Source organism: Caloenas nicobarica, chromosome 9, assembly GCF_036013445.1.
Source record: "Caloenas nicobarica isolate bCalNic1 chromosome 9, bCalNic1.hap1, whole genome shotgun sequence".
NCBI classification, from domain to species: domain Eukaryota; kingdom Metazoa; phylum Chordata; class Aves; order Columbiformes; family Columbidae; genus Caloenas; species Caloenas nicobarica.
Genome location: NC_088253.1, coordinates 9,993,772 through 10,065,860, shown reverse-complemented (window position 1 = coordinate 10,065,860; position 72,089 = coordinate 9,993,772).

Here is a 72,089-nt window from a genome sequence, read left to right as displayed (position 1 = left end):
CAAAGCTTGTTACTTAATATATTACAATACCCAATAAATGAGAATTTAATATTGAACTACAGTGTAAAGGCTCTAGAGTTCCACAGATGAGACAGATCGTATTAGGAATATCACCATTCTAAGGTACTAGCTACTTACTAATTGCATTTAAATATGCTAAAAGGATGTATGTATTACATAGGGGATCAAAATCAGCTGACTTCAATCGCTAGATGTACAGAATCTTGGTTAACTATTTTTCATTTTTATATGAGTCTCCATCTATAAAGCCAACAGGCTGCTTAGAATCTCCCCATATAAATCTACACCTGCCACATCACTGAGTCCCCTAGAGAGTCTATCAGGAGCCAATCCTAACCACTTGGATATTTTGAAAGAGTAGCTTGAAAAAAGAAACTATGACCAAAGAAAAAGAAAAAAAGCAATCAGAACCCTGAAAACATACGAGTATATCATAGACAAAATGATGGAAGAAACAACCAGAACGTGTAAAAACCCTGTAAAATCTCTTAAGTGAACAAACCTATTAACTTGACTTTATACTCAATAAAAGAAGATAGACCAAATAAAACATTTTCACATGTATTATTAGTAATATTAGCAGAGCTTTATCGTCATTTTGGTTGATTTCCCCGAGTTCCTGCAGGAAACAGAGTAATCAGTATGGTTGCTTTCTCTCTTGTTACCTTAACAGTACATTAATCCTCCTAAATAAGTTACTTCTGTAAAAACCAAAAAGCGACAAAAATCCTTTAGCAACTGAAAATACCGTGTGTTTTCAAGTGAGGCTCTTGTCCATTTTTAAAGGTTGAGAGGCCAACAGATGATGTAAACGCTGGGGTATTCTCTGGGTGCACGCACATTTCAGAGTCTGCAAAGCTGCAGGAGGAATGATCAGGTGCAGAACTGCCCAGTATCTCTTGAGCTCATCCAGCCCTAATCATTTGGAGGCTAAACGGAAATATTACCTATGCACTGGAACTTGACTGTGAAACAATAACTTGGCCTACAGCCAAAAATAGGTACTTTAAAAAAAAAAATCTAGCTCTTACGGGTTAAAACTCTTCTACAAACTCGCAGCGACAGCATGCAGCCTGGAGAGCTTTCAGAATGTTTGCATTCAAAGAACAGTTACTGCCAAGAAGCACCTTGCAGGTCAGAAAGACAAAGTAGGGGAAATAACAAAGTGCACTGATAGCAAATTGCCTCAATATGCAGTGAAAATGGAGCATGTAGTCAAAAATCGGTGCTAACCTGTCACATGTATCTGACAAGGGAGGAAAAAAACAAAACACCACAAAGCAACTATTATCTACAGAGAAGCTTCTAAAGAATGTCTGGATTTACTGTAAAAATGACAATGATGTGCCCCATACCGGAGTCCCCGAGCGACTATGATTAGGAAAACTGGAACAACAAGTACAAATGAAGCTGTGAGCCTGCTAAATTGCTTTGATGCCTGGGCTTGGGTTCAATTCTCATCATCATACTGATAAAACAGATCTGTCATTATAAGTGCCTTAATTTTACTGTGAATTATCAGACATTTCTGGCATTTAAATGACATACACATTTTAAGCTATATTGCCTATGTCATCTAAAAACAATGCCATTTTTAGCTAGGGTAAGCCTGAGAGTTTTTATTCACTGCCATTCCAAGTATATTCAGATGACTTGGAGGTACGGCATCGCAGTTGTATTTCAATTTTTGACCTTAATTGATTCATCAAGTTCATAACTATTCTTCTCATCTGAAACTTCTTCTTAGTATTTCAATCTCTGCCTTATAGCTTAAACTTTAAAGCCAAAACGAGAATCTCAGCTCCCTTTCCTCTTTCATTGAGATGATTTAGATTATCTGGAATTTTTCCCACTCCCACAAATAGCTAGCTTTCTTTCACTTCTTTGTAATACACACGACTTGAGAAAAAGCCAGTCTCCACCAGTAACTAAACTGGAAGAAGGCTAACGTTGAACAAATTAACAGCACACACTTTGTCTTGAACTGAATTAATAACAGTACTAGCAAAGTAACAGCCAGGGGACTAGTGTTTCTCGGTGCAAAAGTGCATTTTGAGTATTTAAAAGCAAGTAAAGTGCAGCACTAACACTTCACTTGACAATATCCAAAAGAGAGCAGCTGAAACCAGTTTAACAAAGGTCGGACATGGCAGAAAAGCCCTCCAGGTCAGAGAGTTTCAGTTAAACTGAGTGGATGATATGACGCTTCTCCCCTACATCTTGTAATTGTGCAGGCCTCTACAGCATAACAAACAAACAAACAGATTGAGGAAGCAGCGCTCTCTCTTTTCATGCTAGTGCTAGAACGCAGTCACATTTCTTTTGCACAGTACTCTCCTGGTCCTGTGTTTGTATTGCCATTGCAGATTCGCAGCAAGTGGGTCAGAGAGCACACAGAGAATCCACTGGATTGCTGACATGAGGCAAATAATCCTCTACTCACCAAGGGCCGAACTACTGGTGCAGAAGACAATTAAACACTGGCTATTGCTTTTTTCTCAATGCACTGGGAAAGGAGATTAAGAGAACAAGGCTTGGAACTAAATCCAAGGCTGCATTATTGCCTTGATTTAAGGTATAAATGGACAGAAGGGAATTTGAGTACCAGTGTTAACAGGGATTTTGCATGTTTTTGGAGCAAGAAGAATGTTTAGATTTGTATCAAAAATACTTATCTGAAATTAACTGCGCAGGTAATGACAAAAGCAGTTTGAAATGCTAGATCAGTATTGCCTGGTTTGTGTTCTACCGTCAGCAAGATTTTTTTAAATTAAATATCTCCCAGAAGAGTATTTTCTTTGTGAGGCAAATATTTCACAAGATCTCTCATTTAGACACTTCGATTTTGACGGTATACCACAGATCAGAAAAACATTCAACTTTATGTTACAAACTTCACACTAGTAACTGTCCATTTCTTATCAGGCTCAGAAAAATCTAATTTTAAAATTTCAACAGGTCACCTGTCTCTGTTTCACTTTTACATAGTACGCAAAAACTTGACGGTATTTCTGCCATATAGTTAATATTAGATAATCTTATTCCAAGTATGCCAAATAGATTATAAAATAGTTACATATATGAGTAGTGAATGATTAGCTAGGGAAAGAATAGTTTAATAACTGCATATAACATGTCTACAATACCTAAGCAGAGTAGGTTTGTCCCATATTTGCAGGTTTGGGGGTTTTTGTGTGTCTTTGCTTTGAAAGTTAGATCAAGAAGGAAGAAAGAGAAGAAATGTAACATCTAGTATTTTAAAATCCTACACCATTTTCTTGGGAGTATGGATGAGTAAATAAGGACAGGAAGGCTTAAATCAAGACTGCTGAAAGCTAAAAAAATCCTCATCAGCTACAAATCACTGGGAGTTATTTAGGTAAAACAATTTCTAAAGTTCTGTACAAAATAATAGGTTGTTCTGCTGGTAACAAGTGTGACTAGGTTTAAAGCCCCCATCACGGAGGCACCCCAAATATAAGTTTAGGTGGACTAGCACTCCGATAACATAAGATACAGGTTTGGATATTAGATTAGGAGATTATTTGGGGTGCAGCAAAATAAGAATGATGAGGATCTGCAGCACGCATACACGCACTCACAAGGAAACAAACCAGAGCCCTCTGCCCCATAAGAGAGAAACACTCACTTATTGCGGCCAGGACTTTACGCTCGCCTGTCCCAGACGAGGAATTTACACTTACCTACCAGGCGAGGACTTATTAAAGCATATGTTCAGTAATTTCTCACTCACCCACACGCGGAGGTGAGGCGCTCCCCATCCCGGGAGGTTGCCTTAGAGGCTTCTCCATCTGAGGGGAGGGACTCCGGCAGCACACCAGACCCGCAGCTCCGAGGAGACCACACAAAGGGGGTCTCCGGTGGGAACCCCATTTATAGTCTGATCAGATCTGGCTGTGGCCATTTCGGAAGCTTCTCGGCTTCTCTGGGCTGCGGGCGCTCTGGGCCCCTCCTCTGCTGACGACCCTGCCCGCCGACCCTGGGTCTCACAAGGAGCCGTTAACTGCCCGTTGCAGGCCCCAGTTCCGGGAGGGGATGGGCAGCTACCAGTGCAACTGCCGCACCAGTTCTCAGGGCGTGGGGGGGAAAGTGCAACTGCCACAGCCCACAAGAAAGACTACAAAGAATCCCACCAAAAAGGTGAAGGTGGACCTTCTGTGAGAACCAGAGCTGGCTGGTTAACATATTTAAGCGTGCTTGCCCATTTCAGCTTCTAATTCTTAAAGCACAGAAGGTATCTGCCTTGTCTTGTAAGGTACATCACCCTAAGAGTATCTTCTTATTTAATTCTGATTATAAAACCAATGTCAAACGGAAGGCAGAGTGACAGAACTAAAGCCCCAGGATAATTTATGTGAGTGAAGAATAAATCAGAGGAATTCTGATGTCATCAGTGTCTCATTTCCAATTACAAAATTGCAAAACATGAAAACCACCTTCCTCTGTATTAGGTCAAACCTCTACCATTCTGAAAAGAAACCTTAATATAGTTAACGCTCATTATGGATAACTTTTCCTCAACATATTGTGCATCTCTGCTCTGACAATGTCAAATAAGCACAGAGACTTTCTGGCTTTCGGATAGAGCTACTGTGAAAGCCAGTGAAGAAAATGATTTTGCTACATTGTCCCAGCAATGACCTCCATCCTGACTGAGGAGCTAACTCAATTCCAAGGGCTCTCACTATCAGACGCTGTCAATTTGCCTCGCCACCCCCGCCTTCCTGTTTTTTATAGTAATATCTAATATGGAACACAGTTACTAGGAAGTGAGCTGAGACCAGCAAAATTCACTTCAATTAGGGTATAAGATGGCATGAAGTTTCTCTCCTGGAGGAAAAGAGACCACAGCTTTTCATAAACATACCTGTAAAGGTTGTCAGTAACTACAGTACTATCATATAACGTAGATTTCTGCTTGCAGCTAGGTGAAAAATATTTTACGTACATCTACTTCTTATGCTGGTGAAGGAATCTAAACAAAACAAAAATCATGAATTTTGAATTCATGTATTAGGAAGTCAACCTCCCTTCCAATTTTTGATTTCTTCTTGTAACGTCAGTTCAAAATTTAAGCTTTTATTAGAAATTTATTGGAAGAAAGGAAAAACAGTTTGGGAATTTACATTATTTCCATGTGAAAGAAGTTAAAAGAAACACCACGTGCGCTTACGGGAAGCTGCTTTAAACAGCAAATAATCCATTGCTTTCTGAGTTGTAATGATTCCGTATGCACAGGCATTCACAATTTCACTTTGCAAGTAAGTCTCAGACCAAAAATCAGAACCTCTACGAAGTTCATCAATAGTTTTATCTCAGTAATTTCACTAGGAATTTCAGGTCTGTTACCATCTGTTACAGTCTGTACTGTCAACACCATCTCCATTCAGGGAAGTATCCCACTCATGTAGGGAGTTTCATCTATAATGCAGTTTGATACCTTCACGTTGCATCATGCCCTCTGTTTCAGAAATCACCAGAAGCACCGTAAGTCATACACAGCCTCACTGAACTCGGGTGGGTAGGAGGCATCCCTGCATTCAAAGCTGGTGAGTAGATGCATACACTTCAAAATAGTCCTATTATCTAATTTCCACTATCACACAAATTGTTCTGAGAGTTAACTCAAATTAAACACATCCAGACTGAGCCAAATTAAATTGTATGTTTGGAAAAGCAAGATAAATGAAAGACACTTTGTAAAATCAGAGACTGCGATGCAAAGGGACTGAACGACTTCCTAAACTGGGAGAGAGGCTCATAATAAAAGCACCAAAATAAATACTCATTGGCCAACTGTGGGAAAACTTCCATCCTTTGGGAGGCATCATTTATCTGAAAAGCACAATATATAACAGAAAAAAAAAGTGAACTTCGGCAAGCATAATAGCATGAAGCCCTTATACTGGAGTCTTGTTTCCAATCCTCGATATATTTTGAACTCGCCTGATGCTGCCAGATTTGGTTTTGCCTCAAATTTGAAATGTGAGATAGAAACTCCTGTCAGCCTCTCCTTTATGCCCTTTTCCTTCTTTCTTCTTCTTCCAGTCTAGCTTGGTTTTCATTCAACTTAGTAATGTTAGCTTAGATGCAATCTTGCTTAGCTTTTACTGCAGACCAGGGACTAACAAAGTGCCACCAATATTAACGCCAATGGCAATACAAGTTTGCTTCATCCTAGAGTATGAGCTGAGCCTGTGTTTTTTCTGCTAGTGCCAGAGACAGAAATAGTAGCTTTTGCCTGAATCATTTATCTTTGTTTATCATTTGTCTTTAAGTCGGTAGCACCAAATTTACATGCCAAAATCTCAACACTGTTATTCTCTGTCTTTTTCCAAAAGAATAGTTACAGCTTCTGAAAGATTGTTAAGTAGGATATTCCCTTATAAAAGCATACTTCTGTTAAAAGAAATAGTAAAGATGGCAAAAATAATTTTAAAAGTCTTTTCAGGACTTTATAAAGATTTTTTTGCTGGCATGTCAGTGAGCCGAACTCTATTAAAAGACCTGAGAGGTGCAAGGCCTTCAGCGATGAAATAAGAATGTGAATTCCTCTGGCCACCTGTACTTATCCCATCCCCACTAAACACAAAAGAATCTCTGATACTGCAGAAATATCTTGGCATAAATTATATTATTCCAAGACATGAGAGGAAATATTGAAAACCTTGTCTTACTCTTTGCCAGAGATTTCTTCAAAATGGATAGGAGAAGATGAAGATATTTACTGTGTATTTTGTATCAATATTCCATGCTAAAGAGACAGTCCATTTTACTATTATGAGACAGGAGTCTTTTGGCTCCCTGTGTATTACGGTAAAGAGCCATATTAGTGCAGCATGCTGGAGACTGAAGGCTCCCACTCCTCAAGCAGAAGGTTTATAAACCCTGTGCCAAGACTGAGGCTTCCAGACAAATAAGATCTGTCTCTGTACATGTGAAACAGTGAGGGACAGACTTCAAAAAGTTTCCGGCAGCACAAATAAAGATCAGATGAGTATTCACATTTTGCACTACATAAGTTGAAATACCTACTCTCCTTCTACTGTCTCTTTATATCCAGACAGAGCAATGGGCAAGTTGTAATGAAGTAAATGTTGTTCCTTTGATTTTATTTTTTCCCCCAATATTTAAGTATTTAGAAACCTAAAAAGAAAAACGTAGTTAAAGCTTCACACTTTACATACTGATCCTGTCAGAATTCATCTCTTTAGGTCTTCTGGACTCCACTGATGGATCACACTAAATCAAGAGCACCAGTCTGGTGCACAGATTGTTGCTTTGAATGACTTGTCCTCCATCTCAGCTAAGAACAAACACGGACACTCCCATACACAAGTAATAGCATAAGGTCCACTCTAACAAGAACACACTTCTGCTATTTAAAAGGCTTATGCACTTGAAACAAAAAACACATTATGAAACATAAGTGTGCATGTTAATTCTGCCCTGGAGGTAAAAACTGCCCTGGACAGTTTCTCTAGGGTGGAGGTCACATGTAGCCAAGATAACCATTAAATTATCACATGCACTGCAGATAGGATTTATCCAGAATAGATTAAGCTTGCACAATGTCTAAGTACATCCTAGGAGACAATCCTCACTTTCAAGAATTTACAACTCAAATAGGGAGGATCAGAGAGGATTTGCCTGGGATCACAGCATCGTTCTGCAAGAACACTGATTGTACAACAGGCTGACTCAAGCTTGGTCATTCCACCACTCGCCAGCCTAGCAGGTCCCAAAATGGTCTCGGTGCATTGCCATCAACACCAAACGCTACAGTTTTCAGCATAACCTAGGATTTATTTGCTTACGTTTACTTAGTACTTTGCTGTGGGCTCTTTAATATACTGTTCAATATTCATTTGTTGATATCTGTTTTCCAGTGCTCCTTTATTGTTCTCCAGCAGAATAGACTGGTGGAAACCTGAAGGATAATAGCCTATTCACAGTCTTAGTCCTAATTAGGAAACATGTTTATATTCTGTGGAGAAATCAGAATCAGCCATTAGAGACTCACTTTAGTCTCACTGAAATACCTAACTAGTATAGCGAAGTTTAAAGCATTTATGACAAGGCTGCCTGTAATTCTCAGGCTGGCACAAAGATATTACACATTATTTACATTATTTGGGAAAGGAATATCCCTAACGAACAATATGAGCTCTTGCATATGTACGCATAAGGGAAAGGGAAGCATGTGAAGAGATCAGTGTAAAAGACACTACTATTTTCCTGCCTACTGTTATAGTTTACTTAGGTTAGGTAAGTATGAATTATAGTCTACTAATTTTAGAAACTAGTAGCCTTAATCAGTTGATGAGTACCTTTACTATAACAGTATTTAGAAACCCTCTCAAATCAGACTAGCCTTATTGTTCCAGGTATTTCACAAAGTCCTATGATGAATCCTGGCACAGAGACGGACAATATCTTTTACCTACTTGTAATACAGGCTATAAGAGTTTACTCTCAACTAAAGTCTAGCATGAAATTTGCAAGCTGGAGAGTTTACCACCTGTAGTAAAATTTGGCCTACAGAACAGTCCTAAATAGAAAAAAAAATCTAAGCAAGTGACAGAAAAAGAAAAAATACTTTCCATTTTACTAATTTTAAAGTCTGCCTGTGACCTACAGGAAACCTGCTCATGTTCAGGCAAAGTCTGCAAGCACTGTAAGAGAAGGAAAACCAATTTCAGGTTTGTAACAGTATTTCAGAAACTGCCACTCAGATAGGCTCGCATTTCCACTAAGAGACCAGATTGAGAAGACAGGGTTTAGGTGCCCAAGTTCCAAACCTCCCATAAAAATATTACAGGTATTAATGAAGAATGCAGGTTTTCCCCTGGTGCCGGTTTTCTACTTTGCTTTAAATAATTACATATCAGAGCAGGTAAGTGGCTCTGGTAACAACAGAGTTGCACTGTTTCAGTACATTGGCTCCCTGCTAAAACAGTTTGTGGCCAAAGTCTGTACATATTCATCTTAGACCCCCTTCTTCCCTGAATAATACAGTGAAAAGACTAAATGTCAGGGGTGCTCATTTTGCTACCCACCAGAATTCCTAAACAGTCAGTAATCAAACAACCATTTTACAGTGCCTGAGCCTCCAGCCCAAATCCGTTTCTGCAACAGTTGGAAACAATCAATAAACTAATGAAAGTTGAAGTGGCTGTGAGGCAGCAAGACTTCTTGTGTACCTGAAGATGAAGCTGTTCTTTTGGCACACAACTACTCTTTGAACTAACAGGAATGATTCTGTGTTTTTCTGCAGTTCTCTGATTCACTACATCAAAAAACATTGCCTTTGTGAATGACTTCATTACAGAATATCTTTCGAGGAGAACAACATAAGAACACAACAACTTTATCAGGTCAAAGGAAAGATCCAGTTAGGCTGATGCCTCTCAAAAGAAGGTAAGAAGAGGACAAGCATATGTGGTGCTTTCCCCAGACTTTTCCTCAGCCTGCAACCATTAGTGCAGTTCATGGGACTCCAGGAAACAGATGTAGCTTTGGTGTACTTAGCAATGTGCAACAAGAATTTCTGTGTCATTAATCCATCCAGCTTTGCCATGTAGTATTTTCTGTAGGACACATTTAACACCAGCTAAATTATGCATTTTAAGCACTTGGATTCAACACTCTCTGGGCACATCCCATCCACTTGTTCCTGATTACTCATTGTTTAGCACATTGATCCATGACTAAGGTTACTAGGTACTACGGCAATACAGCACAGCTTGCTAACAAATGAGACTAACCTCAACAGGCAACACAGAAATGAAACAGATGAGAAAAATCCAGCAAGTTCAATAACTTTGGAATCAACTCAGCAATGGCTCAGTGGAGTATTTCCAGTGCCTTCTAGTTGGGAGAAGTTAGCGTAGTATCAGAAAGTTACAGCTGCTTTTTACAGCAACAGGAGAAACAGGGATATAAAAAGTTGTATTAATTTAGATTCTCAGACAAACAGTAGTTTGGTCATTCCAAACCATTTCCTAAAACAAACAAACAAACAAAACCCAAACAAACAAACAAACCACACACACCTCCAACCTTAATAGAAATTACAGTACTTTATTTGAAAATGAGAAGCTAGAATAAATGAGTTTTATGTCATGATTCCATTTTTAAAGTTGTTAATAGACTGAAAATTTAATTTCAATCATTCTCCAGTTTTTCCTCACTTTTTTAAGAAGGTGAAATGAATACTTCAAAATGTTAAATCTTTTGATCACTGCAGAGGTGGAATAAGTCTCATTTTGTTTCTCTTGAACTACTTTTCAGTTATAAGTCTATTCTGTAATTTTATTAAAAAATATCACTGTATATTAAAGATCTCCTTTATTAGCAGTAGCTAGCTCTGTTAAAGTCCATATAATCACAACCCATTACTGTAACTGGTTTGATGCTCTACTGTATCATTTCAAAGTCCATGTAGCCTTTCTTCAAAGTAATATTCACTTCTGAGTTAATTTTGAACTAATAATAAAAGTATTTCTTCGAACAAAAAGTTATTCTAGAATGACATGTTGCAGTATCCAGTTGCTTTCATCTTCCCCTTGAGATACCTTGATTTACATAATGTTTTAACAATCTTTTTACTAAATGTATATATACTTATATAAAGAAAAATCCTTTTAAAAGACAACCTTACATCTTAAGAGCTCTGAATATGCAGCAATAGAGGCATGTGGATGGAAAAAGGCCACTGACTGTGAAGATTTAAGAAAGAGACTGACATCTGCCACCTCAAAATTTCCCCTAGAAATGAAGCAGAATATTGTACATTCTGGAATTCATTCCTGCTGGCAAAATACAGGACTCATCAGCAACAAGAAAATCAACAATATCTCAGTATACTTTTCTAGATGTATACACACAAAGTTTTGCAAGACAAATTTTCTAACAGAGTTGTTGGAGTGGTTTTGGTTTGTGGGTGGTTTGGTTGATTGGTTGGTTGGTTTTTTTAAGACTTCAGTCTGATTCCATCAGGTTAGATATTCACTATTAGAACTGTCAGGTCTAACACTTCCACAGCAATAGGTTTGGGGTACAATCCACTTAAGGATATTTCCCTGTCCTGGTTTGGGCTGGGATAGAGTTAATTTTCTTCCTAGTAGCTGCTATAGTGCCATGTTTTGGATTTAGGAGTTCACACACTGATGTTTTGGTTGCTGTTCAGTAGTCAAGGGCTTTTCAGCTTCTCAGGCCCTGCCAGGCCCCAAGAAGCTGGGAGGGGGCACAGCCAGGACAGCTGACCCTAGTTGACCAGAGGGATATTCCAGACCGTGTGATGTCATGCTCAGTAAATAAAGCTGGGGGAAGGAGGAAAGAGGGGACGTTTAGAGCGATGGCATCGCATGGGATGGAGTCTGGCTGTCCTGGAGATGGCTGAACACCTGCCGGCCCATGGGAAGTGCTGAATGGATCTCATGTTTGGCTTTGCTGGCGCATGCGGCTTTTGCTTTACCTATTAAACCATCTTTATCTCAACCCACGAGTTTTCTCACTTTTACTCTCTCCTTCATCCCAATGTGGGGGGATGAGCGAGAGGCTGCATGGCGCTTTGTTGCCAGCTGGGGTCAGACCACAACATTTCTTTAAGCATTCCAGGCCTCCCATATAGTGTGTCGAATTCTAGGTACAAAGCTAAAACTCCAAAGATGACAGACAATACAACACACTGAAAACCTGCTGCTGCTGCTGATAATCTGTTGTTTTATAAAATAAGTCAACAACTGATCCAAAGGTATAATTTCTTATTCAGTTTTATGCTTTGCTCAAATGCAAGGTTATAAAGCAGCTGGTTACTGGTGCCATTTATTTCTGCTGCTAAAGCAGAATTTAACCAATATCAGGCTCTTTGTGCTAGGTAACATGCATATTCATACATGATTTAAAGGTTTTAAGAACTTACTGGAAGAGAATGCACAGTTACAGAATATAATGATGGTTCTTAATAATTTGTATTTCAGGAGCACTTAGAAGTTCCAAACAAAATCAATGAATCAGTCAGATAGCAACAGCATGAACCTATTACAGGACTGCCTCTGCCATAAGACCATCTTATACACAATACACAAAAAAATGCAAGATGAGGAAAGGAAAAGAAAAAAAAAACACCAAAAAAACCCCAACTCTCAAACAACACTATTTCAATTAAAAGTGAAAAAGATCAGGTTTTATGCTAAAAATAGAACTTAGGTACTCCAAAAGTGAATTAATTGCAGATTGATCCCAAAAAAGCCCCAAAGCATGCAATTTTTTAAACTTCCTTTAATGGGAGCAGTATTTTTAGACATTTCATGGGTTTTGCCATGCTGTAATAGATTTTTTCCCTTTTAACACCTGCTCAAATTTGAAACTACAGGCATTACTTTGTACATATCCTCTTCCAGAATATGAATGGGTTTTACATATGCTTGACATACACGTATGAACTTCCCACACAATGATTTGTACACCTGCAGCCTGGTAGTCATTTATGTCAGTAGCGAACTCTCAGTTGTGTATGTCTCGAATTCGCTGTGGAATTCGACTGCTGCCCAACAGTCATATATATTATTATATATACCCCTCTGCCCTCTCCATTTGTAAAAGAGAGGGTAAGCGGGGGGAGGGAGGGGAAGAAGGTTTAGTGATTAACTGAGACAATGCAGAGTAGGGTAGCTATCCACTTTCTCCTTTGAAATTTATGAAATTCAGCTCCTTCAGCCATGTGTCTGCAATGATGTTATTCTGACTGTTTCTTTCATTAGGTTCCCACCTAACTTTTGTGAAGGGAGCATGGCATACTGAAATCAGGTGCAAGTCTTAAGCCAAATATTTAAAAACTAGTGCAGACTAAAATAAAATAAAATAAAATTCCTCACTTTGGAAACTACTGACCTTGGAATCTGTCATTTTTGATAGCATTACTTTAGGTCAGAAATGCTTTATGACATCAACTGAAAACTAACTTTTTCAACTGCCACTAGAGCTTCACGTGCTTTCATTTCAAACACAAGTTCAGTCTACACATTTAAATACTTCCATAAATCCTATGTGATAGCAATTTATGAATTACGTAAAGCAATACTTACAATAGTCCTTGAGATCAAAGATTCCTTTAATAACTCTACAACTAATTCATTCTTAACGGCATAAACACATTGGTAATAGTCCTATTCTAAACATCCAGAGTTTGCCAAACCTCATTTGCTTTTAATGAGATGGCAGCTATTTTGAAGTGTCTAACATTTTTATAAATTTCGTGATATAAAGGCTAATGACAGATTTGTGTTCCTTCTGTTCAGCTAGGAGTACATGAGCTTTCTTGTAGCATCATATTTGGAAGACTACAATTATTTAGTATTACCTAATCCCCAAGGAAGTTAGTTGCAAAACAGCAAATTATCCTCATTTAACTCTTTCCCAAAACCAAGGAAATTATAATTCCCATTGCAGCTAAATGAAATATTTGTTTCAGTATACGGCAGGACAAAGTAGGAAGATGACAGCTTGTATGTATCACTCACCAACACAACAAAGTTTCGCCACTGGATACTACAACACTCAAAGGCCAGACCATCAGTGCATATAGCTCTACAAGGCTATCAAAGAAAATGTCAATTGTTCCTTTGTTGTTTCCCACTTCCCTAAGAAATCTGTGTGTTTCAACAATTTTTATTGGGGTAGGATAGGTGGGGAGAGAAAATGAGTAATTTGCTTTTCTCTCACACTTCTCATGTGGAATCTCCACCAAAGAACTACAGGAATGCACTGCAAACCCAAATGTCCGCAGCAAAACATTTAGGTGTGTACTGAACTACTACACATGCTTCTGGGCAAATATCCATCAGCAGGACGTGAGCAAAACAAGAGATCTCTTTTTTGTTTCCCCTCCTCCCCCCTTAAAATACATGTTCCTTTAGTACCTGCCACAAAAGATTTAGCCTTAGACATCACGTGATAGAAAAGACTGGTTATAATAAAAAATTGTCTTGAATGTTAATACAGAATTCCTGCCTCCAGGCATCTTATTTAGCTTTGTCCATTTTTAGATCTCTAAAGCAAGGGATTCCAATCAAATTCCTTGGAGAACTGGATGTATCGCTTTCATCACAAGCATCAAAGACTTAATTCCAGCATCTGGTTGGGCATATATGCTACTAGACTTCTGGAAGTGTTTATTTTCCCTTTAATAAGCTTCCATTCTCTACTCACAAAAGAGGTTCTGATTTTAGGGACACATAAGGATTTTTCCCATAATCATTAATAGATCTTTAGAATCATCCTAAATTATCACAAAATCAATGACTCGAGTATTTACTAAGTCAGTATTTCCTTTTCACCAAGCCCAAGGAAACTATACTGTAATAGAGCATTTGCCACAGTAACATTTTCATCATAACTAACACAGGCTAATATTCTGTGTAAAATTACTACCATGAATTAACTTTATGTCTGTAGAAAATGAGATTGTATGTAATTACTGATTTCCATTCACAATAAACTAAGCAAATTATCTTCACAAACATAAATGCACCATAAATTTGTTTTGAGGCATAATGAAGAAATAAATTTGTGAAAGAAATATGGACTGAATCTGCCAAATTATTGTAAATGATAGCTTCTTTAAAATTAAGGCATGTAATTGCAATTGGAAAATGTTATCCTCTTAATGGTTGCATTATTATTTAGGTAGACCAATAATCCTCTTTGCTGATGCCTCATTTCTAAATTATTGGCAGATTTTATGCATTTTAATATCAAAATGCCACACAATCTATAAATAGAATGATTTACCATTTGCAGGATTAGGTTTGTCCTAATGAATTTTAGAGGATTTTAAAAATTGAGATAAAAATGCTTAGTAGAAAGTCTCACATTTTTTCTGCTCATATTATTTAACTGAGTGTACTCATTCAATAGACAAGATTGTTTTAACATATGGTTCCCTGAGTTTAATGTTAATGAGTGAAAATCACCATGCCAAATATGACATTTTAAATCAAATAAAGCAATCAGTTTGATGATGTTTTAACAATTGCACATTACATCCTGCAATAAAATTGCAAAGTTAACTTCTTTAAAATGCCACAGAAATTAAAACACTAGTATTGTCGTAAGGCATCAGCATTATTTGACATTTCAAAAGCACAAAATCGTGTCTGATATGCCCTCTATCTTGTTGATGACCATGCATTTTAAGACATTGTCAAAACTTTCAACTGCTTTTAAGTGGCCAAGCTTGTAAAAATCTTTCAGGTTTGATGATATTCATTAACATTAGTAACCCTACAGAATACATCAGTATATTGTTACTAAAAATATGCATTACTTCTCTTTCAAAAAAATTATTTTTGCACATAGCCATGACGTTACTTTTTTTTTTTTTTCCCTCTTAGAATATGTAAGAATAGAACAACAAAACCCCTCGCATCCAAGTTGTCATTTGAAGTAACTGGCAGTCAAAACAGCAGAAATTACTATAGACAATTGTATGAGATGGCTTTTGCTGCTGCCATAATGCCTAGCAGCATTCCAAAACAGCTAAATCAGTATTACACATAATGAGAATCCAAAAAGGTATCTGAAAATACTGTACAGTCACTGTGTCACGGCGCTACACACCAGACAATCAAGAGTCACACTCCAAATTTCCTCCTCGCCAGCTACTTTTGTTAGCGAAGTAGGTACCATAGCTGGCCAAACAAATCCTCTCTCTCACGTGAGGACTCTCAGGGTTGCTCTCATCCTGTGGCTACCATGTCCCAGCCCGTGCAGGGCCACTTCATCCTCCTCTTTCCTTCTTTTGCACCTACCACAACTTTGTTTTTGGGAAGGGGAATCTAGCAAAGCTAAACGGCAAATGAGACATAGAAAAAAAAGCCTTTAAAAGCTTGTCTTTCTCAGACAGATTCGGGTTGGAATTATCCAATACCCAGATACCACTCTCTACAACCACCTGAAAGGAGGTTGTAGCACGGAGTGTTGGTCTCTTCTCCCAAGTAACAAGTGATAGATGAGAGGAAATGGCCTCAAGTTGCACCAGGGAAGGTTCAGATTGGACAACAGGAAATATTTATCCATGGAAAGGATTGTCAAGCACTGGAACAGGCTGCCCAGGGAAGTGGTTAAGTCACCATCCCCGGAGGTGTTTAAAAGACACGTAGATGAGACTCTTAGGGCCATGGTTTAGTGCCAGAGTAAGGTTATGGTCGGACTCGATGCTCTTCAGGGTCTCTTCCAACCAAAATGATTTTATGATTGAAAATAAAATAGATAATATTACAGAATTTCTATACTTTATCTGAACAAGTGAGGGAAGGATACAGTAATAGTTGTCTGTGCTCTCCGTACACCTAAACCAGCTTACACCAAAGCAACTACACTGTCACTGAATTATGGAATTTCATTTCTTACTAGGTGTGTTAGCACCACAGCTAGGAGATGAGGGGAAGCTTTCCTCATTGCCCACACTGCAAAAACAAAGCTTGAAAACATGTCTACACTTACTTCCATGTAGGCTAAGGCAGCCTCACCACATTTTTGATGCAAAATAAAACAGAGCTAAGTTATGGTTTGCAAGAATTAGCTTTGCTTTACACTACATTTGTTAGGAATATAGGTTTTTTCAAATAAGCAGAGATATAGTAACCTAAAGGTCACTACCTCTCTTTCGGTACTAGCTTCCAAGCTTAAGAAAAAGCCATTACATACACAAACAGCAAACCCTTGTCTGGTGTTACTACAACAGTCTAAAATGTTTTTAAAAGCCAATTTTATTTACTTATGAAGTGGACTCTAAATCAATGTTAAAGTTGTCCTTCCTTGTTGGAAGGAAGAATCAATATTGCTATCATTATTTTCTTTCCAGACTTACAGAGGTCCAAATTTGGGACTTCAGATAGTGAAAGTACAGAGTAAAAAAACAGAGGCCTTGAATTTTTTACATGAATAAAACTAAACATGCTACACAACGACCTGTTTTTTTCTAAATAGCTGGAATGCTATTTCAACAATAGACTGTATGTTAAAAGTCTGTTGAAATGCCTAGCACTATAAAAAATGCTAGTTACCCCTGAACTAAACAGAAATTTAATGCTAAATATTGAGAATTCTAAAATAAGCTTTTTTTCAGGGATGGTTCTTGAGTGCCACGAGAAATTGTACGTTCTGTATCCAGCTGTCTGCCCTCTCTGTCTCCCAACAGGATTTTCAGCAGACATTTTCTGTATTACATACAAACACACAGAAGATTCATGCTGGAGCTGCAGTATCTCAGAGCAGAGTTAGGCTTTGCTCCTAGCACTGAATTACTTACTGCCTTTATCAATGAGGCAAACACTCCAAGTGGCAACAGCTGAGTTAATGCTCCTGCCAACTACTACATAAAGCAGTGGTAGTAAAACAGAGTATATTGAGATTCCAGCATAGTAAATTAGTCTGTAATGAGAAAGTGATTCTCAGTCATCCAGATAATCCAGAGAGATCTTCTTTGCTGACTGCCCTAGGCATAAAAAGAGAGTTTGAATCCTAATATGACATCATTAAGCCCGTTTGGGTTTGATTTTTGTCAGATAGTGCTGGGAGAACACAACAGGTAACTAGAAACTACTAGTAATTGAGTAATAACAAATAATAACTGCAGATAACCTACAAAGAATGCAAAAAGGACAAGCATGTACCACTGAGCAGAACCCACACATGCTAAATTTATTTAACTGTTCAGTGAAAGCAGACAAAGTTCACTAAACCTGGGGAAAAGGCCAATTTAACCTGCAAGTCCCTTGTCTTCATTCCATCTTAACGAGGTGGTTTGACATTATATACAGACCACTAGGTGCTTACTAACATTTCCAGTTTGGCTTCTCCCATCGTAACCACTCAAAACAGGCTTAGCATGTTCCTGCTGATCTAAGAAAAATCCATGATGTGGGGAATAACCCTCTTCTGCGAAGAGAATGGAGACTCTACATTAGGCACCTTGCTTTGCTTTTTGTGTATAAACCACTTCAATGACAATTTCTATCTCCTTTATACAAAGCAAATCCATGTATTTTAAACACTGAAATCCACCTGTGATTCAGTATCAAAAATCACTGAGTAGCATGATCAGAAGGTTAAACACAGACCAATGCTTGAAGTGTCATTAGAGAGGAAAAGGGACTATTCAATGTCTTACTGCCTTGTGCTCTCTTGAACATTCAAGGGATTTAGCCTAAATAAAGGTAGTTAAGGGCTCATTCTGCACAGAAAACTTTTCATTTAGCAAATTTTTAAGAGGATTGTACAGTGTAATTAATTAATATTTTAATGGGCTTTGGATTCTGGAATGAAGAAAAATACTTTAAAATAGAGCTACTGCTCATTAATGTGGATGTCTTCCCAAGCAGTTTAGTGCCAGACCAGATATTTTCTATTCTGTATGTAGGAAACACAATAGATGTCTTTGAGACCTTGTAGATAATCTCAGCCCTAGAGGGCTTCACTGCAGACAACCATAAATTACCACAGTTCTGACATTATGTTTTAAGCCAGGGGCCGCAAAGAACCACAAATACTTCTATATGTAGAAGTAAATACAAATATTTACTTTCAATGAGGTATCTGTGAAGAGAGCTTAGCTAAATTGATCTATGAGCTGATGCCTCTTTTGCCTCCTTTTTCTCCATGTATAAAATGTGGAAAATGTATCTGTATGATATGTGAGATTGTTGCAGGACTGATTAATTTAGTGTTCACAGAGAACTCTATTCTGAACATCAGAAGTATCCCAAGAACTAACTATTGCTCTATAGTTACTATTCATTGTGTGTATGGGGGAGCGATGAAGGGGATATGACGCTGGTTGAAATAACGCATCTCGACCCAGGTAAACCTCATGCGGTTGCTCTTATTTCCTATTTGAGGCTATTACAAAACAGGCCAGCAAGTAAGGAAGCCGGTGGAAAATTGTATTACTCAAAGAAATTTAAATGCTTTCTTAGAATCTTAAGAGTTGGAGTTCTGTATGAAGCAAAGCGCTGGGGGCGGAATATAAGAAACAGTTCCTAGACACAAAATGCATCTCTTCCATGAAACAATGAACAATATGATGTTAGCTGAAGAACACCACAACAGTAACATATTTCTGGCACTCAAGCACATTTCTTTTTCCATAGAATACCAAAGAAAAAAAAAATGGTGAGAATTTCTTGAGCTGTTAATTAAAAAAAAAAAAAAGCAACCTCCCCCCAACAAAATCTTAGAAGATACAAGAAATGTCAGAAAAAGCCACCATGTCAGCAGCACCTGCCAACAATGAGCACTTAAATATATATCTCTGATATGTAACAATCATTGTAGTTTAGAAAGATAGCCATAGACCGATAGTGAGGAACTGGAGTTGAAAAATGCTTGATACTAGGAAGAACACTTCCAGTGTAATACTATATAACATAATTCAAGAACTGCACAACAAATATTTACAAAGAGTCATTCCTGCTTGTATTAACAGTGTTTTTCATACAAAATCCAGTCCAAATAAGTGTGGTATAAAAGAAAGGGCATCTATCTGTGTTGTTGAAGAATCTGCCCAAAGAAATTTGCCTTATTGAATGGAAAACTGGACTTCTATCTATAATAGCTTACAATTCTGGTCTCTTATCTGCCTGTCCTTTTCTACTGCATATATAAAATTCAATTTTAAAAGGAAAAAAAATAAAAGGTTGGAGGGAAAGTGAGAGATCTCAGAAAATTAATCCTAGAACATTATCTCATCTCTTGCTCATGACACAAACTCTGATTACATGATCACACATTTATCTCCTCAGTATCTGAGGCTTGCCATCCTGATCAAATAAGTTCCCAAATACCTCAAAGGCAGAGCTTAAAAAACCTTCCAACTTCACTGAAAGAACCAATACTATCAAGTAAATGAGGCAGGAGTATTACTATGAAACGGGTTTTGCAGATCATCACCTCTGCTTCAAATTATAGGCCAAATCTGGCAAAAAGCAGCAGACAGACATGTATTGACTCACATCCACAGGCATTCTGGCTTTAACAAGACTCCTGAAAAGTTGATGTCTCTTGACTTGCAGGCTTGGGAATGATATCTGGAATTAGAGACCTCTGGCCAAAAAGGCATAGTCAAGGAACTATGCATAGCTTTGAGTCATACATCTGGCTCATTTCATGTTGGATTCTATTTAGTGAATGAATCAGGGCTCCAGTAAGAGAACTGGAGAATAAAAATAATGTAAAAAAAAATAATGAGCCAAGCTCTCAGCTTGTCAGTGGAGTGCAAAACTTTCATGATTCTCACCCAGGCAAGCACCTGGACCAAATGCACACATTCACTCCAATGTCTTAAATTTCTATTTGTCATGCAGGAAGGAGAAATATTTTTTCCTGATGGGAATTATAAAATTCCTTATTTAACAGGAATACTAGAGGGTAAAGAACTCATTTAAATGCAGAAGAAACATTAGGGAGATTTGACTATGATAACAAAGAGTATTTCAAAATTTTTAAATTATATTCAGTCATTATAATGTTGAATGAAAGCTGAGAAAATGAGAACGACTCCTCCACTTAATGCCTACATGGAATTATTTCCCTCCAGATCCATATAGAGCCACAAAACAAAATAAGCTTTAAGAATAAGACAGTTTATACACACAAAACATACCTTTGTGGTAAGTGCCAACAAAGAACACATTGTACATTAATTGCTGGTCTCTCAGTCCAGACCATCTGTCTCTGCGATGTAATGAAGGCTGGCAGAACTGCTGCTATTTGCTCAATAACTAAAATTGGGTCTGAGCTAAACTCTCCTCACTGTCTTGTTACACTATCAGCTTGACTTTAGTGAACTGAGATACAAAACGCAGTGCACAGCTACCTTTTAGCAGCAATGGCTGAGCCTGCTGTAATGTGCCTGAAGTTGAGAACAGAGGGTATTAGCAGGGATAATGAGAAAGAAGTGAAACCACCAACCACACCTGAAAGCAGAGTGTATTGTAACTGTTGTGCTTTCCCATGATGAGAATGCTCCATACACACGGCAATAGCTGCCTCTGAGTGTTGCTGAGCCACCGCGGGGGATCAGACTCATTCCAGTACTAGAACTTGGAAATACATTTCTACTTGTGTAGATGGCATCTATAAGAAATCTTATTTGATTAATATTTGTAAGTATCTGTGAAAGTCTAAGTAGTCTTAGCTTAAATACAAGGATAATGATATACCAGAAAGCTGGTTAGCAGCATCTGATATTAAAATAGCTGTAAGTCACAAGAACTGCTGCGGAAACAGCAATGTAAGTAAAGGAGAGATTGCATTTACCATTTCATGTCCATATGCAAAAGCAAAACATTCAAAGCAGCTCTGTGGAATTTACAGTCCACCATCCATGGAAGTGGTATGCCATATTCAAAGAACTTGGGAAGAAATTTTCTTGCTTGAAGTTTTTGAGAAGACAGTGAAAACATGCAGACCTCAGTACACTGCAAATTCTTCATGCTTTGTGGTGCCCATCTAGACCCATAGGTGTGGTGTGTAAGCAATGATTTTAATACTCACTGCTGTGGCCAAGATATATCCAAGCTAATGCTCAGCTGGTCAGCTGCTCAAGAGGAAATGCGAATTATCCTTGAATTTGTGCCTTCCCTCCAGAGAAAATACATGTTACTCAGAAGGTAACAAGATACAGGGTAGATCTGTGCAGCTGACTATTGAAGACAGATTTAACTGCAGTTGTGTGACAGCAGCCCAGTTGCTACTCATGCTAACACTGGCGGTTTTAGGATGTGGGTAGGAGAAAAAAGAATAAGCCATTTTCATAGATATGCAATTCACACAGCTCTCTGAATGTGGCCATGTTGCTGCAAAGGTTCTCTTTGGAAAGCTGGATTCACCAGTTCCTAGCCTGCTGAGGAAGACTGATGATTTTTTATTATCTTCTGGCTTCAGGATCAACCGGGAGAAGATAGAGGTTCTACTGCTTTCCAGATTTTACTCCAGGAAATCTGTTCTCATCCCAGCTTTTTTTTTTTTTTTTGTACTGCCAGAAGGTTATGAAGCACTCAGGTATTTGAGATTCTCAATAACTCATTGACATGGGGAACAAACATTTTTCACCATTAATTAAAAACCTGCGAAGAGATTCTGACAGATAGAAGTGACTGAACTACTATCCAGTACTGGGTTCTCCCCAGTAGAAGAGAGATACAGAGCTACTGGAGAGAGTCCAGCAGAGAACCACCAAGGTGATTAAGGGACTGAAGCGACTCTCATATGAGGAAAGACCAAGAGAGTTGGGACTGTTCAGCCTATAGAAGAGAAGGCTCAGGGGGAGTTCTCTTAAATGTATTACAAAAACCTAAAGGCAGGGTGTAAAGAAGATGGAGCCAGGCTGTTCCCAGTGGAGCTCAGTGACTGGGCAAGAGACAATGGGCACAAACTGAAACACAGGCAGATTCTACCTAAACATCAGCAACCACTTTTTCACTGTGAGGGTGACTGACCGCTGACACATGTTGCCCAGGGAAGCTGCAGTGTCTCCATCCTTGGACATACTCGAAAGTCCTCTAGTCCTGAGCAAACTGCTCTAGGTGATCCTGGCTGAGCAGAGGGTTAGGCAAGATGACCTCCAGAGGTTCCTTCTTACCTCAACCATTCAATGATTCTGTGATCCAAGCTCTTGTTTCTAAACTCTTCTCCTTCAAATACTACAGCCAATCTAGATAGGGCCTCACTCTATGCTTCTGTCCTGGTTTGAGCTGGGAGAGAGTTAATTTTCTTCCTAGTAGCTGTTATAATGCTGTGTTTTGGATTTACTAAGAGAATAATCTTGATAACACACTGATATTTTGGTTATTGCTAAGCTGTGTTTGTACCAAGTCAAAGACTTTCCAGCGAAGAGGCTGGGGAAGCGCAAGAAGTTGGGAGAGGCACAGCCAGGACAATTGACCCAACCTGGCCAAATCGATATTCCACACCATATGATGTCATCCTCAGCATATACAGCTGGGGAAAGAGTAAAAGGGGGATGTTCAGAGTGATGATGTTTGTCTTCCCAAGTAACCGTTACATATGATAGAGCCCGGCTGTCCTGGGGAAAGCCAAACACCTGCCTGCCCATGGAAAGTGGTGATTGAATCCCTTGTTCAGCTTTGCTGGCACATGCAGCTTTTGCTTTACCTATTAAACTGTCTTTACCTCAACCCACGAGTTTTCTCACTTTTCTGATTCTCTCCCCCACCCCACCAAGAGGGCATGAGCAAGCAGATGTGTGGTACTTAGTTGCTGGCTGGGGTTAAACCACAACAACTTGTCCGTATATTTACAGAGAACCTAAGCAGTGGACACAAGTTGTTTGTTTTCAGGGCACGGGTGAGTTTCACCCAAGTGATTAATCTCCATAGTGTCCAATGCCATGTTGCACACATCTTCCACACTCTCTAGAACAGTCCATCCCTGACATGTTCTTTAATATATACGAAATGTATTTTGTTCACCTTCCAAGCATATCGCCCAGTCTATTGAAAATAGAGACTCAGAAGAAAACCAGTGCTCGACTTAGAGCACCTAAATATGCTTTCCAAGTAGCAAACCAAGATCCTGAGGATTAGACCTCACTCTGGCGAACTTCTTTCTAAAAGAAAGCAGATTCTCACTCCTATCACTGCAACGACACCAATGCTGCCCTGCCCCTTACAAAGAACTCCTGAGTTTGAAAACTCTGGTCTGAATCATCAACTCTATTCCAATGGGAAAGCAAGACTTACTCCTCCCCACATTTCTCTTGATTTCTGGTGTAATGGTCTGGAAAATGCCAACACCAGAGCACTCATCCTCTTCTTGAAAGAGCAACAGTAACAGTGGGTCAAAAGTTCCCAGAGAAATTGACAAAATTGTAATTCACCAATGGACAAAACAAATCTATTTTTCTAGGCTGCCTGTTCTTCCATGGTGTGATTTAAATGAAATCCCACAATAGCCAACATTTTTAGATGTCTGCATGGGCAAAAAGATGTGGCCTCTTTCTCCCAGCCCTGGGACTGTAACAGCTGATAATGGAGTCAACGGTATAATACCAACTGTAGATATATTTGAGCACTGTCTGAAACCTGATTGTGCATGACTTTCAGTGAGCATAAGCCATGAAAAGTATGTGTGATGCAGCTTAAAACTCCTCATCTTTTTCATTTTTATAGTTTCACAGTCTTGCAAGCTTAAAAATTCCTGAAAGAGCATGTGGTAAAACAAAAAATAAATGTAAGTAACGCACTCTTGCAATTGGTGCCAGCCCAGTGGGACTGAAAATCTGTTGTACAAAGATATAGGGAAGCAAACAATAGTATAAGAACACCATTCTTTCAGAAAGTTGGAAGCTTAACATCTCTGCATGAGACAATGAAAAAGCAAGATGAAAAACATGAAGCTACATAATATATCTGAGATCTTCAGCTTGACCCAAAGACCAGAGTCTTACTTACTTTATGACATTTTAAACCTTTCACTAACAAGGAAGGAATAAAAAAGATGGATGTGAATTTGCACCCAAAGCTGTTCTGAAATGTTCTGGCAGAATGAAGTGACACGTTTCATTATTTCTCAATCTTATAAAAACATGGCCTGCTGCCAAAAGGACAGTCCCAGTTTCCAGAACTATGATTCACATGTCTCACTGACAACTAGTCCAAAACCAAAATTTTTTCAGTTGCACGCATTTTTACCTCATTCCACAGACCAGGAATTCACATGGTTACAACAATGCGGTTTAAAGATAAGGCTGGAGAACAGACAACCACCCTTTTGATTGCAACTTGCAGCTAGATTAGTAATGCAAAGCTGCATGTAATCTAGAGTTTATGCTGTACAGTGACAGCAGGAGAGAAGGCACTTGATCTCACATTAAGCAAGAGTCTCATAGACAGATAATTCTTTACTGTGAAGAAAGTTAAGTTGTAAAAAGAGAATGTATTAACATTTTTGGAACAAATCTGAGGTCCAAGTGAGTGTATAGAGAATTTTCTTTTTGAGTTTTTGAGTCGTGGCATTTTCAAAGTCCAAAACGTGTTTTTGCCATATCTTAATTCTAATTAATTTTTCAAATTAGAAGGTAGATTAATTGTTTTCAAATGTTCTCCAAACTTTACAAAGGAATAAAGTACGCAACATTAAACAAAAAAGCCACAAACTACCGAAAAAAACTAACCTAAATTCACTCTCTCCTGCCTTATAATGGGAGAGAAGGAGCAGGATTAAAGAAGTCGTATCAGCTTAGATGTTTGAATATGTTGTTGAAATAAAACAAACTGACTTTGTTTCCTGAACAATCCATTCTACATATTACTTTTGAATGAGTTCTTGATGTAGAAAGGCAGAATAATAGTCAAACATACCTCTGCGAAAGCAAAGATTCAAATGATTTTTTTACTATTATCTCCATTACAATCAAATTACTTAAAAGCAGTACCTCTTAAGGATGATAGAAATGCATATTTTGATAGATTTCAAGACCTCTCTAGCAAGGTCACTTCTAAACAGAATAAAAAAGACCCATTTCAGTTTTCTGGTAGTCAGTGCATGATTTTTACACAAGGCAAAAATGTAGTTGGTCCTTACTTGAACAACAGTGGAGGCAATAAAGGCAAAGAAACGTTTCACCCTAGCATTTACTGACAAGTGGGTTCTGGGAATCATAGGACAGTTCCCTGAAAAGCCTCTGTAGCCTCTTTTTTTGGTGACTGTTTGCTAGAAGAAAAGTATGTGGTAGCTAAACTACTCTACTAATATGCAGGACCAGCCAAAAAAAAGTCACTAACTTACAGAAAGGAAGGAATTTTTCCTTTTTGTAAAGAAGGATGCAATGGATATATTCCCACTGTATGCCAGATTGTTTGTTCAGGCAATGCCTTCAGAGCAATGTCTCGTGTGCTCAGTGAAGCAGTGAAGTCTGTACTATGGGGTAACAATTAACAATTACAATATAGCTCACAGTGAAAACTCAGTGAAGCTGATGCAAGGAGGAGGAAATAAAATTGCTTCACTTTCCTTCAGATTCAATTTCAGCTGTACTTTCTGTTACATATACAATTTCTGTTCAGTGATTCTTCCATCACCCCCCAAAAGTGTGCTGACAGCATTTTTATCTAAAGTACTAAATCTCAAGGAATCATACCTTGGGAAAGTAGAAAACACAAATCAAGATTTTCCACAGCAATGTATCCAAAGCTGTAAAAACACTTGTTCCACACTAGTAAATACAGTTGTAGCTCAGTGAATAAAAACAACAAAGTATAGGTATTTCTACAACTGTGTGTAGCTGATTCCAATATAACCGGAAGGATATTAATCATATTTATATTATCTCATATATTCATGAATATATATGCATTATTTAACATTAACATTAAATCATTAACATTAGTGAGCACTTGAAATAAATATATTTTGTTTCCAAAGTTATGGGTACTAGCAAAAACAGGATGAAAGTTCAGTACAAACTCTAGCTTGCAAATAAATCCTTGACTAGTAAGTGTTTCCACAAACACTCAAAGACATGAATAAATGTACTCACACAAATCAGGATCACTTCATCACTTTTGTTCATGAAAAACAATAGTGATCTTTCAAAAAAAATGAGGTTTATACAAGTTTTTTTCTTTTGCTATATTTTTTTATACTTCATAATGAAGGAACACTTATTCATCTAAGTAGCTGTTTGGGCTATTTACGTGATCAACATTTTTGACATCACTGAGAATTTAGATAGACTGACCAGGAGTTCACCCTAACACCCTCTAGTTATCAGTGGCATCTGTGAGATGTAGATAGTTCAGTACTCGCTTCACCTTCAGTTCTGATCAGCAGGATGTAAGCCTGCTCCTCTCAAAAAAAAAAAACAAACCCAAAAAACCCCCACGACAACAACGAAAAACAAAACAGGACAAAACAAACACACAAAAAGCCCAAAACCCCATTAGCACACAACTATGACAATAAACGCTGCTTTGTATGTGTCATACATACTGCTCTACTAATGTGACTACTCATGTGACCAGAATACAACTATTGACAGTGGCCTGGGCAGATAATGCACTCCAAAACACATATTGCAGTCACTTTGTGTACATTGTTTTCTATGTCTCACACAAGCTGTCCATTCATGTTGGCAAATAATCCTATTTCAAGCTTTTAGGGAAGCTGCCCAGTAGTGTGACAGATAATCTAGCATTTTTGTCCTGTCTGTTAATGAATAAATACTAAACGTATGTGCTGGCATTTGCATGTGTGCTGTTTTCATATTGGCTGAAACCAACACAAGCCTTTTGTTGCAGTCAATCTGAATGCAGCTGTTTAACAATGCTACAGTGAACAATTGACATACTAGTGCACTAAAAGAATGATTACACACAGCATGCATCAATCACTTGGCAGAACAGAAATATAGAGTCATTGTAATAGAACAATATCACATGATAAATACCTTCCCCTTTGAAATCCTTGTGTCTCAGCATTAGAGATGATGTATGGCCAGACTTCACCTTGACATTTTTCCCCTAGCAGAAGACTAGTGCCCTGTGACATTTTTCTTTGAAGACGTATCATACAAAATTTTTTCAGGCAGAATCTGAATGAACTTATACACTCATGAAAGGCAAGAAACAACTGCTATTTAAATGAGAAAGTTCAGTCTAGGAATAGCTTTATCTTTAAGTATTTTAATAAGAGCATGGGTTTGGTTCTCTTTGCACATGTAACATTTACCAGTATTTTCTCAGACCCTGCTTTAGCATACTTTTTCCCCCTCTTCCGCTCCTGATCTCCAGGATCTCTTCTGCTAGTTCTTAGTGGAGATGATTATTCTTAGGACAGGGAAAACAGTTCTTTGTAGAACTCTGCAGCTGGTTGATTCTTATGGGGAAAAAAGCTGCTCATTTTCTTACATCTCCTTTGGACTGTTTGCTACAGCAGAGGTGGTTGGGAGGGAAAAAAAAGCTAGCTAATTGACCCAGCTTCAGCAGCTTACAGAAGCCAGAGTCTCAAGGTACCTCAGGATTTATGCCTATAGAGGCATCCTTTCCAAAATCATGACAGCCTACCACATTCTGATCTACAGTACACAAAATGCCAGTGAAAACTGTGATATTGTGACATAAGGCTAAGGCTGTGAATTTTGCTCTTTTTTATGAGGAAAACTATGGGAAAGATGCCCCATGACAGAGCATGTTTATGGGCTGGAGACACATTACTGTGGTGATTTGGCATAAAAGTTTTCAGCAGTTATGTGCAAGCAGTAGAGACTAATGAGGTGCTCACAAAAGTATATTAATGAAACTTTCATATGGCTTCACAACTTCATGAAGTTTTTGTGACTTGTTTCCCAGAGAAACTAAAAAGAGGAATTTTTAAATAAATAGCATTAATGCTATTTTTCATTTTTTACCACCTGCAAAGCTATGTTGACTTACTGTTCAAGGTTCAAAAGCTTAAGGATGGGTAAGGAGGCAAACAACAAACACCGTTTAGCAGCCTTGAAAAGGAAGTAGTATAGCTTAAAGCTTCTTTCTCTGTATTGTCAGCCCACAATTCAGAGTTGCTACTCTGAATTATAAAACAAACTCCAGATTTGAGCTGGAGTTGAAGTGATCGAGTATGCATGGAAAAAGCAGGTTATGGCAAGGTACTATATTTTGTGGCACAAACTTCATCACTAAATGAAAGGTAATCCTGAAATGTGTAGTATATGTTAATATATCTTTAAATTCAGAAGGGCTTAAAATAGGAAGAAAGGCACTGAAGCATTTAAAAGATGTTCAAAAAACCTATTACACGCTGAAGTTCATTATCACTCGCAGTACAATTGGATTTCACAAAACCAGTTTGTAAATAACTGCATATGAACTGCACATGACTGCTCACAGTTTACACATGATTACAGTTTGATTGCAAAGACAACCATACAAACAATGAGCTCAATTTACCCAATAGTTGTAAATGTTTTGAAAATGGATTATGTATACTTAAATCCATTTGGTTAAATGTAGTCAGTAAATATTTTCCAGTTGTGAACCCATGCAGGATACTCAGTGAGGGTTTCTCTAGTTCAACTTCAGAAGAGACTCTTCTGCTACCTTTAGACCCACTTGCTTTTCATGTTTGTTCTTTCCTCTCATCTCTCCATCTTCTTTCTTTATTTTGTTGATCAAAAATCCATTATAGTCAAAGAGATTCACATCAATGAGCCACGTATGAGGCTATTATGTTATATACTGGTAGCACAGACTACTACATATAATTCCCATCTATTTACAAGGACAGCTACGTGAACTTTATCATGTCCTACGACAGTCATACAAAGAGCAGAGGGAAGACTGCCTGTAGAGTATGTTTGAATACCAGTGCTGGGAGAACTGCCAGGGGTTTGAACATAGTTACATTCAAGTAACTAGTCAGTGTGATAGTTCTCAGGAAGATTTGTTCAAAATGCATCAGGCTTTTCATACCTTTTAAGCCTGTCACATTAGGCTAGAAACTGCTCCATCACAGCCTCTTTCAGGGCTACTGAAGCTGCCATGTCTACACTCAGCTGACACCATCAGAGAGAGAAGCTTTCCAGAACACTTAGTATGTTTCCAACTGCAGTTGTAGTATGGTGCATATACTACCTCAAGAGATCAGAGAACGAACCTGTCCAAGTCTTCCACGAGATTTCTGCTACCTCAGTGTAGTGCCTGACCTCAGGTAACAACATCTGTAACACCTCAGCCATGTACAACAGAAAACATCCAACACTAAGAAATTTGAGAAAAAAAAAAACAGTCAGGAGTTTCGTTCTAAATATGTAGTGGAACACGGCAAGACAAAAGTTTCATTTCTCCTCCCCAAAATGTTCCAACCACCTTTTTTTTTTTCCGCTCCACAAAAAGAACAAATTTCAAAAGATAAGTAAAGCTACATCAAGTAAGGATGATTTGGTAACCATTAATTGATTTGCACACAGACAGCGTAAATCTACACCCTTAGACGGGGATGGGGCAAGGGTAGGGGAAAGATGTCTTCCTTAATGGATAAGGGATTGTTTTTGTCTTAACCTTGCTTTTCAAATCATCAATGAGAACAAGCAGTTCTTTCTAAAGCGCTGACAGAACCACAGTCCTAAAAGAATGTTTGTTAGTGATAGCTTTAAATTAGAGAAATATTCTTTTGTCTCCTCCACCACACTTTCTTTATTCATGTAATTAGCAAAATGAATCTCTATATTAGTTGCATCATGTCACACAACAAAAGACAAAGATGACTTCAAAGTTAGTTGCATAGCCTCAAAGATTCTTTGTGTTGCTTAATAACACACCTCTGTTGAAATGGTGCCATTAGATCATTTTGAACTGGCAATCTACCCCATTCTTGTTTACAGTACATTCGAAACCTATAAAAGCTTTTTGAAAGCAAGAAAGTCAGTGACTTACTGCTATGTTTAATATCTTGAATGATAAGAAAGGCCATTTCAAGACTACAGCAGGCAAACATAATTCCTCTGAACTTCAGGAAGGTCTGCCTGTTTACACCAGCTTAAAATTGCATTCAGAATTGTGTTTTTATAGGTTTTGAGCAAGATAGGTATACTGCCCAATCCACCAAAATTCTTGTTTATTTAATGGATTTCCTTTGTCTTTAAAAAATAAAAAAATCATATATTACAGAAAAGGGAAGAAAACCAGAGAAAAAACACTAAGAAAGCTGGTTCAATGGGTAATGAATACAGAGAAGGTAACAGACAATGGAATATCTGACAAAGGTGAAACACTGAAGCAGATACTGGAGGACTCAGAAACTGAAGACCTCTCTACAGCACCATCTGAGCAAAAGACATAAAACTAAAGAAAACCCACCTGAACACTGAAAAGAAGCAGCAGAATCTGGTCATTGCAAGTTGGGATTTTTTGGCACAGAACACTCAAACCATTCCAACACACAAAACCAAACAATCCCATGTGACTTGCAGTTGAGATTCTTAATGAGCCCATATATTTTGATAATTCTATATACACTTACTTGGTTACAAATGCAACAGCTAGCACACGCTGCAAGGATTCAACATGCACAGCTACAAGACTAACATTTTCAAAGGCATTTGTGCTCAGGTATGAAGTCAGCCGAGCAGATCTTTGTCCCGCCTCCAGCTGATCTGCAGAACACAGCTGCTTGCTACAATATGCTGGTGGCTCAGGTGTCTGGCTCAATCTCCCAGGCTCATTCCCCAAGTTATTCTAGAACACAAGAATCCCTTCAACTACATGCCTAACAATACCAACTTTTCAAAATTAGGGGATATTTTAAGGCAGACAGTTTCCACTTCAAAAAGGTGTGGCAGTGGTAAAGAAAATAGTAGACAACAGCTTAGTACTCTGCAAGTAGAAAGCATAGGTTTAAGTGGAGGCTACAGTCAATTTAAGAGCAGTGCGAGTTGAAGAAATGAACACATTTTGCCCAAGAACTCTGCCAGATGCATGGTTTCATAACACACCAATTCATTACTTGAGGAGATAGTGTTCTTCCTCTCATTTAAAAAATTGTCTCAGAGCAACTTTTTGCAGCCACTAATTAAAATGATGAGCACTATAATATTAAAAGTGTGATTCTCTTACATGTCCTCAAGTGTTTGCCTTGAAGTCTCCTTCTAGAGGAGACAAAAAAAAAGAAATAAAATCTGAGAACATAGCAAATTAAAAAGTTGATACTCATATTACTCCTGGCCAAGCCTGTAATTCTCAACTGGTAAATATGAAATTGGTTTGTTATCTTCTTCTGTCAAGATGCCACAAAACTATTGTTTTTCTCAGTGCTTCAGAAATACCCTAACTCCCTGCTCCCAATACACTATGTTTTCCATCGCTGTGCTTATCAAGAAAGATGACAGACACAAACCACCTGTGGTGATTCACAAGCACTATACTTAAGGAGTATATATATGGCTTTCAGCATTTCAAGATGACATTAAGCAGCATGCAAGGGAAACAAAGAAGCATTCTGCGTGTACTCACATTTGGATACCTCAATACGTTTGTCTCTGCTGCCATTTTATCGCTCTGTTTTTTTGTTCCCGCAGACTGAGGATAGACAACATAAAGGCATACAAGACTCTCTACGTAGTAATTCAGTTTTATGTCAGTGAGCACAAGGACTTAGAGAATTATCTAATCAAGGATGAAAAGATAGCAACATATGTCTACTTGTAACATTCATTTTTTTTTCATTTAATAAACAGACAAAATCATATCTTTTCAGTCATCTCTACTCTTAATAGGATTTTGAGTTTGCTACATAGTTTTGGTTTGTTTGAAAAGACACTTGAGAATGAATACAGGAGTCCTGGATTCATTTCCTTCCTCTTTCAAGGGATATCTTTCATCAGGATACTTTACAGAGCTCCCAGAAGCCTGTTTGAGAAAACTATTTAGCATAATTAGTGCTTGCTGCAAATCTCTCCCCCTATTTTGTTAGCACTGTTAAAAATTAGCCTGTGACAGCATCTGGGGGAGCTCTTGCTTCCCCACTGTCTATTCTAGACACCGCTTTGGGGTCAATTAGATCCATGCATATGCAGGATACCATTGCCTTTTGTGGCAATGGTAACCAGGAGGACAATTAGCCCCATGCATCCCTGAAGAATTGTAACTTACAGTGATTTGAAGCAGGGCATAGGAAGAGCTTTCAAACTCTTCCTTAACGGAGGTCAACTTTCATCTCACCTATTCACTGCAACAATAACCCAGGTAAACATCTGAACTAGACCACATTCGCAATGTTAATTCAAACAAAAATGTTCACAATGGACTATCTCCAAAAGATGGACTGAGAGAAACTTCAGTTCCAATACCGTAAGCCCTGGTGGTTGAAATATTCTTCTCACAGATAGTCATGGATATTCAGGTCCCCTTAGCTAAAGGATGAACCTGAATTTCCATCTTTACCTGAAGCAAGCCGTGAGAGCATAGCCTTTCTTCTCCTTTGTCTTTCTTGACATGCTTCGGTCTGAAGACTTACGATTTTACTCTCACGGAACAGAAACTAGGACACAGCATAGGGCAAAATGCAAGACTCCAGTCTTTACACAGGGAATCTGTTTGCTGTGCGTGTACTTCACACCCTGTTCTCACCTCAGTCTGCTTTCCTACGCTGTGCCAATGCTGCACTGGGATGCACTGACATCAGTCCAGGATAGCGCTGCCTCAGCTCACAGCCTCTGCACAGTGCAGTCTTCACTGCGGGAAAGCATTTCTTGTAAAGCCAATTCACTGTACTGAAGAGATCGCTCAAGGATGATTAAATCCTTCTAAGGTAAGTGTTCTTACACTTAAAGCTGCAAGTGCAACTTACAATTGCAGCCGCATTTCTGCTGTCCACTGCTGATATGACTGAGAGGCAGAAGTATTGCACTTCTAGGAAAGCTCACCTTAAACCTTCATTTTCAAAAATTTGTTCTGAAAGTGCCGTGCTACAATAAAGCTACTTAAAACTGTACACTGCAATAAAGCTTTGTCACTGAATTCAGTTTGGCTAGTTACAGCAAAATGAGTTGCTCAATACAATTCCTAACTCTCAAAAGTATTGCTTCATGTAAATTACATTTTAATCATTTCACTTCAGGTTTTTTCTCCTGCCTTAATGTGTAATATTTTTGAATAAAAGGAGAAAAGAGGAAGACGAAGAGGAGATTCTTTGGTTTGTTTTTTTTTTTAATTGCACTTTTGTCTTTTGTGTGGGGTTTTGTTTGTTTTAAACTGATATGAAAATGACAAAATTATTATGGTAAGGCATCACCTGCTAGTGAACCAAAGATGGTCTTTTCAGGAGGGCAATGACAGGCAGAGGTCCCAAGCCCCAGCTGAAAAAATAACTTTCAAGAGCAAGTGAAAGGGAAAAGCCAAGTCACAACATAATGATACATATGAGGGCATTTTAGGTAAGATTGATAGCAGCTACTAAAAAAAAAAAAAAGTAGATGGTTCAGCCCACGGCTAAATTGCACATGCTAGCTGTGAATGAAGCTTAGACTCAGGAGACAAATTAAGGTATGATGAAAAGGTCTGTGCCATCAGATAACGAAAGAGAGTTTTCACTTCTAGTTGTAATAGTGAACAGCAACCAAATGGCTGAAAAGATGAAATAATTTTCATTCACATAAGCAAAAACATCTGACTGTAGCTTCAGTCAAAAAACATTTTATATATTGACAAATAAACTGAGCTGACTGTAAAGTTTCAATCAAACAAAAAGACTAAAGTGATCTGCCAGTGGTTTTTCTGCTAAAATGTCAACGTACTCAGCTTCAAAATTTGAGTGGTTGAGAAGGAGTTTTCTGAGCCTTTGGGGTTTTTTGTTTTGGTGTTGGTGGCTTTTTTACATTTAACCTAGTCATACATTATTAGACCATCTATATATCAATGTAATTTTGTTGTAGGACACACTGTTGAAATTTTGCCAAAACCACAAAAGAGTTTATTCCAGATTTCACTTGAGAATATCTCAATCACTTCATATTCTGATCTTGGAGTAGAAATAGAACATAATGTGGCAGTTTAGTAACAGTACACGCGCACACAGTGTAACTTTAGCTCTCCTCGCTTCAGACTGAGAAGAGCCAATAGAGGATGGTACCAAAATAAAACATAACGGAAGTAAAGCTGAAAAGGGTGAAAAACAAAAAATAATCTATAAACTCTGAATCTATTGGTAGGTCAAAACACATCTCCAGCTGTAAAGAGGGAAGTTTATGATTAACCATACAGCCAGTTGAGAAGCACAGAACACTTCTTGAAAAATTAATGACCTGCAGCACGCATAGAAAATTATTTGAACATTTTGACATAGAAATAAAATGGATTGAATTACTCTCAAGTCTGAAACAAATAGTTAAACTTTGAAATATTAGGCTACATGATCCTAGCTAAGAGTCTCCCCTCTTGCTATGTAAGTCAGAATTTCTGCTTGTTGATGTTCTGAACCTTGATGCTATTAACGCATTAACAGAAAGGCTGATTTTTAAGGTAAATGCAGGGTTCCTGGGACCACAAATACAGTTGACAGCAATGATATTGAAATTCCTGATAAACAACTTGAGGTTCATGTTTATGCACTTGACACTGTTTACATGTAGCCCATTATATCCCTTGCTACTGTATAATAGAAGAACAGGTGCTAGAAATGAAGTCTGTGGTAGAGGGCTTTCTACAGAATCATAGAATAGTCTGGGTTGGAATGGACCTTTTGAACTATGGTATCCTCAATGTTCTGTCTCTTCTTCTTTCTCAAGATACCTGCAACATTTTTTTTCACAATCGTGCAGCTTCCATAGAGTGGCTCAGAGCCCCTTCCCAATAATGTAATGATTGGCTACTGTCTTGATGTCTACAAACTCGATTTTCCTTATGTGGAAAGCAGCAAGCTCAGGATCCCACTGCCCGGATGCTCATCAGCACAACCACCTGTATTCGAGCAGCTTTCTGAGAGGATGTTCCTAGGCACCCATCTTCAAAAGCATACAATAATCTGCAAATCTGTAGTAAAAGTACCTCCGGTCCTGATCACGGCACTAATATGTTATAAATGGGTTAGTTGTAAGACACACTGGAGTTCGCAGGATTTAATACTCACATACTCAAATTATTCCCATTTCCCGTGAATTAGAATTTAGTTCTGATACAGCTGACTCCAGACAAAGTAAACAGACACAAAGGGTTCTGGATTCCTATTTTATAGCCAGGTTCAAGTTCTTCAATAAACCCGGACCTTAAAGATTTGTAGCTTACAGACTCTCATTCAGAAAGCAAAGGCAATTCTTGATCGTAGAAGTATTCTGATTTCAAGGCACTGGAAGAACGCTCCTGGAATCATACCTCACTCACAGCCTTAGCAAGTTAGATTGTTGTATTGTATCCCCCTACCTTCTCAGAGAATCAAGTACATATCTCTGGAGTTGCCAAGTGGAAAGTGAATAAACTACATTCACATGCACAAGTGACAGCTACTGGGGACAAGGAAGGATGAAGGAAATGTTTGCTGAAGAAGTTATAATGAAAGTATGTGTACACTGCCCAACTAACAGACAGAAGAATTACTATACCAAGTTCTGGTCATGTTCTAGCTGCAGATGAGTGCACCGCACATTCTACAGATTCATGCACAACACAGCACCATGGATCATTCCTGTATTTTTATATAAAGAGAGTTTGCAGGGTAAAATTTCCTACAAGGGATGAGAAGTCATTAATACTAATCTGTCTTGACTGTCTCTACTCTTACTTAAGTGAGTGATATACAGCTGCCTAGATAACACTGTCTGAGAACACATGAAATCCAGTCTTACATGCAATAGGAAACTATTTCCAGACTCCATCTTCCTTTTGCATATCCAACATTCAGACCACGGCAACTTATTGTGCACCAAGATCTTTCTGGTTTTCACTGAATATACCATGTAAGGCAAAACTGACAGATGGCGACATGCATACAGAAATATACACGTATATATATATATTTAATAAAGGGTTTGACAGTGTAGTATTTTGCAATGAGAGTACAGGCTGTTTGAAAATTCCCCAAGCAGTACGTGTTTGGTGTTGCAAGGTTAGTAGCACCCCACTAATACAACAAGAGTGGAGCTGCACAGCAGCACACTTCTTTTGGGTTTGAAGACAACCTCATTAAAAAAAAAAAAACAAAACAAAAAAACCACTGAGGACAATGTATTGTAATCATCATCTGTAGAAGCTAAAACTTTTTTTTTTTTAGAAAAAAGGTGGTTTGGTAACCTCTTCTAGAATATCTCTTTTCTCCAATGTAGTTGCTAAATCCTAGAATTCTTTGTCTTCAGTACATTGCCTGTGATGAAATTTTTAAGATAGCACATAATTCTGGAGCAATGTTTATTGTTGCATACCATGTGATCACTTGCCTGGAATTTTTATTTTTTATGATAAATGTAAAGTCTGACACTAAGGGAGAAGTGAGACATATGTTAGTTTTCAAGTTGTTTGGCATTTTTTTTCTGTAAAAAACCCCAACAAACAAACAAACAAAACACAAAAAACCCCAAACAAACAAAACAAAAAAACCAAGCCACACACTTTAGAAAATCATAATGTAGACCCAGGTATAGGTGATTCAAATAACAGCTGCTGTACTGAGATAGCAAGGTTTCTTCACAACAGTTGCTTGTGAATTGCAATTTTTAAAATTCACAAAAATATTTTTTTAGGAGTCTGAATTGCAGATCTCTTTGGTAAAGTCCTTGGGGATTAAAATTTATCTACAACTTAATGCACATTTTCAAACTATGTATACACAATAAAACATTATTTCCCATAATAGGTTATCTGATTTGATGACCAATATAAACCAGCTCTGATCACTACTAATTCAGAAATACTGATGTGCTTAAGAAGATTTGAAATGCAGTGTCACAAACAGCAAAAAGTATTTCCATTATTCTAACAGCTCACCCAGAAAACCTATTCATTTACTTAGTTTCTCCAAACTCTTATCTTCTGCCATTTAGACTACTAAAACAAACAAACAAACAAAAAGCACCAAAAACCCCACACATAAATACTATGTTGATTTGAAGTATTCCAAGCATGACTGAAAACATTTGGCCATTGCTATGAATCTTCACCACTATTAGCCTCCCTAAACAACCTCAAACAATAAATAGTTTGTGAAAATAGGAATGACTGTATTGATTCAGATCAAGCATCCATCTAGCTCAGTATCTTTCTCCGACAGGGACCACAAGCGGATATCTAGGACAAAGTAAGAACAATCATATGACACCTTCCTCAATACTCCTCTTCCTTCCAGCCTCTGACCCTTCTTTGGCTCAGGAAGTCTTCTGGGCCTGGTGTGGTTTGCCTATTTAGTAACCAACAACAAATCTCTCTCAACTTCTGCCTAGTCTCTTGAGGCCACATGAACATTTTGCATTCACAACATTCAATAAGTATTTCCACACATCCACTAGCTGCGGTGTAAAGAACTATTTGCCTGTTTTGAATCTGGCTTCCCTTAACCTTCTTTGATAGCCCCTAGTTCTCACATTCAAAAAGAAAGCGAATGTGGGGTTTTATTCATGTTCTCCATTTCAGTTGTAACTTTGTAGTTCTTCATGCCCCTTGAGTCGGAGATTTTCTTCTTCAGGTTGAAAAGTCTCAGCTTGCTCAGCAGTACCACGTATAGAAGCCATTCCATATCTTAAATCACACTCTCTTACCTGAAATCTTCTCAGTTTTAATAAATCCTTTCTGAAGAGAGGAACCATAACTGCACACTCAAGCCACAGATGACCCATGAGACTCTTTGCAATCATGGTCTGTATTGTTTTGTTCTTAGAGCAGCTTTAAGTAGTTCCTAACATTTGCTTCACTTTTTTGACTGTTGCCAAACATTTAGCTGATGTTTTCATTGTACTATTTAGCATAACCTTGATTTGTCATGAGAATTTTGTTTATTTCATCTGATTTAACAGCCAAGTATTTGGGAACTTGCCACATGGAAAATTTCTGTATTTTTCACTCTTCTGTTCCCTTTTAGCTTTTCTTTCACAGGTTCCATTGATTCATCTTGCCCTTGAAATTAAAATCAGCTGTATTTTCTCTTATAAATAAAGAAGTGACACAAATAAAAGGAATTCTAGCCTTACTTTTGGCACCCTTGATTTCTAAAGGCATTTTATCACAGCTCACAACCCTGATATCAGTAACATTGTCACAAATGGAAGTATGAGTTTGAGTACCATTCAACAAAACATTTATTCCAATTGTATTGTAATTACAAAAACACCTGTGCTAAGCAACTCTGAAAAGATAGTGTGGAGCTCAGCAGTTCTGACGTTTCCCCAGCAGGACAGGACAGAGATGACTAGAGCCTGAAGGGAATCCAAATGAAGATTTTCCAAAGACAGAGCTTTCTTTGGCTGCTTTTTTACAATGTTTTTATGGTCAGTTTGAAATGTTAACCTTGTTTCACTTTACAAATTGTGAAGCTGATCAGGATAATCGAAGTCAAATTTTCAACTACAAAATTGCACGCAGGAGAGCTGAACCAATGAAGCATTATATTTAGAAGCTTTCCACAAAAGAATTTTTTAGATGATTACTCTGAGTTTACAAAGTTATAAGCCATGAATCCTCAACTAAAACAGTAAAACTAGTTAGCATGGATTTCCTATGAATGTGCAATTCCATGACAGTTGAAGCCAATGCAACTTGATGCCTTGTGATCCCCTTCTCTAATTCAGGTCTGCATACTGAAACAGCAGAGCCAGACACCTCTTCTCTACACAGAAACAAAACGCACATAGTGCTGAGAACTGCTTCAGCCCTCAGCCAATGTGTCCTAAGTAAACTATACAGAGTGCCTCTTAATTCATATTGCTTTCTTGAGGCACGCTGCCCAGGCTGTGACTGACTCCCTTCTGAATCTGAGCTCAGACACAGCAATGACATGACTCTACCTGGCCATAAGGTTAGGAAATGTCTCTCTTTGAATCACACTGCTTACACTGAATCCTCTCCAACATAAGAGATTTTTGGTGTTATTGCCCTTGCTTAAGGTTGAGACACCAGGTGCTTTAGTAGGAACTTGCCAAAGGATAGAGTTCAGTAAGAAAGAGATACCCGCTAAATTTAAAATGAAAAGTAAAGATTAATTAAAAAGCAAAGAATAATTAATTCAGAAAACAAGCAAACACACAAACAAAAAACCTTCTGCAATGAACAGAAAGAACATGTAGATGTGTTAGAGAAGCTTACGAGTTTCTGCTGATGCTAAGGACAACTATAAGCAGTTTCAATTAATAGCATTTAAAGATTCAGTTCAGTTGATTTCAGAACAACAGGACCCCTTTCCATAAGTGACTAATTGAGCTGACATTTGTAAACCATTATGGACCCCAAATTCCAATCACCATTTCTTCCACATGAAGCTTTTTCATACAGCTAAACTAGGCTGACTCTAAAAGTACATTTTAGAATGATAATTAATTCAATGCCAAATGTGCCTGCAGTAAAAATACCTTTAGGGAATGAACACATAATAGTGTGTGTCGCTTTTAAATAAGCTGTCCACAGGGCTACGCCAATTTAAACAAATTAAAATAATTGTCAGTATGCTAGGTATGGAAATATTCTTTTTGTAAAACTGCTGTGAAATGCCCTGGAGGCTTGGGTGGCATAGCAAGAGTACTCAATAGATCTGGGCACTTACATTGTCTCTGTGCAACTTGATAGAAACATCCCCAGGTGTTATGGTGCATTCAGTAATGCTGATATAATAGCATGATCCTGTTTTTTCAAGGCAGGTGGATGTTGATTCAAACAAACTCCTTGAAAGGGAAGGAGTCCATACTACAGTACTAAAAAAACTTCTGCTGCTCTGCCTGGTTCTTTGGCTAATATGTTTATGTCCAATTTTTTTCCCCCAGAAAAGCAGACTCATAAGGAAGAGGGTAAAAATAACCCTTAAAATGTTCGTAAGTGACAACAGATACAGAACCTATGCTACATCTGAACTCCACTTGCTTCTGTGTAACTGGATCAATGTGTTTCAGGTGGCACTGATGTACTTCATTCGCCCACCACTATCAGAGCCACCTGGGACAGCTCCAGCTTCAGCAGCCTCCCAGATGCTTGGTGCTCTTAGCTGCTCTAAGACTTCTTCTAATAAGCAGCAATTTTTAAGTCACTGAAACACTATGATCTTATGCTGCTTTTTGAGGAACAGTATTTAGACTGTCTTAGACCAACAGCCCACTACAGTATCCACACATTCGTGTGAAGCGGAAACCTGACTTCCTTGCAGCCTCTTGTACAGCACCCAGGAAATCAGGATCTGGCCCAGGGTGCACTGAACCAGCTTTTCAAATCCTTAAACAACACAGAGAATAAAATTGTCCTCCTACAAGCACTGTTGATGTGCAATTTTGTGCAGATCTCACATAAAATCATGTAAAACAGACACCTGGACAAATAAAAAATTCTGCAGGTTTTCAACACCACCACAGATCATCAGTGCCATCCTTAATTTACTTCAACAGGTTCAGAGGGTATCAGCAGAGTGATATGAGCATTTTTCCACCTGCTGCTCATGAAAGCAATAACATTTAAATTATCTAGACTTAACAAGTAAAGCAACAGCTTTAAGAAATGAATTCATTTGGGAAAGGGAGTAAAATACTATTCTAATCTAACATGTTTTGCTCCATACCAGATTATGTAATGACCTCTAACCCAGCATAGACTAACATTTCATACCCTGTCTGGAATAACATTAGTCTTATTTTTCACTTCCAAGCTTATAGCAAGAAAAAAGAGCGGGTTTTATTCTATTGTACATTAAAATTGAGTATATAATAGCTAATTAGAAAAACACAAATTAAAAATTAATGGCAACACTATCAAGCAAGGGCACTGAATTGTTTTCCATGGCCTAAGAAAAACCAAGAACAGAAAAAAAAGTCTCTTAATCAAACCTCACTGAGAAGGAATACCTACAAAGTTAGTATTTCTATTTCAGATACACTGAAGAAGTTACTGTATTTAAAAAGGCAAGGTATCCTGAAATGAAAAATAGATAATCTAAAAAGTAGCAACAGACCTGGCCATCAGCTCTCGAACTCTCTAACTTTTGTGTTTAATCATCTACCCTTGCTCACACCTCTAGATATAAACCCAGCCATCACTGTACTGATTCCAGTTCTAGTCTTCTATATCTCAGAATGTTTCTAGTCACATATTCCAGTTTAAATCCATTCCTATTTATATTAGAATACTTCTAGACATTACCTTCGACTAAGTGCTACACTAAGTATTTCAATAAAGGGCAGTGTTCACAATGCATTACACATCCATGATCTGTTCCTTTCTGCTCATGCAAATCTGCTGCCTGGTTTTATAAAGCTATTTTCATGCCATATCAGATACATGTTTCTTTCAGTGCCCAATGTTTTAAACCCTGTAAAAAGTCCATAGGAAAAAATGCGGCAAACATTTGCTTAACATTTGATTACTGAAGAAACTACATATATATTTATATAGACTACTTTCAGAACATGAAAAACACCTAGACATGGATACATGAAAGCCTTTAGGTATATTCTCAAAGAGCTCCTGACAAAAGTCTATTAGAGAATGAGAATTTTTCTGGACAAAAGATGCTGAAATTTTAGGTACTAGAATTTTCTCACCTTTCTTACAGAGAGATGATGTAGGGAAACTTTCAATAAAAACTCTAAAAGATTTCCTCTCCCCTCCCCAAAAGACTTTCTTCCTTCCTCTCATGATCATCTTTACTAGATATTAGAAAAATTTGAGAAAGAGGCTGAACATGTCATTTCAACAGTCTTTTCATTTATCCAACCTAAAGCAGAGACTATAACCACCTTTACCTAATGAAACAAAGCTAAAGAACAGATGCTTTTTCTGGTAGTTAAACCTTGTACTCCTATGCAGCAGCATGTGTCATGTGGGGTTATTTTTATTATTTCTACCAGTATTATTTTTATTCTAGAAGTACAGACAGTTGTATGAATTTACCAAATGGGAGCTTATTAGAAGGAACTTTTTTTTTTTTTTTTTTAATATTAGGACCACTGCTTTTGAGGAGCATGGAGGATTAGACATTTAGCATTTTCTCTGAAATAAAGCCTTTGAAAAAGGTATTAGGTATAAGTCTCGGCAAAGAGAACAGACAGCAAATAATGGAAAGGTGAATTATTTCCTAAGATAACATTAAAATTTGCCGTGTGACATCTTTTTGTTTTACAAGCACATGCAAAAGTAAAGTGGAAAGATCAGAAGAGATATAAAACCCGATAACTTTAATTCAAATTGCTTTTCTTTGAAAACTGGCAGGCAAATTGACTTCTGTAACAAAGTACTCTGCAGGTGTTTTGCATCAGACTTCACAGAGCAATGCCCTGTCTGTCCCACTTACAATCAAATGGGACTGACAGAATGTCCTTCACAAAACCTTTTTTCTCTTTTTTTTTTCTTTCTCCTCCTCCCTCTCCTTTGTTCCACTCCCACCCCCGAAGAAAGTGCACCATGCATACACTGACCATCTTAATGTCCTGTCAGGGAGTGAATGCATTTCATTAGCTAAGAACCCAATCCTTCACCAGCTGGTAAATAGTTCCTAATAATGGAAGACACTAATTTTTTGTCTTCCGTACTGTCAAAATATTTAGTGAGAAAGCCCACTTGAAGGGAATGCTGAAATCCCTGTTTTGAATGGAATGGAACCATCATCATCTCATTGACATCCATGTGAATTTTGCTTATTCACTTCAGCAGGTTCAGGATTCCACACAATTCATTTCTTTAGAACACGTTCTAAAGCTTGCTTTTTTTTAAGTTATATTAGTTATATTGCATTTTTTATTGTATTAAATTTTATTATCTCAGAGAACTTACAAAGCTCTATCCTAACAGGATGGTTTGTTTTAATGCAAGTAGGTGTATTAATTTTACTCAGGTCATTAATGTTTGTCATTGTAAAAAGCGTTAACAAGTTCAACTACCGGAAAAAAAAAAAAATCAAAAGGAAGTGTTAGTGCTAAACAATTTTCTTTAAATTCCAGGAGAGTGACATTCCATTGAAGAGAAAATATTTTCTGCAACATTTTCATCATTAGAGTATAAAAAATGCAAACATTCATACTATTTGGTACTGTGGAAACATTCTTCCTAGCCTTCTTCAAGCACTTCCCTTCATGCTGAAAAAGGTCAAAGCTAATCCTCTCCCATGGATTGTTCTCTTTACTATGGAGGTGGCCATCTGTGCAAAAAGCTCTAACTTCTGCTCTAACTTTGCTTTTTCCTAGAGTTCTTCCTCAAGGACTATTCTGCCTAGCCCATCTGTAACTGTGCATGAAACTACAGTGCCTACAGGTTCAAAGGAGACTTCTGCAAGCCTTTTACCTTAAAGTCGTCCTGAAGGGGTAGTGTGTCTTGGCCCTAGAACTGTGCCACGTTAGAATAGTCTTAAGCACCTTTGCCCTCTAACCAACCTCCAGATTCAGGCAAGCTGATCTACAGAATTAGCCTGATAAGAGTTTAGTGTACTGAAAACCTGACACTTCCACCCATATGCTGTCCACTTAATTTTGTGACTGATTTGGAAGGGTAGTAGGATGCCCTTTTCTCATCTATGGTAAACAGAAGTGATTTCTGCTGCCTGATTACTGGGATGCAATTTTTTTCTCAGTATTGTGCAATTTTAATGCTGTACTAAAAATAAGAATTTTCCTTGTATAGATATGGTTCTACATTTGTCACCTCTGATGATCCTCAAAATGCATTAAAAATGGCTTAGAAAAATGGTTTCTTCCAGAGAATACACAAGTCTGAGTAAATGGCTATGTATACAAAGTATTTTTGGAAATGAAAGTGGATGAATAAAACACACTATAAAGAAAGAGAAATAGAAAGAGGATTAGCAGCAACCTTTTAGCTGTGAAGCTTTGGGATGCGGGAAAATTAAGGTTAGAGCAAAAATCCTGCTGAGTTAATATGTATGGAAAGATGAAAGAGAGAAGAGAAAGCGAGTGTGGCAAATGGGAGGGGGGAGAAAAGCTGCAAAAGGTCAAGTTGCATGGAGAAGAGGTGAGCACAGAATCAAAGGGTAGGAACCATATGAGCTGAATCAAAGCAGAAAGGAACCAAGGCTTGAAATAAGAACACTGATCATTTTGGAGATAGGTTATTGGATTAAACTGGAACACTGTTATCACCTTGTCCAAGGAACAAGAAATGAATTAAAAACATATTGTACAGGAGACTGCCAAGCTGTGTATTTCTTTTTACATTCTTTCATTAGTGAGATGCCTGCTTCTTTGGACTCCAATTTCTCTAGCTTTATTTGATAGAACAATAGGCCTTTTCTTTTTCATTTACGTTGATTTCCAGGACTCTTCAATTTATTCAGTGAATCATCATCTATATTATTAATCACAAATGAAAGTCCTGTTGCTTCAACTATCTGAATCTGACTGATATTGTGGCTAAATTTTTCAGAGGGACACTTGTGCTGAAGGAAGAAATTGATTACTGCATGAACTAGCTCTCCAAGGAGAATTTATGGCAGATGTCCTATTTTAGAAGCCTCCTCAGCATAGAGAGAGCAATACAAAATTGACATGGGAATGATTAAAGATTAACTAATGTCTTCGCTTTTTTGCAGAGCAGCCACACTTGAGAATTATGTTGCTTATTCCTTCAAAATACTTAAAACCCTTTGAAAACCCTTCTGTATGCCATACAAACCATTTCTAATTGCTTCCTTTTAAGGACTGCTTCCTCAACCCCATTTTCACTTTCATTACATACTCACTTAGGTGATGTAAAAGAAAAAAGTTTAAAAAATCTAAAAAATAATAATTGAGCTTGGGAAAATCAGTGCTCCAAAGAGGACTTACCTAGGTGGTAAGTGATTTCGAAGTCCTGTTGCCACTTAAATTCAGACAGTAAGCAAAGGACTTCAAAAGGAATTGGATCAGGCTATGGATACCTGATCTCCATTTTATGCAAGCTATAACAGCTGTATTTGTAAGGAGAACAAAACAAAACAAAACAAAAGGACAGGTCTATAATACCTAGCCTTTATTGTCTGAAAAACAGTAACTATTGGCACTTTCATCTCTGTAGATTAATATTCTGCAATACCTTTCTTTAAGCTATGCAAAAAAATAAATACATTATCAAATATTCAGTTTTGACATTAGCTTCACTGAAAGGGCCTAATATTTTATGTACTGTAACAGTTACAATCGCTCATTAGGGCTTTAGAAATGAGAACAGATCTGCTCTTGATTATACTTCTTCAAAAATTTTGATCAGACCGTGCCTGCCATGTTATGCAGCTATGGATATTGGCTCTGAACATGCTCCACTGGTCACAAAGTATGGTCCAAGTATGACAATAAAATTCTCTGAAACACTGAGCTTTAGTCAGCACTTGCAGTCTCACTGATTAGAGTAATGTATATGAAGCCTGTTCGTCAGCAGCCCTTCAAGCAATTGCTTTTGATTCCAGACTTCGAAAATTTTGTAAAATCTCTGCTTAAATGCAGGTCCATCTCAATCAGAATACTCTCCTCATGTCTAAAAAACATCCCACTAGTTCCTTCCTTCTACGTGACTCTTGAGAGCTTTAAAGTCAGAGGAGCATTAAAAAAAGTACGTGTGCACACTGCATTTTTAGTGCTTGCCAACAATGCATACTAAATCAGATTGTTATCCTTATTCCACATAAATGCATATTAATTGGACCAAAACAAGAAAAAAAAAAAAGTCTTTGACAGACTGTCACATTAACAGAGGATTTATACAGCAGACATAAGCCCTTAGGAATCACTGCTATCTATATGGCATATATAATTTTATCTTCTAACTGCTTAAATCTCTCATTTCACTGTCAGTTCATACCAGTAAAGAATCAGGTTTTGTTCTCTCCACTCACCATAGTGACAGTTCAAGATGAAGAGTGCTAACTTCAACTCCTTGTAGCCCTCCATCCAACTGGGATACAAAAAAAAGGCTTTTCTTCCCCAAACACCAACCCTGGGCTCAGTGAACAACACTGTTGAGAGCAGAAGAGACCAGGCCACATTCTCCAGGAATGGTTTTGGTGATGACATGACACAAGCACAGTGACATGAACTTGCCAGCAGGCTCCGTGCGATGCCAGGACACACAACCAACCGCCCTTTGACACCAACGCCACTAAGTAACGCGCAATGTCACATGGGTAACATTAATGATGATAGGTAACAATAATGAAATAAATTCTCCTAATAACAGAATCGCCATTTTGCTCAATGGCATCTCAATGTTTTTCAAAAGATAAAATCACTTTGCAAACAAAACCTGCATAGCCACTTCCCGCCCTTTCCCGTCAGTGATGCGACCCTGGGCCCCGGGCCCCGTTACCCTGTCCGAGCTCGGCCTGTCCTCAGCAAAACCTTCCCCCGGTTCTGCAGACAGGTAGGCCTCAGCTTCATCCAGGAGGAGCTCACGAGAATGGAGTTGCTGTATGATTTTTTTTCCTTTACAATGAACTGTCCTGTCAAAAGTATTTTGAAACCATGCAGTCTAATATAAGGTGTTTGTTTTGTTTTTTCCATTCTCACATATTAAGTCTGGTAGCAACTTAAAATAATGTACACTGCATATCCCAAGTGAGGTCACATTAGCTATATCCATTTTTACATTTGACATGTCAAAATAAACTAGTACCTTATGGTTATTTGGTAGTAAGCAGTTATTGCTGAATTATCTTGGATAGGGTGAATTGGTTTGGATGCTTCAGGAAATGTAAAGCTGATACACTCTGGCTTACAGAGACCGTGGAGTCGTGCACATTAGCAGTTTTCCTTCTGGAAGATAGTGCCTTATTTTGCTTACAAAATTGTGCACTCACAAAATATATTCAAGCCATTAAGTAGTAAAAAAAACAATACTGAAGTGGTACTGTATCTCATAATAAGTTACAGCGATAGAGACTCCTTTGATGGCTTTAGCCTACTTATAATGAATAATTTGCTTATTAAAAAAAATCCTACCCAAATAATGAGGCATCAATGAATTTTAGATCTTGATTTTGATCTCTAGATCAAGAAAACCTCAACTACATGTAAGCCAGGGCAGGACTGCATCTGAAATAAAAATACCTGTTTTGTAAAGAAACCTACAAAACATACGTCCAGAGTCCTTTGCACATTATCATTCTGTTTTGTTGGGTTTGGGTTTTGTTGGGTTTTATTGTTGTTGTTTTTTCTCCAGTGATCACCTTGAATTACTGTTTCTGTTTAGTAAGAAACTTCAGAATTACAAAGCCTGTCAAAACTTGGCATGATTTTGACCTTGTGTGACAAACACTCTCAAATTCAGGTTATCTTTCAATCTTTGCATGCCTTGCCTTGCCAAAGAAAACGTTAACCTTCAGCACAAAGGTTGTTCACTCACTGATTGTATAGTCAAATTTTCTGAAGTTACTATGTGGCATCATGGTTTGTAGTCCATAAAAACAAATGGAAGGCAAATACATTCTTAAGTTCTTTTGGACTTTGTGATGCAAGGTAACATTTTTCCTTCTATATTCAAAGACTGGCATCAATAGAACGCATTCTGCATTATTTACTATAAAACAGAAAACTTATGTTTAGAAAAGGTTTTGAAATGCCATCTTTTTGAGTGTAAACACACATGTAAAATCAATACAAATTCAACACCCTTCTTTTTTGCAATTCAATAATAATAATATTAAAACTGTCTTTAAATGTCAAGGATGTTGGAAAAAATAAAGATAAAATTACAACAGCACTTCCCCTGTGAAATAGTAATTCTTTCAGTAATCCTGTAAACAAAAGCTCTTACATAATTGTGCTCATCTGTTCTAGAAGTACTTTATGACAAAGATGTCTCTGTGATGAGAATTAATTAAAATAAACCATCTGGTTGAAAAAAGAATTTTCAAAATAAAAAATACATATAGCAAACCCACAGGGTAAAAGGCTTTTCTCAGTAAAGCCATTAGAATTTCCTTTGAACAAGACCTTGGTTTAGTGATTCCTATAGTGTATGGGAGTATAATAACGCGTACTGAAAGGGTCATTGAAAGTACTGAAGGTGGTAGCAGTAATATACTTGTTTATTTTAGATTATCAGCTAAAAAATCACCTCTGAGGAAAATAAAAATGCAAAACCACAAATGAACTCTAGCCATGTAGATCAGGAGGGGCTCTGAACAGAGTCAGTGCAGAAGGAAGACGGGTTCTTCCAAAGAACACCTCACGTCACCTACCTAACAATGAGAGGGTCTGTTAGCAACAGAGGGGACCCAGCCCTCCTACCCCTGGCACAGACACTGGTAGAGCTTGAAGCCGTATGGTGTGAGCCCCAACTATGCTTATGGCTGAAGGGAAATATCAGTCAGGATAAACAAGTTAAAATACTGAAATGAAAAATCAGAGAGGTCAAAATCATCAGCCCAACCTACAAGTAACTTCAGAAAATGTACGCTCCTTCTGTTTCTTATTTTTAAGTGAACATCAGGTGCGCAGTTCTAACTAGAAAACCTGCTGTTAAAGCTCACCTTCATCTTTATGTTACATATCTAAATATGTATTGCATTTATATTTTATATATTGCCCTTATGATAAAGGAAGTGCAGTTCCTGTTAGAATGAGATTGCAATGTAAATATGTCAAGCAGCAACACTGAAAGAATTCTCACTGGGACTTGCATAAAGGCTTTAAAAAAAATTAAAATTTATTTTTGCTTTACATCTTTGTTGTAAAATAGTGACCAATATTTTATTAGGGGATGTCTGTTTCCCTTCATTTCTCTGCTAGGGGGCTTCCTTTTGCTGTTGCTGTTCGCTAGTTTGCTCTTTGTCCCTCCATTCTGAGTTTCAGTCTGAAGGCAGATGAGCAAACCTTTTTCAGCTAACCACATCATCTCTTAGACTTTTTGATTTCTTTTTGGTTTGACAGATTTTTTTTTAGTCTGCTACTAGGGTAACTATCACAAATAAAAGATATTATACAAAATAACAAGATTCTTATAATCCCCAATATATACAAGCATATAGGATAGATATTAAATACCTTTAGTATTAAAACTAAATAATGCAGTGCTTTTGCATTTCTGGCAGTAACGCTGCATTTTAACAGCATTTTTAGCATAATGATCTGAATAAACTTTGAAATATAGAAACAATTTTTTTTTTAATTATAGGCTATGGATCACTACTGGCCAGACTATGCATAAACTTATAGGAGAAATTGAACTAACAGTGGTATAATTTCTCTTGTGTTAAAAAGGAAGAAATCTAGCAGGATGGAGATTATGAACTCTCTCTTAGGAACAATACCCTCTTTTCACTGTTCATACTGTGGTGTTTACTTTTCATCAGGCCATTGCTGACAGACTCAACATTTTTGTTTTTCAGGCAGAATTTTGACAGAAAACAATATGAGTTCTATACATGGAGTAGCTGATTTGGGCCATAAGTGTATTGCTCACAAGGGGAAATTGATCATTACAAGAGAACACACTACCATAATGTTCTCTCAGCTATAAAGCTGCTCTACTGGAGATAGGTTGGCATTTTACAAGTCCTCATTAATACTAGTCAGAATCCAAATGCTTTTCAGATTCTCCTATTTCATATATATTTATTCTGAAATTATGAAAAGTACCTTTGAAGCAGCAATTGTATGAAGTGAGTGACCAGAACAACCTAAATGGGGAAGTATCATCATTTTGATATATTACATTTCAAAACACCATACCTCGGGCAATACCTCACATGAGGATGTTACTGCACATTAATTTTGAGAATGTTAGGATCTGCCCACCACTGTTTCAGCAGTAAATGCCATGGCAATAAAGAATAATCGCTGCAGTAGTCACACTATTACAGTTAGAGCTCTGTTGGAGTTTCCATTATAAGTTGTAAATGCTGTTTTTGAAGGATTTGTAACTTGGCGCTTTTGAATTCGCATTGGGCTGCAACTTCCCATTGGGAAGGATTAGTTTGTATAATTGCTTATGTTTTGTTTGATGTTTGGGTATACTGGCTGAAAGAAAAACAGCACAGCTCATTGAAATACCAGCGTTGTCTGCACTCTGCTTTTTGCCCTAACATTTTGATTAGAGTGCAATTTTATACTAGGTTAATTACACTGAAACAACCCCTCATATAGCTCCAGTGTAAAGGCGTTATACAAGTTTGGCTCGCTCCTTTAAATTTAGTAGAACGCACTATTTTTGGTTTCTTACCATTACATTCTTAAATCCTAATTATAGGTCTTTTCCTACTGTATTTTAGCTGTGTTGGCTTCTAAATCAGCAGGACTGGAAAAAAGCAAAACCTATGGAGAAAAGCCCTAAGATGCTGTGTTTAATTGTTTAAAGTTGAGCAAACTGATAGTTTTACTCAATTTATCATGAAAAATCCATGCTTTTATATCTTCATGTTTTTATTGGTGTATCTTAGAGGGATATTTGGGAAAAGCAGGTCTTCATCCTCTTTATTTTCTTCATTTTCTGTTTGCAAGCCTGTAGTCCTAAACCTTTAGACCATTCTGCTAAGCATTACTGCCTTAACAGAGCTTCATCACTTTGAGTAATACATTACATTGTTGGCTATTTACATTTACAATCACATGGGATCCTGGGGTGTGAAAGAACTCCATATAGGTACAACTGTTCGGCAACGGAGATCAGCATGCACTGGAAACTATGAAAAAAACCAGTAATTGGCCTGGGAGTACATATTTGACTTAACATTTGAACTGTTAATATTTCCAAGTAAAGTAAAAAACATTATTAGGGGCTTTGGTTGCAGAATTGCTGTGAAAAGAAAAGGATTCAGAAATACACTATAATTACAAAAGGGAAGTCCAGACATACCAACAAATAATGGGGAAAATGCTTGAAAATACTCTAAGTTTTGGTAACTTGCACTGAAAATAGGAGAAGAGCAGTATCGTTATTATATGAACAAAACTCTAGCTTCAGTGCAAAGCTTGTCACATCTAATACAATCAACTATAAAACTGATGCAGGGAATCATGACCCTACATCTCAACTGCCACACTAGACTTCTCCCACCCAAAAGAACGTAATTAATTAATTTCAGCTGGAGGATGTTCTCCAGTTTTATAATTAATAACATGTACATCCACCACATTAACCCGCTGTAGCTGAGATAGTATTTAAAGTGATTAGTAAAGGTAAATTATTGTTGATTTCCTTCCAAGAACTGGCTGATACCAGTTGCGGTAAACTTTTACAAGATTGAGACCATGTCAAAACTCACTTATGGACATTGAAACACAAAGAGCACTGCATAGATTGTCAACTTATATGGGGTATTACAAAGTAACTAGATAAAAAGCACTTAGAAAAAGAAAAAAAAAAATGCTATTAATCAGGTATACTGCATTCTGTCACTACTATGGCTGAGGCAGATGTGATTTTCTGTAGAAGTTAACGTACAAAGCTTTATACGCTAAGGAGAGGTGCCAAAAAAAAAACCAAACCTACCAACCAACACCACTGAATTTTGCCAGTGGCTTCAGGTAGGCCAGAGTTTATTGGTTCGTTACCCTTCTCATGTACAGCAGTAGAGTGAACAGAAAGATGGACATTTCTCAGCAAGTTTATAATTACTTTTGCAAGAGTACACTATCTTTGCAGTATTTGAAGACAGTGACAATTTTGCTCTTGAACTCGCTGCGAACAGGCGTGGGTATCATCAGCCTTGAACTGACAGAGGAGATGAGCGTTTTCTCTTGAACTGCTTTGCTTGAGATATGAGATTCACAAATCTCCATGAATCCATATCCCTCCCATCCACCTCCTCACACACACAACAGGTTATATTAGAACATAGACACATACTATGCTTTGAGAGGCAACCCTTCATTAAATTGCTGGTATAATTGAGAAGTCGAATAAAGAGGTTTAGGGACTAAAGTGTTAACAAAAAGCAAAATTGAGACCTACAAGAACCTAATCTGTTAAATAAGTTACTAGAGGAGTCTGGTATATTACAGGATTGCAGAAGAAAAATTGGTGTATTAGCAGCAGGGACTAGAAAGAAGACACAAATAAGAAACAATCACTTTTACCCAGAGGTAAGAAAGTATAGGTTGTATGAGCTAATTTTATTGAGTTCCATTATTCTGCCTCAAATATTAATTTGGTGAGCTACAGTGTTAGAGTAGCATTGTGTTGGAAAATGTCTGCCTATCTGTTACTTTTCAAAGTTCATCCTCAAGGAGGAAACTGATTTTCTGTGCATCGTTCTTGAAGAAATGAAGCTGCCTAAAGCATTTTAAGTTGCCACCACTGACACTCCATATGCTTATACTGGCATGTGTTCAGACTGTCATTCTCTGTTGTGCATTCTGCTCACACAAGAAAAAATATTAAAAAGGCATTTAACATATTTTAGCTTTTATTATAGTTTAGCAGGTATAATGAAAATTAAGGAAAAGTTGCGGGTACCATAATGTTCCTAAAACTGAGCAAGTACTCTGCTTATGACCTCCTGCTGCTGCTCTAGAATATTTCCAGGGTAGGTATGTTCTGAAAATCAAACTATAATACATGTAGTACGTCACACTGTGTATATTGACTACCCGATTGTGAATATGGTTGTTCTGGTGCTCTTTTGGAAATACTGACAATCGCAGGAGGACAAATATTAAAAGGGAAGACTTTCTAATTAGAGATCAAACATAAAACAAAAAGGATAAACTTTTTTTTCAATTTTTCAAAGCAGAAATTTTTCAACATTAAAAGTCATTTTTAAAGTGTTAAACATTTTTCTTCATATACTTTCAAATTCTTCCCCTTATTACCATCAACATTATTATCAGAATCCAATCTACTGCCAATGTTCTTTTGAATAATTGTGTCAATTTACCCATAGCTACTCCTAGATTCATACAACGAAATCTTTGTTTTCTTATGCTGCCATGGTTTACCATATAGCTATACATTGCATAAGTACCATGTCTGTATCTGTACATATAAGAAAATCTATGATACCTTAAATAAAAGCTGTGATACTTAACTGAATGTTATATTGTATTGAAGCTCTTCCTACCTGATGAAAAAAATGGAAGGACTTGCGCTTGCAGAGCTACACAGGACAATTTCAAGAAGAGGAAAATTAGAATGAAAGGTTCAGCCTTGAATTTCATGGAAAACACTGGGATATTCCAAAACATCTATTCCTTTCTACAGTTTTTGTCTTCCCCACTGGTGTATCGTCCACATATAGCATCCTATGATAAATTGCATTTCATTGGCTGAGCTCTTTCAAAAAACATAGAACCAAAGGAAGATTTCTGAACAAGACAAGTACTTAAAAACAGTCTGCCTTCATGGCATTCATGTGTAAGCCTCTTCTCATCACTTTGTTTATACACATTCTGTATGTGGCAATCCATCAACAAATGTTAAATATGAAGACTTCAAAATAGAAACAGCAGTAGGCTGTTTATTACAGATTCAAACTTTGGCAAATAAGCCCCACCAGGCATCTCTTGGAAAAGCTATCAGAATTACTTCTGTTTTCTTGCTTGCGATGAAAAGCCTCCTATTGGCTGCCAATATTTGTATGTTTTTACATTTGGATTATCTGTGCAGGATTCAGTAGGCATAGTAGTTGGTCCAGGAGAAATAACAGATTTGTGTGCCCAGAAACACACATTTGGAGCACTGATAGCCTTTTTCTACCCTACTGTGGAAACTTTACTGGGGAAGGAGAGCCTAAAAATACTGTAAAGGTTTCACAAGTATAATACTCCCTCTGGAAAGGTAAAAGCTATAAAAGATTGGAAAAGTCTGCATATCTGTATTCCATGGTTTGAAAGGATCCAGTCATGTCCTGCTGTGTCTGAGACTACATTCATTGTCTGCCTTTCAAGATGGCATTGCAGGGGCTTTGCAGCAAACATTCTCTACAACTTACGATTATTGCCATCTACCCTTAAATCAGCCCAGCAAGGAAAAGATTCTGCTAGAGATACATGCGCTTTACAAGAGCATTAACTCCCAGGATTGCTTTGCTGAGCCATGATCTGACAGACAATGGAGCAAAAACTGGGGCTTAGGACGAGGACAGTTAGTTAATGCTCTCCTCATCTATGTTTGTTTCCCTGCTTCAGCTAAGTTTGCTTGTGTTTTCTTTTTTACTGGCAGGGTAGATCTTCTTGTATTCAGAGTCAGACAAGCTATCTGGTTTATGCTGCTAGAAAGGCCCAAGAGGAAATTGGGAAAAAGAAAGAAAAAAAAAAAACTCACCACAACAGTGAAAATCCAGCACAGAAGCTGAATTTTCATTATGATTTTACTTTAACTCTAGTTTTACAAGATTAAGCTAACTAGGTAAGTGCTCATTTGAAGGATCTGGCTATCAAAGCCCTCGCTGAGAGGGATGATCTTCAGTTATATAAATTGTCACACTGGCTTTGAAAGGCCAGCTCACGTCAGTAAAAATTGATAGGTCTGGTCCTATATTGATATTCTTAGAATGTGTTTACCATTATTAAGATTTTCACATTATTATTTGATTAACTGATTGATGCATACAGCATATTTTCTTTCCCAAGAGAAAATGAGATAAAGAAATACTGATGAATGAATGATTACACATCTTTTTACACCAGGAATTTTTATCAAGTACTTAGAGCTGAATATAAGCCAATGTAAGTAATAAACAATCTTCATAAAAAATATGTTGCTGGAAATGCACTTATCACTACCATATCTAATTTTAGCAATGCTATTTAGATTATTATACATACTCTGGACAACGTATTACATTAGATCAGATTCTCAGAGAGACTTTTATAATAAATGGATGGCAGTAGAATTTCCATCTTAACATAAAGACTTATTGCTTGGCATTCAGATGGATTCTGTAATCCCAAGCTAATTGTTATACATTGAGTTACTACATTTAATTATTAATTCTGCAGGGAGGCAGACATATACAGATCATTGAAACTGCAATATGAATGTGGATTATTCGTGGCGATATCCATTTTATTTTTCTTAAAGATGGGTCTTTCAGTGCTGGTACGGTGTATGCTATACAAATATAGCATTTTCTTTCCATGCTGCTGCAATACAATGTATCATTTGTTACATCACAGCATCAGAGCCTGACATAACTTTGCATTCTGAAGATGAAGGAAAATGATTCTTTGGTTCTTTTGATTTAGATAAATGACCTGGTGCCACTGTACTTTTACAGCACTTCAGACACTTTCAAGATTCTAAGTATGAAAAAGCCCTTCCTCTGAATTTACAAAAAAACCCCACTCATACAGATGGCTTGATTTTTCCTGCTTCTTGTTCTATGACTTCACATGCCCAAATACTGCAGTGAATTGCAGGCTCTCACTGCGTACTTTGATAGTGAAATTACTCTAGTTTTCCAAACAACTGCTTAACAAAGTTTAGGCTGCTAAAATTAGTCTGGCTTCAGGAGGAGGGCTGTCTGGAGGAACTGGGATTATGGACATGGCAGATAGGATGTACTACTTCTATATTAATTAGTAAGGACCCTTGGCAGCAGAGTCATGTGAGACCTTTTCCCTCAACATTGTACTGCACCACTTGTAACTAAGTCCTCATGCAGCCCACAGGGAAACCTTCCAGTAACATACACAGCACTTGTGGGGGTTTTCTTTAATAAAAACTTAGCCTCGACATCTGCTCACTTACATATTGCTGCGATTCTTATAGAAGTTCTTCATTCCAGAGGAAGTTTCACCTGCTAAGAGAGGTGGGTTTCTTCTGCGCCATAATGAAGTCATGTCTGAGAATGAACACGGGACACAGGAACTGAAACACAAGTGAAGGGAACATGTTGATGGAAATGTATTCTCCATCTCTCTCTCTCAAATCAAGAGCTATATTGCCCTTATTCCAGCAATAATGCCTTAAAGCATCATATGTAAAGTATGTCTTTTAAAGAATGAGCATATTTAATGAGTAGAATCAATAATATCAATTATCGTTAGTACCACAAGTTTGAAAGAGGCAACCTGAGTTGCATTACATTAACCCTGGAAACATACAGCTGGTAAACATTTTTATACATATTTAAAATAAACTGGTAATCTTTGTAGTCAGAACAGGAAGGAAAACACAATGACCAGCTCAAACAAGGATACCCCAAGAACATTTATGTTCTCAAACGTGGTGAAATTACTTATGAATTGCTGTTTAGGGATTTAATCTTCTATAATATTCGAGGGTAGATTTAGAAGGGCAATCTGGCATCAGAAAATGTAGGTAGGTTCAGGTCTTACTGACAGCAGAAAAACATGTGAGTTATTAACACAATTCTATGTTAAAGCTGCAGATAAATCGTCCTTTTCAAAATCTATGGACATAAAACATCTAATTCATGTTTTCCTGAATTGAAACTGGTCTGGAGCAGTTCTGTGGATGGACAGACAGAATAGGCAGTTGACTGTGATGACTTCCCAGACAGCAGAGCAGCTGTTGTGTCTCTGCCTACTTTCCCTAAACTTTCCCTTGTTACAGCCTTCTTGGGGCTGCACCGGTCAGTAACTAGTCAAGGGAGAGAAGAGATGTGATACCTCCAAGGGAAAGCACTTTTCAGTCATCTGTGCTGGTCACAGCAGGAACAGGAAGCCTGGTAGTCTGAGCTTTCATCTCTGCTTCTCTGTCCCTTGCACGATTCATGTAACCTCCTCTCTGTGGCAGCTGGGACCTAAACCTCGTCAGGCACCATCCCTTCATCTGTGATAGCATTATAAACTGTTGAAAGCTTTAAAAACCTCCCTACTTGTAGTGAGTCTGCATCTTTTTATGCCTAAATAACAATATTCATGTGTCTGTAGGACTTCCCACTTGATTTGTTAAAGTTTTTAGATGATTCTCAGTTCTAGCTGATGTGAAGTTTTTTCCATTCATCAGTACACTAATGATTTTTTTTTTCCACAATAGGATACATTTACCTCATACCTGTTCACCAGATTTAGTTGCCTCCTGTATGATATATTTATCTCACTTAACTCCAGCAGATTTGAGACACCTCTACTGTTTTTTGAGAAACCACTTGGCTTTTCTTATAAATCTGTAATTTTCAGCTTGAAGAAACACTTGTACCTTCAGGGAGCAATGTATTCTCTTTTCCCAGGGGCTTTTAATTTTGTTTACTTTCTCAAGGACCAACAAGAATATGCTGTAGTACTGTAACAGTCTCTTGTCAGATCGAAAGAATATATTTTTACCAAGCAAGAGCTTCCGTTTGCTATGGAAATGCAATATGGTATAATTGATCTAATCTATGCTTCAAATCTCAGTAACATAATAGAAACAATCTCCCTCAGGAAAAAAAAAAAAAGGTAGAATTGCAATAAACTGTTCTCCATACATTTGAACTCTGAGAAGCCTCTTTTAGATCACCTAATAAATCCAGGACCAACCATATCTTCATTTGCTCATTAGGTACTCAGTTTAAAAGAAAAAAAAAATCAATACTTGTTCCTGTCTCATTTCTAAAGAATGGCACTGAGCCATTTGAGGTCTGGAATGCCTTCAAGTGAGTGACATGCTCAGATAAAGTTCAAAACCTCAATATCACCTCAGCTCATTTTGAACATCAGTCACAGGATTCTGATTTTTGATGGAATCAGAATTAAAGCAGAGGGAGAGAGGGAAGCACGCATTGTGTCCACAGAAGAATGGATACTGTTTGGAGAAGGGGAAAAATATTCTTGCCATTCTTGAGCAAAATTCTATCACAAACCAAAAATCTTTATTGTCCTTAGAGTTCATTTTTACTCTTAGTTGGAAGGTATTAAGATTATAGATACAAGGTGTATATTAAGATTATATATATAAGGAAGATATTAAGATTATACTTAGATCTTATCTATTTCACCTATTAATGACGCAAGTCAGATTAAAATACAGTAAAGTTTTAGGTATGGTATCTTACAGAATTTTCTAAAGACTTCTTTTACTGCTTTTAAGTGCATATATCTTACCATGAGAGTGCAGAGAAAGAAGATAATACTTCTTTTACAGAATCGCTAGAATTATTCACTGTTTGAAAAGCCCTATTATGGTGTCTCAGTTAAATAAAAAATAAATAAAAATAGATATTGACAAACTGGAAGGGCATTCAGGACTGAGGCCTTGGAAAGGCTGATCAATGAGAAAAGACAAATAAATATGTATGGCTTATCTTAAAGGTGACTTTTACAAAAGTTTGAATCACATTACTGTTAAACCTGGTTCTTTAGGATGATTCTGGGAGAAAATATAGCCAATCAGATGAAGCTACTTAAAGAAATAAAAATTGAATTACGTAAGTATATAGCTACATACCTTGGAAAAGAATCTTGTTCAAAATCATCATAGAACTACAAACTTGTAAATGAATCATGTAATGATATTATGTAGACATTTACCAGTTGAAAAAGATATGGACTGAATGATTCAACAGGACTTCTAATATCTGACTTTATGTAAGTACTTCTTGTTTGACATAAGTATCAAACAAATGGACTTAATCATTCACCAGATGTAGTGAGTGTCAAACCTGCATAGGTTAGGACACAATCAGGCCTAGTGCTTCTGCATTGTGGGGTCTGACTGTTTTCCAGATGTGACAGTTCTTACGAAGGACTTCAGAAGGGCACTTCCTAAAATTGAGCTGTCAACATTACTGTGATAAGGAGGATATTCTTAATTTTCCTCTCTGATGCCTTGTGGTTTTTTGGAGGAAAGTTGTGTATATACACATAACCTTAAATATATGTATTGCATCCTAGGGAACTGTGCCCTAGCACTCAGATCTTCAAGTGTTCGAAAGAGGCATTAGTCAATGGGTTATGAACTTCAAGGACGAGGACACCTTCAGAAACGTGGTCTTTTTTTCCACTCACTTGTAGCCACCATCCCCTCAGAAGGCGGCAGTCTGATCCCGTTCAGAGACATCATCTAGTGGGGGAGAATCAGGTCCCCAACCCAACAGTTTCCTGGCTTTGCTGTTCCTTGGCTGTAAGAAGTGGTTCTCTATGGCCAGGATCACCCTTTGCTGTCACTACCAAAATCATTTGCCATAACTTTACAGTTTCCTGTACTGACAAGTAGTATTGAGGGGCTGGCAGATGATGTGTTGCTCCTGAAGTACTGGTTAGGGTAATCCGATGCAAACTGTGCCCTCTCAACCCAGGCTTTTAAAAAACAAGAGTTCAGATTTACGCTGTCTGTGCTAACTCTACCTTTTTTCTATAAATTTCTTTGCCATCGGCAGGATTTGCTTTCCGTTGTAAACGAACACTAGGGGAAGAAACAGCATTTTCTATACAAACATCTTTGACTAATGCCACCTTTGGTCCCAAATTCTAACTTGTCACCACCACGTCTGCCAATGCACTAGCAAGACTGCTTCACCAGACAGACATATGATGCTGCTTACAGAGGATTAAAATGCCTATCTCTGAGAGACAAAAAGGGAATACTTTAATGTTTAATATTAAATCATACTCCTAACTGGAGCAAAGCTATAAAAACAACAACAAGAGACTCCTAGAGGAGCTAAGATTCAGTCTTTATCTGACAGAGGAGAATACACAATTATAAAGCTATCAAGGCTTTAAAACCATAAATATAATTAAGAATAAAGATATGCAGAGAAAAATACTGATGTTAAGACTCAGCTTTAAAATAACTGGATAGTATTCTAATATGAAAGAAAACACTCTGTTATAATAATATAATGACCTTACAACTCCCAGTTTGCATACAAGAATATGCAGAATCTCAAGCGTTTCACCTCAGCTACGTATCACTCTCTCCGGTCAACATCTATCTAGAAAGAGACTTCACTAAAATTCACACAGAATTTTAGGCACCCATGTTTGCAACACGGACTCAAACTCCAGGGCTGAGGAAAGAAATATTTGCAAGGCTGATGTAAGGAGGTAAAGGCAGAAATCCTCTCAGCACTCTGATGTCATGACGTAAAGCATATTATTAGGTGAAAAATGCTACTGTGAAAATCATTAAAAGTAGTTGTATGTGAATAACACATTCATCTAAAGGTGCAATGTTGCATCAGTCATAGGGACATAGGACATAAGGATGGGATAAGGTCAGCATAAATTAGCTAATGTTGCTTTATGTATTAGGGAGTGTTACCTTGTTTTACGTCATCCTTTCTTTTAAATAATTCTCTATTAATTCCTTTAGTGTACAGCCTTTTTTCAGTTTAAATTCACGTTCTCTCAAGTGCTGCGACACTGTATCAAGTCACTTCACCTACCCCTTCATTCTTTTCACAGTTGTGTATTCTGTACTGCAATGCAGTAAAGTCTCAGGATCCTGTTTTGCAATCTTTCCGTATCTCTAATGACTGAGCCTTTCTTTTCTGTGTCATTTTCAGGGCCCTGTGCCTTCAAAATTAAATCTCTGAGTTCCTTTCCCTATCAAGTCTTCTACCTATTCTCCTTTCCTCTCTCTTATATTAACAGAGGTATTGACACATTTTGTTTTAAATTAAATAGTAACATTTTCACATTTTTTGTTCTATTATTTTTAGCTTTTTCAGCATCTCTTTCCAGTCTGCTAGCTTCTGTCAGTATCCTACACCATAACAAATGTTCTTGATCTACAAAAAAATGTTGCCCTGCTCTCTTTATCCATCACTTTTATACTCTCTGTTCGTTCATCACATGTCCTTGTTATTGATACTCTAATTAATTTGTTCTTTCTCTACCATAGTGACAATTACCTTCTAATTTTCTTTTGGGCATCTTCTGAGTTTTCATATTGCTACTAATGTTTGCCCTCTCCCCCCTTTTCAAAACTTTGAAAAAGAAATCTTCAAAATTTTTCTGTACACTCTGTGCACTGTAATTGCGATATGCACATTTAACAATAATCATCTCCTTTAAAGGCTGTACTCAACATTCAGGCTTTCAAGATTTGCTTCGTAGAAGTTCAGACCTTCTACCTTTGGCCTTTACCGTGCAAAACAGTCAGTCGTATTTTCTTCTGCTTCAAATGGGTCTGGATTTGAGCATATTTGAAATCATCAGGTATGACTTGCAGTCTTTCAGAATCTTTTGGAACAATTTCAGGTTTTGCTGGTTTTGCTGATTTTAAATATAGCAGTTATTTACTCTCAAAGGTGGTGTCCTGCAAATATTAGATGTGAGATTTTCAAGTAGCATTGCTGTTTCTTAGTAAGGTAAGACATCTGTCCTTTTTTAATGAAAAATATTTACGACCAGTTGTGGCTAGCTAAAATACTTCATGTTGAATACTAAACCTATGTCTCAACATAAGCTAGACTCCTCATGTTGATAGTGTAAGAGTTGTAGCTTTAGGATACAAGCCTCCTGTCTGAGGTCTTCACAGTCCTGGGATGAGTGTCTTATTTTCAGAACTCAGCAATGTAAATTGGCTCATCTCCATCACACACGGCTTGAATGAGGAGTAAGTCAGAGCTGAGATGTGTTTTGGAAACTGGACCATGTAAGAATAAAATCTTGCCTTTTCCCCACTTTGGTTTAAGTCATCTAGACGTGATAGAGTTGAAGGTGTCCCTGCTCAATTGCAGGGGGGTTGGACTAGATGACCTTTGAAAGTCCTTTCCAACTCAAACTATTCTGTCATTCTATGATATGTTCAGCTCAACTCAGAAGCTTGGAAAGGAATTAAAAAAGACCCTTCAGTCAGATTCAGGGCTGAGGTGGGCAGCAAAGTGATTACCTGATCCATATGAAAAGAAATTAGTTGATTCCTCAGACTGCTGCTATGGAAAGCCCTTGCTCTTATTGGCAGAAATTGCAATGGAAAAGGCATCGCTACTATCGTAGCCAGATAGCTATGCAATCTGGGACAAAGAAATAGTTTTGGGTTGTACTTGAACATGAAATTAATACCTGTGAAAATGACCTGGTATAAGATCTTACACCTCACGGGTTTGGGAAGACAAGACCTTGAGAGGGTAGGATTTTAGTGGGTCTAAAAGAATATCTATATCCAAAGATGTGAAAAGCTCATCCTTAATTATTCATATCAGATAATTTTAGGAGCTTGCATTTATGATCCTCAGTTTTTTCTCACTTCCAGGCTGGTAAGGCATCACACGATACCTATTCATTGTGTATGAAGTAATTTTATAGCCTCCATCAGCTTTTTGAAAGCCAAATATTAGTGTCATGATTATAATCTTGGCTGATGCTGCCAGCACAAGCTTATTCCTCTAATTATTCGAAGTTACCTGGAAGTATAGCTTGATTTATTGTAATAGTGATCTTGGTATACAATACTGGATATACTAACAGTAATATGCTTATCAGGGTTGTGAATCACCATTATTTAAATAACATTTGCATTGAACAAAAACAGAGTGAAATATTTTATGCTGACAGCTTTCCACATGAGAGAAACTGATAGCAGCTGAATGGGTGGTATGAGAGCTTGCCATACTCAAAAAATTCAGGGATTCTGGGGAGGAAGCATATTAATATTTTGGGGGAAGAAAACACAATGGAGGGAGACAAAGAATCAAGGTGATTTTATGGCAAAGGCTTTCACTTTTGTCATGTTAGGACAGAATAGCTGGTCGAGCTCCCCTTCCTCCTTCACTTTTCAAACAATACTTTTCAAGGAAAATGCTGGTTCAAAATGGTACCAAATGCACTTTTTCAGTAAAATTCCAACTGACAAGGTTTCAGAAGGGCAACAGCAAGCTGTCAGTAAAAGGATAGGACAATTAGGTGGAAATGCTGCTTCATGTCAGCTTCTGGTACAACTAATGACATTTTGCACTTAAAAAAAGATGCAACTGAATTCTGAGTGACATGGGCTGTGGACACAAGCTGGCGTAACTCCACAGACTTCAGAAGAGCTGTAGCACCTAAAACCAGCAGGCAGTCAGGCAACTGGTCACAAATTGTCCATGAGATTTTTTCATAGATTTTTTTCCTCAAGGTTATAATGCTTGGATTATAACTTAGTCTAGCTCTGTATGAGGGCAGTATTGGAAATTCAGTTCAGATCTTGCTAGTGCTCAAAATTAGGGGTTTGACCAGGCTTATGGTTAAAGTGCTTGCATATCAGTTGCAATTTTCTTGCCTACAACTCCCAAACAGGAAATTGCTTCTAACCAATGGCTATTTCCACTTTCCTTGAAAACCTGGCTGCTGTTGTTCAAGCCACTAGCTTCTTTTCTTAGAATACATTAGTTTAATTATTAACCTATTTAGATAGGTATGAGCCCTGGGTGGAGGAGTTGGAAGTTCTTTTACCTAGGAGTTAAAGTATTCACTTAGAAGTAGGTCTGTACTTACCTTCCTCCTTCATTGAAAATATAGCTGCATTTTACATTTTACAGAAATTACATTAAAAGTCAGAAAGGATAAATAGGCCTTGGAGCAGGGACCAAATGTAATGAGCACCTTACACTGAATTGCCAAATTATCCATCCTTTCTCACCTTCTGAATCTGGAGCTTTTTTTCCTGCGCAAAGGTACTGCTCTAAAGGAACAACATTCCCCACCTCCTGAGTAGCCTTGTGTCTTGCAAGCGTTGTTTTGGGCACTCATCTGGAAGATAAAAGGTTAGGTTTGAAGTTCAAACAAGAGGGAACTGAATCTGTGCTTGCCTTTTACAGGGCAAGCATTCTTACCACTTGGCTATTGTACAGAAAAGAAACATTCAGTATCTCCTTCACCTGTTTTAAAAGAAAAACAGGAATACTGCTCAAAGGGACTAGGTCCTTGCTTTCAGCAAGGGGTGCTTGCTAAAGATCTGAAGTTCTCGGAGAGGACTAAGACCCAGAGTAGATTAATATTTAGAGGTATAACTTGCTGTTGGGTACCTGTTAGTTGACTAAAAGAGGATTCCTGTTCAGCTTGTTGGCTACTTCAGTCTCAGTGTGCAAGAGCTGACCCTCCCTTAGGCTGCACAGAGAACATGATGGAGGAGGTAGGAGCCCTCTTCCCTAAGATTAGATTCTGGATTCTAGCCAGCAGACCAGGAGCTTGGAGGACGGCCCATGCAGCACCCAGCCCTCAGACCCCACCTGGCATCCAGACTGTCACTTATAGTCATGGGACTATGTTTCAGAGTTGGGACTTCCTGCATTTTTTGTTAGGTTTTGGGTTTGGGGTTTGTTTTGATTAGTTTGCTTAAGTCCTTGAAACATAATTATACATTTCTTTTTCTTTCCTAAAACAATATGATCCAGGTTTTTAGAAGAGCAGATGTGTTCATCTGCTGTAGTTCAGTGTATACAAGAGCTACAATTTTTTTGTATAAAAAAATCCTCAGAATGTCCAGAGATGTAGGTATAGGCACCAATGAGACAGAACCAACAGAAAAATCTGACATGGTATGTTTACTGAAAAGCACCTCTACCTCATGAATATTCCAGGAAGCTTTGACCCTTTCAAAATTTCCTGTAGTGATAAAAAATGCCACTTTTCCATGGCCTATTTTGTTCTGATTTATATGATGCTTAGGTGACAGAGAAGCATAGCAACACATACAGTATTAACTACTGAAGCCATTAACTACTGATGACCTAAACAGGCAAGTACCTGACTAACCAATTGATTTTTCAACTTATTTTATTCTGAGGTGTCCAGACATACTCACATGCTCTCAGGACATCTGAAATAGAGTGTAGAGATCATATGAAATAAAGGCTACTGCCTAAAGAGCTGACAAATGTGGTACATCTTACTGCAGGAAAGGTTCAGATTATGTTCTTAGACTGAAAAAGATCTGATTTGGACCATCATGCAGAACTGACATTTAAAATAAATGTCTGGATTAAATAAAGAAATATCCTAGGTTAGTATGGCATGAAGGAGACACTCCATTTGTGATTGGCTGAGATCCATCGTCCCAAAGGAGGAAAATTACTTCCTCAGTTTTCCTAGAATTTTACAATACACTTACAAATATACTGGCAAGATGGAACTTATCTTTTGCTTTAAGTCTTCAAAAAAAAAAAAAAGTGTCTTCCTTGCAATGGTGATAACAACATGCAAAAATACCTGAACACTCCGTTCAGAAATAGACTCTTGGTACTTTCTACAAAATCCCAACCAGACTTCGTAATACATAAGCAGCAGTTCCAAAAGAACATCAGAAAAGTAAAAGCTTTATGTGCTGTTCTGGAATCCAGGAAAAGATGTGTAGCCTTAGGCATTGTATTTAAATGAGTCTTCCAAGATCCTCATGAATGTTAGCTCAGACACAGTTTATCTACCAGGGGGAAACCAGAGATTCAGTTTCACTGCCAAATTTCTTAATAAACATGAGCCACTGGCATTGTCCAAAATAGAGTAGATAAGCAGCAGTTGCACATCCCACTCATTACTATGCTATATTAAAGCTTAGCACAGTTGAGAGAACAACATTTCAGAAGTTATTTACAGCGATGTGAACAATTTAGTCTATAAACAAATGAGCAATAAATATCCCCATCCAGGAGATTTAAAAAAAAAATATATAGTTTTTACAAAAAAGTCAAAACATGTTTTTTCAAGCCTTGATTATCAAAGCAATGTTAGTGCCTTGGGTGTGTTTAGCAGGGTTATTTATTTGATTATATTTAAACTAGCTAATGTTCTGTGTGCCTGCTAGGGAAAGACTCTCCTGCTCTTAGACAATACAAGACCTGACTGATATTCCAGCAGACGTGAACTCCTAAAAAAACCTGGATGCAATAAACAACCTGAAATTTACTTGGTTTTTACCCTTTTCGTAGCACCAGTTAACATCATCCTCAGACTGCAGCAACCCAAAGATAGCAGTATTAAGTGAAATCTTTTCCTAAAGCAGCATTTTTTACGTTAGGCTCTCTAAACACAAAATACGTATTTTTTTATAGACTCATAAACTACAGGTTTTGCTGGGTTCCACAGCAAAGTGTCTGATAGAGACAGCCTGGACATTAAGCAAGCTGTGAATCCTAGAGGAAACCTGTAAGCAGGTCAGCCAGAGACCCTGTCCCTCCCCACTCAGAGCAGCAGGAGCAAGGGACCACTGCCAGGTCTCCTCCTAAGGGGTGAGCACTTGTATCGCTGAAAAATCAAAGGCTTAGGCATGTCCTTTGCAGATTGTCTGAACTCCCAGGTGCCTCTGAGACACTCCTGTAATTTGTGGACCTTGTCTTTAGCTCCATTACAGCCTGCAGTTCACCCTTCTCCTCTCTTGGTATCCTAAGGGTAAAACCAAAGGAGGCGCGAGGGCTGCGGCACCGCTTGGCCTGCGGAGCTGAACAAAGCCCTTACCGAACCACAGCCTGTGCTCCCACCGTTTGGATACACTTTGGAAGAGACAGGCATATTGAACCTCCCTTTATTAACCTTACTTAGCATGACTGCATGTGCAGATTTGTTAATTGTACAAATAAGTAACCTGCAAGTAATTTTCCTCACACAGATCCAGAAAATCAGGATGTAGTAAATATCAGCACTTAAAAAAAAATCTGTTACGTGACACATTAGCTCAGTGTTTGCACCTTGCCTTATCAAAGGCATATGCTATCAATCCGGTACTGTCCTATACAGTTTAACAAAGTGTATAGGTGAAAGGAGTGCATTTTCAAATATATTGTCTTTCCTTGTCCAAGAAAACTTCCAGGAAAACAGCACTGCTTTGATTTATACATTTGTACACATCAAAATGAAATAGAAGTGTTTATTTTTGAGCCCAAAAAGCTGAGTGGGTAGAGCTTCAGGAAGAAGTTATTTAGCAGACCTGAAATATCTTTATGTAATGCTAAGAAAATTATGTATTTTTGGCGGTAAAAGCACATTTGTGATTTTGTGAAGATCCTGAAAATAGTAACAGAAAGAATACTATTTTTCTGATCTTTACTTCTACAGTCTCTTAATTTTTCATGTAAAATATATTTGAATTATTTTAAATCAAACTTTTTTTCTTTTCTTTCAGGGGCCTCTAACATGGATCCTCTGATCACTGCTAATTCTATTTCTTTTTCTAAATGAGAAAACAAATGACAAAGGGAAATGAGACAAATCTGAAATTTTGTGAAAATTCAATAGGCATTATTATTTTCCTATTTCTTAGCTTCATTGGATATCTTTTTCATCTACCTACTAATCTAACTTTCTTTACATTTTGTTTTTACTTAAATAAACATTAAACACACTTGCCTACAGTAAGCTCTCTTGTTTTATTCTCTTTGCTCTCCTTTCCTGTACAATAAACCCATTAATTTTTCATACTTTATTTTCTGAGTTTCTCTTTTGTTATTTCATTCTTAATGAATTCTCTCTTAAGCTTACAATATCAATGCTTATTTATTATGGATGTATTGTACAGGAACATTTTTACTGTGATTTGATTTTTCATCAGAAGACCTTGAAGTTCATTTTATATAGAAGAAATGACAAAAAACTCCTTGGGAAATAATCCATGCAAAATAAACATAGCTAATTCAGGAGAGGGGAAAGAAACCCAAAACCAAAGAACAACAATGACAGTAAACTGCCAAAATCTCTTTGAAAAGTAAAAAATCATTATTGAAGGCAACCTACATTAAACCAGCCATTCTTAGGTTTTTTTGTCCTGTGAGATTCCAAGACAAGTTGCTTAATTTTTTTAAACCAAAGTTTTAAGACTACTTTTCTTGGAGATTGTGTCAAATCAAAAGAAACTCATTTTCTACATTTATAGTTACACTAGTAAAGCAGAAAAGATGTATAGGTCAGCAGGATGACATAGCATCACCATAGTATTTGTTTAACTTATATTCGGTTAAGAATGTAATTAATAAGAAATATAAGAAGCAGTAGACCTCTAGGTAAGGATCTCTACCTGCTTAGGAAGCATTAATAAGACACATGCGACCAATTTGAAAGTCTGTAGTAGTTATTTGGTATCTAGTCTCACTAATCCCCTCTTTTTCCATGTTTTCCTGTCTGTGCATGGTAAGGTGGGTATGAAAGAAGACGTAAAGGAGTAGTTTGCCTCCTAGTGACCAGCGAGGTATTTTGATGCAAAGATTATATTTGGGGAAATTTTAATGTTGATATACTTTTAAGTTTCTATAATTATTGCAAAATCAAAAACATGAAATACGATGATTCTAGATGCTATCTGGCAGAAAGTTTCTTAAATAACTATTTACTTCTGGTTTTTAAATGACATTGTTTTGGTTTATCATAGTAACAATTCCAGCCTGGGCAATGTAGGTTTGGTTTTGTATGATCTTGGACATGTTCCTCAACTATTCTTAGCTACTGTACTTTCCCAACTAACTGGGGGATTGTCAAGATGAATTCATTGATTAGAGGCACTAAACAGAGGCTATGTAACCGGATTGTAGGCAGATTTATAGGCTATAGGAGTTTTCAGTACCGGTGAGTAACATTAAAAGATGTCAGCAGTGTTACATGGCATATCTGGACTGTGAAAGAAATAAACTGAATGAATAAATGAACAAGGAGTTGGAAAACACTTGAAGAAGCTTAAAGTTTTAAACCAGAGACTTATCTGCTGTTTAATAGCGAGACAGGATTCAAGATTTTACCGTACTTGATAAATCAACCAGGTTCCTCTCTATTATACTGTCCTCCACTGTCCATCTTCCATAACTGTGAGGATAACTTGAAAAATTACTGTAAGTTTTCTGAATAATGAGACAACAAACCCATGCTGTAAGCAATTAATATAATGATTTTTCATTTTTTGCCAGGACCAGCATTTTTTTGGATAGAACTATGAACAGTCACATGCCTGATTTTGTATAACGGTATTTAGTATTTCAGAGATGCTCTGATGGAAACAAACATTCTATTTCTTTCTCACTAGAAATTAGGAAAGAATAGATGTTTTCATTTGGCAAGGCTGCTACTTTAGCTGGAATGGATTCATGTTCTCCTGACTATCATCCTGAGTTCTGGATGCAAACAGATGCGTAAAGCTCAAGAGACAACTCAGTTGGAAGTTCTCCATCCCCTTTGTAGCTCCAGCCAGAAATTCACCCTGGGTCACAATCATACCTTGCTCAGAACACAGACCGAGCCCCGTCACACCAGAGCACATCTGTGCAGTTCATCCCCCTTCACCAGCCTGCCACTGAATTTGTTTGTGACAAAATTCCACAGGAGAAAATTTCCATTTGGTTTTGAATTTCGTATGACAGCCTAGCTAAGCACTAGCCAATAATTACGGAGGGCAATTTTAACAGCAAAGCAGGAGATAGCTGCGCATCCTCTGAATCTTATTTATATCATACTATTTATGTTCTTTGTACTCACTCTTCAGAGTCAGGATAAAAATTGGGTTATTTATACAAACTTGCCCTGAAGGAAGAATATTTGAAGAGACCTCCATTCCTCTGTCTCAGTAGTCATTCTTTATCACTTGTGCTTAATTTCTGAGAGTTAATTGTAACCATTTCAGTCTAGATACGGGAGAGAAAAGAGTCTGGACTGAGTAAATAAATCTCTTCCTCTAAACTTGGATTCCTCTTGCATATTTGCTTTTGCTGTCTCCTAAAAAGCCTCTCAAAGTGTACACTTGTGTTAAATTGCATATAAAGACTAAGACAGATACTTCTGTGTAAATATGTCCAGTTGTTCTCTCTGCACAAGCAGGATTTTTCACACTTAATATGGGTCTCGTTTGTTTCCACATGAAGGCAACTTAAAGGGGAAAAAGGATGTCCTAGAAATTAAAGAATTGGTTTGAAACTTGAGAGAGCTGAGCACTAATCTCAGTCTAGCTACAACTTGCCATGTAACTGGAAGTTACATCAGGGCTTCTGTGCCACAACTGCAGGTTTGTCAGCCTGTTCTTACTCCCCTGTGACTCACAGGAATAATTTTTGGCTGATGATTTCCAGCTGCCTTTGCAAACCCTTTGTGCCAACTTGTGCTTACAGTAAGAGCCTTCCTGTGCCATACTGCTCATTCATACACATCCACACCCACTTTCATTTCAGATTTTTACAGTCATAGTCAGTTACAATCATAGTCAGTGCTGTAAGAAATTATCAAAATTATTCTTCATGCATTCTAAGCACTAATAAAGATGTGCTCCTTTCAGGGTCTGCTCTTTGTTAATGCCAGAACATACAGATTTTAATGTCTGTGTAGGCTGAGATTTTATATAATTTACATTCAATTGCTGAAAATGTTTCTTACCTCATGGGTAAACATTATCAGGAATAAAACATGTTTTTTCCTTCAGAAAGGTCATTGATGAAAAATGAACAGAAATTCTGTAAGCCCCTGAATCAACCTAACAGTTTTGACTAGTTGTTTTCTAACATGCTGCTTTGCCACAAAACAAGACAACTCCTTTGCCAAATAGGAGCGAGTGTAACAGTTGTTACCTTTCAACAACTCTTCATTTCTGATCAAAAGATAAGAAGGTAATTTTTTGAAATCTGTTAATCCAAAAAAGCTTAGCTACTAATAGTTCCCAGAATCCTTTCTATGTGTATGCCATGTTCAGGTTTTGCAATGATCAAAAGTAAGAGAGCTCTGCTGATCAAAAATAAAGGAACATGTTATTTTGACACTTCAAGATAAACTTTGCTTTCTGCACTGATGAGAATTCAGAAATTGTACATCGTCCTACAACAATTCAATAAGTATATTAAAGGATGCAAATCTTCAACCTTGTAAAACATCCACAGGGAGAGAGGACTTTGCATTCTCCTTCAGGAGGAAAACTGGATTTCAAATGCTGTAAAATTATGTATGGCCAGATGGTATGTAGGAAAAATATTTAATGTTTACACTTAATGTGAAAAAAATAGAAATGTGAATCTTGCCTCAGGTAAGTAGTAGCTCTTGACAGCACAAATTTACTAGTCACAGGCAGAGTTCATGTTCCCCATTTAATTTTTGGTGGGGAGTGAGGTATTATAGATTGAAACAATCACTGAAGAATGACTGCATGTTGGCAGAAAAGAGGATTTCTCTTCAGCCATTTGGAGAAGAGCAGGAGGTCCATGTCTACTGTAGTCAGAATTTGTTCACTGTTATATAAGCCAAAGAATTAGTCAGTAACCACTTCTGCTCATGTATGACTTTGTAGTAAGATTTTTCTGCATATATCTATACAACCCTACCACAAATGCTACTCTACACTTACATGGTTACGTTCATACACAACATAGCAGATATTAAATTCATTTTTTAAAATTCTCACAGAACCATTAGAAATATCTGACAGAAAATGCCCGCATGAAAAAATCCTGTGACATTCCAGGCATATGAGAAACCAGTCCTGACCTTTCTCTTTGTATTGGTCGATCAAGGTGAATAGCAGCTCTGTTGATATGAGATCTCCAGTAGGATACTAACTGTATATTATCCTATGTAGCTTCTGTGGTAAAAGACCAGTTAATTATTTGGTTGCATTTCTGAAGCTAGTGTAGCAGCAGCAGATATTGGTTTCTGTTCACCTTCAGATTTATTT